Here is a 72089-nt window from a genome sequence, read left to right on the forward strand (position 1 = left end):
CACGTTAATGCTATAGTAACAATAAAAGTGTGCTAACGCTTCACATTAATGCCCATTGCAGAAGTCCTTACTAGTAACGTATGATTCAATTTCATGACAAATGTAAATATTGTTTCAGATTATCTTACGTCCCCTTTTTAGGAAATTTGAGTAAAACTAGATAAGTTTATATAATTTATGTCCTTCTAAAATTTAGAGCGGTTCTAAGGAGCAATAAGTTGACGGTTTAAGGGGGTGCTTAGTTGGATAGAATGAGAGTAGAGAATGTGACGGGATTAAAAGTTAGTACTTGATTTGAAAGATTGATGGTGGATCTTACATATTCAATCCCCAAGTATGGGAATGGATTATTACTAAGTAAATTAGGGGAATGAGAAAAAATATTATTCGAATTGAAACTCCTCTATTCCTATTTTTTATCTCTGCCAATCTCATTTTTATTCTCATTCCCTAACATAAATCAAGCATCCCCTAACTTTTATCAAGTAGTAATGCAAACTTTATGTTTACTATTTTACAAATAGACGTAATTACACATCTCACCTGTTATTAATAATTTGCAAATTATTTCTGAATAGAAAAATAATATCCAGAAAAAAAATAGAAAGTTCAAGGAGAAATACATAAAATTCAAGAGAAATACATAAAATGATAGGCTCATAAAAATGACGAACCATAAATGTAGATATCCCTTAATTTTTTTCAAAAAATAATTCTCTGCGTTTCATTACTATAATTTAGGATTTTAATGAGAGTTCTCAAATTGCATACATCTAATTGTTAAAATTAAAAACCGCCGAGACAATTTGCCGCCCCTTGCTCGCGCCTATGCCAACGTGTGTCCTTACAGGTCCTCGCTGTCTTCCTGTCGCAGACACGTGCCGCTTCTGCCGACCCAGTAACCATAACTCCCTCAGTCATGCATGAACTCCGCACAAACCTGGAAAATGATTGGATGTATCGAGGGCCCTACCTCTTGATATAACTGCTAATCATATGCATGGTAACATTGCGCGTCGCGATTCGAGTGGGCCGGTTGCTTCCAGCCGTCTGAATCCATTTTGCTTCCTTGTTTGGCCTCGTGGTTTTTGTATCCACCGGCTTCTGGCTCTTGCTGCCTGATCCGATCAAGTCCGTCGCTTTCCCTCTCTCCAGTTGGCTTCTGGCTCTCGCCGGTAGATGGATCTTCGCCCTTCGATTCGTGGATTTGTGGATTCGCCAGGAGAGGTCGGAGTAGCGACTTCGATGATGGCCTCTTCTGTCCCCAAGGTGGTCGCAATCTCGCTCAATAGAGCGTCAAGTTGGTGGGAGGGTGCTGAAAACTCCGTCATGTTGCAGGATTGGATCTTCCATACGCTTGCCGCTCTCTATGGCATCGTTGCCGCTGTTGCCCTTGTAATTTTCAGACCATCCTCTTTTTTCGCTTTGAGTTGCGTGTTCTTAAATGAAGCGGTTGTGGATATTTGGTCGCGGGTTCTTTTTTATTTTTTTTTTTGGAAAACAAAGCTAGAAGAAGAAAACTATTTTGGTTAGGAATGTGGTATTTTCTATGATTTATGTTTAAGCGAATGGATGATTGTTGCTGTAAAAATTGGACTGAAAGATCGACTTTTGCAGATCCAACTGATCAGAATAGAATGCAGGGTTCCGGAGTATGGCTGGACGACACAAAAAGTCTTCCATTCCTTGAACTTCTTGGTAAATGGTGGTATGCAATTTCCCCCTTCGAGTGTGAATCTGCTGGTGTTACTGGAGCACTTACCAACAATTATCGTCCTTACTGTAGTACGGTTTGTTTTATTGCTTGATTGCAGTGAGGTCGGTTGTCTTTGTCTTTCGGCGGGATGTCCAACACATAAGGCCAGAGGTCTTTGCTCGATTTGTCTTTTTCCCCCTTTCCTCTGGATTCTAGTCTCGTTATCTCGTAGCAAATTCACCGTTGCTGTCGTCAGGTCTTTCAACATGTTGTTCTAGATTTTCCCAGCCTGGCTTTTTTCACAACTTATACTCTTCTGGTGCTGTTCTGGGCTGAGATATATTATCAGGTTTGTTGTGACGAACTTTCCAATGTTCAATTAGTTCAATTTTCGATTGCTTATTATTTTTGTATCTTGCATTAAAATGTCACAGGCACGTGCAGTATCAACTGATAAACTCAGGCCGACTTTTTATACAATTAATGCGGTGGTCTACACTATACAGGTATTTGATTAATTGTAGACTTGGATGATACAATCCTTGAACATGCATCTTTTATTCGTGTGCTTAGTACTACAAATGGATGATACAATCCCTTGAACATGCATCTTTTGTTCGTGTGCTAAGTACTACAAAGAAATACCAGCATTAGTGGGAAAGCACCAGGAAGTTGATAGTATGGAGATATAATTTTTAAATGTGTTGTCTTTTTTGGGGTTGTATTACAGGCAATGTTTTAAAAAGCGCGAAGTGCGACGAAGTGCCGAGTCCAAGCTTCAAGCTTTATAAGCTTAAGCGAGCTTAGGAAAATTTTAAGCGTAAAAAAGCATTTTTATTTTTAAATAAAATTTAATTATTTTAAAGAAATAAATAGATCAAATAATACTTAAACATGATAAATTTAAGGTTCATGCATAAATTTATGACATGTTTAGAAAGGCAAAAGGCACAAAGTTTATAATATCCATTAGTTTTCAATTTTCACAATAAAAGAACATAAAAAACTAGATATTATCTAATTCCTTGTCTGATTCTAATTCGATCTCCTCAATTTTTCTCGATAGCAGGTAGATAGGGGGTTTATGGCAGATTATGACTTTTCTCTCAAGAGTTGAGAGACGTTGTGTCTCTTCATTTTCTCTAAATTTTTTTCCTTATATTCTTTAAAAATTTACAAATCAATTAAAATTATAAATAAAAAATCGCGCTTAATCATGCTTAATTTGGTCAAACATACTTTGACTGCTTTTTTCCCTGCTTTCACCTAAAGCGAAGTTTTTCTTCCTCGCTTCGCGCTTAAGCGACGCTTAATGACGCTTTTTAGAACACGGATTACAGGAATTCATACAATTTTTTTGGCCGTATTATATGTACACATGGCTTCAGGACTATGTATTTACCATATATAAAGATGAATAATGATTATTCTAGCCTCTTGGACGTCCCAGTGGGTGATACATCTTTGACTTTTTTTAGTGAAATTCTTGGTCGTTTACTTCGATGACATCCTAATTTATACTGCTCATGTAGTGGCTTCATCGAGAACTTTAGTACCATTATGACTCTCACATCGAGAACTTTGGTATCTAAATTAATATTTCTTATTTGACTTAAGTTATGATTTTATTGAATTTTATTATTAGTATTTCAATAATTTAGTTTATTTTGTTTGAAACTGAATGAGACTAGGTTATGTAAAAAGGCCTACAAAGGGCTCCTTATTTTTATCTTCATTCAGAGAACAATACAAAGTTATTGTTGTGACCCTTGGCTATGGATCGCGTAATGGGACGGTTTACCTGCTGGTCGGCAGGATCAACCTTCGTCTTCTTGGTTTTACGCCCTTGACGGCCTATAGTGGTAGGGGGGATTTGAGGCTCGAGGAAATTAGAGAACCTCTCGATCTATGGATTTAATTTCTTTTTCTTTGTAAAACTCAATGATAATCTTTCTTGTATTATTTCAACCATTTAAATACAACTTGGACATTCCTTCTCGACGAAGGAAGAAGACAACCCCTTAATAAGAAAGGTTTTATTCTTACTAAAAATAAAAATATACTAGACTCAATTCTACTTAAAATAAAAGATACTTGACTCAAATAAAATCAATTACTATAAATTATTATAGCTGAATCAATTCTCTTGAATTGCACCATCCTTTCTAAATTTGCTTCTCTTGATTTGCACCATCCTTTCTAAATCTGCCGTACGTGTATCTCTTATATTTGATGGGCTCCAGATTTTCTTTTGTTGTATGGGCTCGGTCCATAACATTACTCCCTTCCTGAGAAACGGGTTTGTCCGCAAGCACGAATGATGAGTAACGTTCCATGATAGCCACTGCATCTTCCCATGAAGCCTCAATAGGGGATAAGCCCTCCCAATGAACCAGAATTTGGGAGCGTCCACGATGTGAGTGATAGTCGAGAACTTCTAGAGGAGAAGGAATGTAATCTTCCTGATGTATGGGGGGAAGAGTGGCGACGCTAGGGATGCTGCCATGATATTTCTTTAAAGAGGACACATGAAAAACTGGGTGGAGCTTGGCGTGGTCTGGCAATTGGAATTTGTAACCGACATTACCCACACAGTCAATGATTTTAAAAGGCCCATAAAAGCGAGGAGACAGTTTTGAATGGTTCTTAAACACTAAACTTACTTGACGATAAGGCTGAAGTTTTAACAACACCATATCTCCTATCTCAAACCGTACCTCCCGATGGGATGAATCATATTGAAGTTTCATGCGATTTTGGGCAGCAAGAAGGTTTCCTCATAAATTCTTCAGAAGTTGTTCCCGAGTTTGTAGCTCCTGATCTACTGATTCAATATGAGAAGTACCAGTCAAATATGATAATAGGCGTGGAGGTGATCGCCCATACACGACCTCGAACGGGGTGACCTTGAGGGACGTGTGATAACCGGTATTGTAACAAAATTCTCCCCAAGAGATCCAATATACCCATTTCTTTAGAAATTCTCCCGTAACGCAACGCAAATACATCTCAATAACCCTGTTCACGGCTTCGGTCTGGTCATCCGATTGGGGATGGTAAGTGGACGAGAAACAAAGGTGCGCCCCACTAAGGCAAAATAGCTCCTTCCAAAAAGAACTAGTGAAGGTTGCATCACGATCGCTGACGATGGTTTCTGGAAGACCGTGAAGCTTAAAAATGTTATCAAAGAAAACTCGAGTCACCTTCACAGCTGTGTATGGGTGTGATAAAGGGATGAAATGGGCATACTTAGAGAAGCGATCCACAACAACAAACAATACAGTTTTACCCTGAGATAGAGGCAACCCATCAATAAAATCCATGGAAATGTCCGACCACACTTGGTGAGGAATAGGCAAGGGTTGTAGTAATCCCGCGAGCTTCAAATGCTCCACTTTATTGTGTTGGTAGATTGGACATTCACGCGCAAACATGTGAACTTGCTGTTTCATCCCGGGCCAATAGAAATCTCGTGTAATTCGATATAATGTCTTCTGATATCCTTCATGAAACTCATTATGTATCATGGTTATTATTTTAGAAGTGAGAGGAGATGTAGCAAGGAGATAGATTCGGCCTTTGAAGAATAAAAGCCCTTCCTTGTACTCCATGCGACCTTCGCCTCGCTGTGACACCTGAATAAGGTGCTAAATTTTTGGGGAAGTAGAGTATTCAGATTGGATGTCCTTATGGAGATAGCGGTCAACTGTCCATTATTGTTGTCACGACGTGAAAGTGCATCTGCTGCCACATTGTTTCGGCCTGCTCGATATTCGATGAGAAAATCAAAACCCAGCAGCTTACTAATCCAGTGTTGTTCAGGCGAGTTGTAATCCATTGTTCCAATAAAAATTTTAGACTGTAATGGTTGGTTCGAACCAGGAATTTGTGTCCCCAAAGATAAGCACGCCAATGACGTATAGCTTTGGCCAATCCGATGAGTTCTTTCTCATAAGCAGGGAGCTTCTTGTGTCGTTGGGTCAACGGACATCTAAAAAAAGCAATGGGGTGTCCTTCTTGTTGCAGAATTGCACCAATCCCCATATTGAGGCATCACAATCCACCACAAATGGCTTTGAGAAATCGGGCAAGGCAAGTACCGGTGTGGAAGTAAGGGTGATCTTTAGCTTTTGGAATGCCAATTCGGCCGCCTCATTCCATTCAAAAGAGTTCCTTCGCAAGAGGCTAGTTAGAGGGGACGCCAACACTCCATATCCTTGGACAAATTTACGATAGTACCTCGTGAGTCCCAGAAAACCACGAAGGGAACGGAGAGTAGTGGGTTGCGGCCAATGGAGAACTGCTTCAATTTTGCCATTATCGAAGACCACCCCTGAACGAGAAATGATGTGACCAAGATAGGCAATTTCCGTCCGAGCAAATAAACACTTAGAATTTTTTAGGAAGAGGTGTTGTTGCTGTAATATCCCAAAAACGAGCTACAAATGGTGGAGATGTTCCTCCCAAGAAGCACTATAAACTAGTATATCATCAAAGAAAACTAGTACAAATTTTCTCAGAAAATCGCTAAAGATATTATTCATAAGAGCTTGAAAAGTTGAGGGGGCGTTGGTGAGCCCAAATAGCATTACTACGAACTCAAAATGGCCGTGGTGAGTGCAAAAGCCGTCATGGAATTGTTGTCCAATTCCATTCGGATTTGGTGATATCCGGATCTGAGGTCTAAGTAAGTAAAATAAAAGGATCCATGTAATTCATCAAGCAATTCATCGATCACAGGGATAGGAAACTTATCTTTAATTGTCTTTTCATTGAGATCCCTATAATCCATACAAAAGCGCCATGTGTCGTCTATATTTTTTTTACCAATAAAACTGGCGAAGAGAAAGGAGATGTGCTTTGTCTAATCATGCCCTTGGCAATCATGTCATTGCATTGACGCTCGATTTCATCTTTTTGCGCACGGGGGTATCTATAAGGACGCACCACGATAGGGTTGGTACCTTGTTCAAGTAAAATTTTGTGGCAGCACTTACGAAAAGGTGGAAGGCCGTTGGGTTCCTCAAAAATTGCAGCATACTTTTCCAGAATATGTCGTAGTTGTTTTTCATGAACTTTTGGAAGGGTAGTTGTTGTGAGAGAGGTCACTTCTGCTGTTAGAGTAGCACCCGATCCTTGTAAATAAATGGTGTTGTCGGTATATTGAAAGCTCATGTACATCTGGGAGAAATCCCAAAGAATGGGACCAAGTGCGAAGCCAGTTGACTCCCAAAACTGCTCCCATGCCCCCCAATGGTAGAATGAAGAATTCTACATTAAATTTGTGATCACCCAAATGAATTAATACATTACGGCAGACCCCAAGGCATTGTAGTCGTCGCCCATTAGCTACTGCCACCCAGAGCGCAAGACTTTTGTCAGATAAGCCCAAGATTGATGCAAGTGCTGAATTTAAAAAGCAATTAGTACTTCCTGAGTCGATTAGGACCAGCAAGGGGGTGTGGTTAATTCGTCCTTGAATCCGCATGGTTTGAGGAGCATATGTGTCAGTGATCGCATTGAGGGAAATTTTAACATCCTCGACATGGTTCTGTTCATCATAATCTTCTAATCCCTCAAACCAAAAAAGACATTTGCAATGGTGACCGGGAATGTAAAGTTCGTCGCAATTAAAACAAAGGCCCTTGGCACGCTGTTCTTCCATTTCCATTCAATTTAATCGTTTGATAAATGGTTGCTTCGGTGGCAGGACGAGGGTGCGTTGCGGTGTGACCGTTGATTCAGATCGTTTGGGTGGCGTTCATAAAGACGAGCAAAACTCATAGTCGAAGTGAGATCTTCTGGGTGGTGAAGCTCGACTTCCACAGCAATATGATTTTGGAGGCCACTAATGAATATTTGCACTTCTTGTTCTGAGGTTAAGGAACTCGCTCGTGTCGCCAATTGTTCGAACTTTCGTTGGTAGTCTTCCACGGATCCTGATTGTTGAAGTTTTGCAAGCTCGCCCAATTTGTTGTTGCGAATAGGTGGCCCAAAACTCAAATTACACTAATCTTTGAATTCCTCCCATTGAATATGAGGTCGATCACGTTCGAGTTTGATGAACCATAGTTAGTCATCTCCCTCAAGATAGAACGAGGCTAGACCCACCTTTTTTTCCTCCAAAGTGCGTTGATGGCGAAAAAAATGGTCGCATCGATTGAGCCATCCCAAAGGATCAGAGTCACCATCATAACGTGGGAAATCCAGTTTTGAATATTGTGGTATATATGAGGATCCCTCCTCATGGCCATGATACCCTTTTTAGTGGTGCCTTTGTGGATCGGCATGATTGCTGCTCTCTTCACCTCGATGGTTGTTGTGCAAGTGTAGATTAGAAAAGCTTTTCGACAATTCCTCTAGTTGAGTATGGATGAGTTGCTTCCATTTTTCATTGGAAGCTTTGTCCTCCTGATAGATTTTGAGAAACGCATCAAAACGTTGTTGAAGTGCTTGTGAGTCACCCATTACGACAGGCTCTGATACCAATTTGTTGTAACTCTTGGCTATGGATCGTGTAATGGGGCGGTTTATCGGTCAACTTTCGTCTTCTTGATTTTACGACCTTGACGGCCTATGGTGGTAGGGGGGATTTGAGGCTCGAGGAAATTAGAGAACCTCTCAATCTATGAATTTAATTTTTTTTTTTTTTTTTTGTAAAACTCAATGATAATCTTTCTTGCATTATTTCAACTATTTAAATACAACTAGGGCGTTCCTTCTCGACGAAGGAAAAAGACAACTCCTGAATAAGAAAGGTTTTATTCTTACTAAAAATAAAAAGATACTAGACTCAATTCTACTTAAAATAAAAGATACTTGACTCAAATAAAATCAATTATTATAAATTATTATAGCTGAATCAATTCTCTTAATTTGCACCATCCTTTCTAAATCTGCCGTGCGTGTATCTTTTATATTTGATGGGCTCCAGATTCTCTTTTGTTGTATGGGCTCGGTCCATAACAGTTATCTTTTCATACTCTCTTTTCCCTCCTTTGAAATAACTGAATAAGGCACAAACCCCATGAGATTACTGGTTGAATCCCACATATCCTTCCCAGGTTGCATTTACTCAATTACTGCGTAAATAATATTCTGATTACATCTTATAAATTTCAAATTGTTGCTCTTTCAACAGGAAATCAGAGCTATATGTGCCTTCTTTTCTCTGTGAACTTCTTATCCAATTTTATTCTCCTTTAAACTAAGAAGTATGTACACATGCCAGCTTACATCCACAAACCTGTCTTAACTCTTCAATTATTTTTCCCCCCAGTTGTTGTAGTTAGTAGAAGGACAAAGCCTTCTTTCTCTTATGTAGCTTTTATTCTTCTTCCGGTTGCAAATTTAGGATTAACCTGAATAATTTTTATAGGTGAAACTTTCTTTGCATCAATTCAAAGTTCTGATTAGTTCAATTAATTCTCAATGTATTTTCATTCTCAGTGTTTTTTATTTAATCCTCTGTTCATTTCATGGGGAAAAACTACTATAGTAGAACTGAAATATACTTCATTAAGCTAACTTGAAGTTTTTACAGATTGCTTTCTGGTTATTATTTTGGTGGAAGCCCATTGAACCTGTGGTTATCTTATCAAAGCTGTTTCTTGCAGGTGGGGTTTTGTATAGTTATAGTAAATAAATTAATGCATCTTGTATTAGTTAATTAACCAATCAAATTTTTATCAACAGGTGTCTCATTGTTTGCAGCCCTTGGATTTCTTCTTTATGGAGGAAGGTAAAAGATTCTAGTCATATTGATATATGTACACAGCTTCTGTAATCTTACAAGGTCAATTGTAACTCATTTTAGTACAAATTATAGAGTACATAATAAAATATAGTGAACCTCTAACCAAGTGTTTTTGCTGTATGTGCCTTGCATAAAGTTCAGTGGAGATACATGATCCATGTATTTTATCCTAAATATTCAAGACAGACCAACGTGTCTTGTTGGCTTGTTGATGTGGACATGTGTCTCTTCTGGTTGTTATCAGAAACAAGAAAAGGCTATTTCTAGTTTGTACTTTGTAGAGATTCTCAATTTCTCACGCTTAATTGTATGCTTTGAAATACTATGGCAGTAGTGATTGGCTGCAGATTCTGTCTAATATTAACTCGTACCGTTGCCAATTTTTCTCCATATTGAATGGTTCTGTGAACTCTGTAATCCAAATAACCTGGAAGTGAGGTTATAGTCCTACTATTGAAATAGTTTTTTTTCCCCTATAAACATAATTTCAGATTTTATTTGTACAAATTACATAAGGTGCTGGTTTAGTTTCATATTTATATTCCCAATGCTGCTCAAATTTGAGCCTCAAATGTTGGGCTTGATATAAACTTAGTAATGTGATCCTAAGCTGATGGGCATTCATAATAAACTTAGTAATGTGAGGCTAACCGTATTTAGTTGAGCATACAATTACAATTCCCATAACAAGAAAGAATTACTTTATGCTTTGCAAATTTATTCTAAGATGATGTTATATAAGAACAGATATACCAATTCATACTAGGCTCTGCTCTTTTTCTCTTCCTTTTTTTTCTAATCTCTTATTTGAATTCTTATTAACTAGATGGTGTAGAATTGCCTACAAACTTCAGATTGAATTCCTAATTTTTCCTCCTATATTCCCTCTCTACACTGATCCTTAGATGCTATTATTAACGTAAAATGATGTAGACAAATAGTTTAATAGATGGTGGCTGAGAAGCAGAAGAAATGGTGTTGCATTTCACCTTCGTCCTTGGCCCTCATCTTTGTGCCCTTAACACAAGGATATGGTTTGACAAAGTATCTTTCTATTAAGAGAGAGAGAGAAAGAAAAGTGAGGGGAGGGAGGAGTATAGTGTTGGGCGTGAATTTTAGTAGTAAGCCAGGGAGATAATAGAGTCAAGTGCTGGCCAGATCACAAGGAAATCTCAATGTAGAGATCCAAAGTGAGCTTGATTGAAGAGGAAACATAATGGTGTTATTTAGATGTGTATTTGGTCTTCTTAATTTACATGTGTACAGAAGAGTGGAGGGGAGGCAAGGCTGTCACAAGAAGACAAACCCAACATACACTAAAATGAAAAAGGAGGGTTTGAGAGAAGAATATGTTAAAACATATGAGAGAGCTTGCTTTAATACCAAGCCATGCGGGATAAAATATCTATTCAATTAGTTCAATATCTTTTGTGAATGATATGTGATAGAAACTTTTTTTTTATAATAAGTAAGTATATGTTATACTATTGCATAAACATAGAAGTTTAGACACAATCCCTAATGTAAACTTACAATTATCAGAAAATTACCCATTATATCCGAGTTGTCATCATCCTAGTATTTATATTATTATACATGTATCAGATTGATTGTGCTACTCATTCTTCTCACCTCTAATACTTATAACAATAATTGTTTGGGGCTCCATTCTTAATTTCTCTGAAATTAGTAAGAAAACATGTGTTAGTAGATATAGTTGATTTTCCAATCATAAAATCAAAATTTTTGGAAATCTTTACTTTATTTCTTAATTTCTTCTCAATGTTTTTTCTCAAAATTTGATGTTATTACTCATCGACTTATTGTTATTTAGTCCTGAAATAATTTCCTTCAATAATTTGGATTGTTTTTTAAATTTTCCAAGTATACATTAATTGTCAAAACTCTTCCAAACTTCAATGAGAAAAATTTTTAATCCTAAGTGAGTAAAATTATGTAACTTTTTGGCCGAGAGTCTAGGCTGTTTTCACTGGGAGGATATCTTTTGCTTTTTTGGGTTAAAGACTTCTGAGGATAGCTGAAAATGCAATGTTTACAGCTACTACACTAGGTCATGGAATGATTGACCAAGTAACATTATTTTTGTTGGCTCTGTATTTATGATTAGATTTGATATGTATTCATTTTGTGAACCTGTGTGGAAGTGTTTTGCACATTAGATCTTTAACTAGTGTTTTGTGATGCAATTAGGCTTTTCCTCATGTTGCAACGCTTCCCTGTTGAATCAAGAGGAAGGAGGAAAAAATTACAGGAGGTATATCTATAATTGCTTATATTTGACCTTATTTTTATTCATGTTGATGATATATTTCTTTCATAGGTTGGCTATGTGGCAACTATATGTTTCCTTTGTTTTCTGGTGAGATGCATAATGGTGAGTATGATTTTGTTGTTCAATGCTTTCGTATTTGATTCTCTTTGAGTGGCAACTTTAAGTAAATTGCTTTATGATTTGCAGATGTGCTTGAATGCGTTTGACAAAGATGCGGACCTTGATGTTCTTGACCATCCTATTCTGAACCTTACGTATTACCTGGTATGTACATTCCTTCAGCACTTACGAATTATTTTAACTTGCAGCTGAAGTATGTAAACTTACTAGTCGTGGTTGTTTATACCAAGGTTTTAAAAAGTGTACACTATTGTGCATAGCACATACAGCAAGCAGGTGCAAATGTGGGGACCTATGCTTATTTTTTTTTATAAAATAAATTATAGAGATTGAAAATGCTAAAATATGCATAACCAAGTATACCGATCAAGTTATCAAGTCGATAAATCCATATAAAAAAGATATGTAATTATATAGTAATTATATAATGTTTGACATATAATGGAAGCTGGTAAGTACCTCTTCAACAATAGGCACTGCCTTTTCTAGGCGCAAGGATAGGAGTGTGTTTAGTGAATCTTTCCCGTATAGCTGGCTGTCTATATCAATCTACTATGTAGAACATGTCATTGTGTAACATGCTTATAGTTGGATATACATGAAACAAGTTGTAAATTAACAGTTACAGCCTTACAGGTCACCACATAAGGAAAAAAATATCATGACCATTTAAAAGAGACAAGTAACAATTATGGTTTTTATTTGATTTGGTTTGACCCAGCTTGTTCAAATAAACCACAGTTTCAGTTTTTTGGATGTCCTCATACATGGCCATGGAGATCACATATCAGGCTGCGTGGTCTGTTTGGTCTGGTCCCACATTGTAGGCAATCACATATGCTTCTATGCGATGCAGTCCCCTCATAACACCTAAAGGGCTCCATAGATCACTTTGAAAATCATGATTTATACCAAGATATTGTTACATCTTTTGTTTTTCATGGTTACCTCAAACAGTATTAGTTGTGAATCTGAACCATTTGGAAGTAGTATAAAAGCCAACTGCTCATTACTCACATGGTTTGTTAACTACAGTTATCCATTTCATTTTTATCTGATCATGTTGATAAAAGATTGACTTATATTGATGTGTTTGGCATATTAGATAGTTTAGTTTTATGATTTTGGCAATTATAGTTTTTTCAGGTTCTTGTGAGATCGGAACTGAATGTTAAGATCTTAGATATAAGTGATGTCTGAAAATCTAGCCTGGTGGTTAAGAGTTCAATGGTGTCATGAAAAGCATAAATCATGGTTCATTGGGGAAGTAGAGAATTAATTGGAAGTGTCATTCACATTGCACTCATTCACTGCTACTTGATTGCTTCTTGAGCTTGTGTAGGCATGGTACAGTTCACTGAAATTCAAAAAGAATATGGCTTGTCATCGTAAATGTTTCCCAGACATGTGAATGGTGATCTGTTCAGATTAGATTCTAAGGGGTTGGTTCACATGCCCTCAAGATTTCCTTCCTAGTGCTAAAGTAGGTTGTCATGGGAAGATCTCAACACATCTAGCAACCACAAACTTCTGATGTAGAATGTGGCAGAAGTTGTAACCTAGGGTTGACAAGCACAACGTTTTAGTCCAGAACTGCCAATTCCGTAACATGAAATTGGGATAAGCTACAAGTTAAGCTTATTACATAACTAATAAAATGGCCGTTTGCTCAAATTAGATTGTCTAAAACAGATGATACTTGAGATTGAAAATTTTGTAACAATTTGTTGTTCTAATACTGGTAAATAATTTTGTTTAGACCATGTTAGTTCTTTTTTCGTTCTCTTCTCCTAACTATCTTACCAAGACTATTGAAATTAGCTACAATTTTGATTTTCTATATTTGATTCAATTGGATTTGCAGCTCGTGGAAATTCTACCTTCATCTCTTGTCCTATTCATCCTAAGGAAGCTACCTCCCAAGCGCGGAGTAACTCAGTATCATCCCATTCATTAGTCAGTATGTATGTGTGTTGTCCTCCTGAAGAATTCAGTTCGCACATAGTATCAACAAAATACTTCCCATGAAGAGGGAAATAAAACAAGAACTAAAAAAAAGGGTGTCATGTTGGATGATGGAGCTTGCAGACTGGATGATTATATTGCATGAATGGAGTGGAGTCAGTAGATACACAACGATTCTGTATAAATACTCGTGGAGTGTATGTTGTATCAGTCATTTTTAGATGCATTTACTTGAGTTCTAAAAACATGAATGTTTAATTTTATGCATGAAGAGCGATCGAAGTACAAAAAGGTTGAGCATGTGTATTAAAATAATTTCTGCATTAAAGGCTGCATACCTGTGAGAAGTGATGAGAAGGGAGATTTCTGCTGGGAATTTCGTCGTGAAGGCAAGGTACATGCTTGTGTTCAAGAAATATTAGGATCTTGGGATGCTTATCCTTAAGCAACCTGTATGGTTTCTAACCCATCAGTCAACTGTAAGAATGTTAGGTTCTAAGAAATAGAAATAATTGGATTTTCAAATACGATATAATATTTTATAAAAAAGAGTATTTTTTGATGAAAATAATAATAAAGAGTATGTTTTTTTTTTTTTGTCCAGACTATATACACGAAGATTAATAATAGTTTAAATTAGCAAAGAGAAAGGACCTCTGGACAAAATTATAGGGAAATGGAACATAGCTTGTACCAGCTTTAGGAAGATCGAAATTTTGATATTTTTCTCTCTCCATGAGAGACTGATTCTAGGATGGTTGATGTGATGATTTTATATTTTTTTAAAAGTGGTAAATAAATTAAATATTCATGATCAAATTTGGTATTATATTTGGTAAGAATTTATTATGTTCATTTAATATATAACATCAATTAAATAATTTATTAAATTAAATAAATAAATTTAAACATATATGTTTAATTTGTTAATGTTCGTGAATAATATTGCTCGTCATATTAAATAAACAAAGAATCTTTTAATATGAATAAACAAATTTAAACTATCAAACTCAATAATCAAATAAGTAAAAGTTTCAAACAAACTCTAAATGAATTAAGTTCAAGTTAAGTCTGGACAAATCTCAAGCTCATAAAAAATAAATTAAGTTAAATTTGAGCAATCATTTCAATGAATTAGTTCATTTAAAACTCGACTTAGCTTAATTCGGTTACCTTATTAAATAAATTTGAATACTTTAAAATTTGACTCGGCTTGACTTAGTTTGGCTTGGCTTAGCTTAGTGACATTGAGCAAAATATGTATATTATTCTAGAGCGTGAAATTACAGAGAGATTAACAAGAAAATAAAAGAGAAATAACACAAAAAAAAACAAAGAATAGCCTAAATTAGGTTTAAATCTATTATAAAATCAAGAGCGCAAAGAAAAAGAGATGTAGTCGTAATGTAACTTAAGTGAAACCAATTGATTCAATATCAAAACAACTTATCCTAAACATCATCTAAGCATATGTTTATATAAGGGTCGTTGACCCCCATAAGAGGAAAAAAATATTATTTTTTATAAAATTTTATAAGAAGAATAACTCTTATAAAATTTTACAAGCTCTCTTTCCTAAAGTAGGAGTTAAAAAAGGAAAGTTCTAAAAATTAAAACCATGTTTTAAAATTTAAAACTTCTCTTATAAAATTTCCTTTTTTAACATGGTGATAGAAAATTTAAATTTTAAAACTTATCTTCTTTTTTTTCTTAAATCATGAGGATGGTTAAAAAAGGAAAGTTTTAAAAACTTTTAAACTTTCTTTTGAGAATGGTTAAAAAAGGAAAGTTTTAAAAACTTTTAAACTTTCTTTTAAAACATGTGGCATAATTCAAATAAGGAAAGTTTTAAAAATTTAAAATCTCTCTTTTAAAACTTATAGTTTTCTACAAAGAGAATATTTTAAAAATTCAAAACACCCCTCCTTCTTTGAATTATTGTGGTCGGCCCCTACTAGTTTGTTCACCAAACAATAGGGCCGGCCCCCATGGAAGAGGATGTGGCCGGCCCTTGCTTGGTCACCAAGCATTGGATCGGCCCCCTTCTTAGACACCAAGATGGGCTTATATTTGGATGGACTTGAGGCTTTAATGAGGCTACGACAGGGACCTAGAGGAGAAATTAGCTTTGGCCTTCCGATGAGCTTGAGTATCCCGTGTTCGCCCCGAACACACAACTCAAGTTCATCGATAATAACTCATTCCACTAGAGAGTTATTATCGCACTACCACACCAATCCCAAATTACATTATGGGCTCCTTCTTATCATGAGTGTGTTAGTCTCCCTGTGTTTAAGATAACGAATGTCACTAAGTAAGTAAGTTACTGACAACTCACTTAATTAATATCTAGCTCCAAGAGTAGTACTACTCAACTTCATTGTTATATCGGACTAAGTCCACCTGCAGGGTTTAACATGACAATCCTTATGAGCTCCTCTTGGGGACATTCTCAACCTAGATAACTAGGACACAGATTCCTTCTATAATCAACAACACACACTATAAGTAATATCATTTCCCAACTTATCGGGTTTATTGACTTATCGAGTTAAATCTCACTCATTGATAAGTCAAAGAAATAAATACTAAATATATATGTTTGTTATTATATTAGGACTAAGAGCACACACTTCCATAATAACTAAGGTCTAGTTCTTTTATAAAATCAGTATAAAAAGAACTTACCTAAAATGGTCCTACTCAATACACTTGGAGTGTATCAGTGTAATTTATTAGTTAAGATAAACTAATACTTAATTACACTACGACTACTTCAACGGTTTGTTCCTTTCCATCTTAGTCGCGAGCAACTATTTATAATTTATAAAGAACTGACAACATGATCTTCTGTGTGTGACACCATACACCATGTTGTCTACTATATAAATTAATTGAACAAATTACATTTAACAAATAAATGTAGATATTGACCACTGTGATTCTTTATTTCTAAATAAATATTTATACAAAAGCTAGGCTTTTAGTATACACTCTAACACCGAAGGTGGTCGGCCATATCCTCAGCCTTGGGGTTAGCTTGTCGAGGACACGAAATAGGGACTATATCCAGTACTCCGGATGAGTTTCGTCCATAAACAACTTCGAAATGACTCAAATTAGTGGTATTGTTCTTTGATCTATTGTTTGTGAATTCTATTTGAGGTAAAACCAGATCTCATTGCTTTGGTTTGGTTCTTGTGAGATATCTCAAAAGATTTCCTAAGCTCTGGTTCACTACCTCGGTTTGACCATCCATTTGAGGGTCATAGGCACGGTTGAAGTTTAGCTTCATCCTTAGCTTTACCTATAAAGTTCCAAAATTGACTAATAAATTTAGTATCGCAATATGAAGTAATAGTTTGACGAATACCATATAAACGCAGAATCTCTTTGAAGAAGAGGGTGGTAATCCGAATAGCATCCATAGTTTTTCTGCACGCCACAAAGTGAGCTATCTTAGAGAATCAATCCACCACAACTAGAATAGAATTTGTGGTTCGTTGGATGCGGGGTAAACCCAATACGAAATTCATGCTAACCTCACACCAAGGGGCTTCAGGAATTGCTAAGGGAGTATACAAACCAGCATTGGTGAGAGTTCCCTTATATTGTTGACAGATAAAGCAACGGTCCACGAAATGAGCTATGTCACTAGTTAGCTTGGGCCAATAGAAGTCGGAAGAGATGAAGGTTAATGTCTTATCTTGGTCGAAGTGTCTTTCGTTATGTAATTCACTAATAATGTGTTGCTTTAAGGAATAGTTCGGAATGCATAATCGTAGTCCACGAAATAGATAACTATTGCGCAGAATAAAATCATTGCGAAGCCCATTAGTTAACTCCTGAAATATCTTGCTAAAGGAGGGGTCAACAACATACATATCTGAGAAAGATCCAAAGCCGGTAACCCTGATGATTATGGTAGTAAGCAGGGAAGAACGATGGCTTAGAGCATTTACAACACGATTGGGACTCCCGGATTGATGATTTAACGTAAAGGTGAACTTTTGCAAGTAGTTTACCCACTTGGCATGTCGACTACTTAGCTTGTGTTGGCCGTTAATGTACTTTAAAGCCTCATGATCAGTGAACAAGATAAATTCCTTCGGCACAAGATAATGACGTAAATGCTTTAAGGATTGCACAATGGCGTAGAATTCCATATCATTGGTAGAGTAATTTTTCTTGGCACCAGATAGTTTCTCGCTGAAGAAGGCAATAGGGTGTCCCAATTGACTTAGAATATCACCAATGTCAATGCTAGATGCATCATAGTTTATTTCAAATAGTTTGTCAAACTCCGAAAGTGCTAGAACGGGTGTTTCGATCATCTTTTGCTTCACTAATTGAAAACTAGTCATGGCCGCTTCAGTCCACTTGAACTCGTGCTCCTTGAGACACTCAGTGATAGGAGCAATTAAGACGTTGAAATTTTGGATGAATTGATGGTAGAAAGAGGCCAATCTATAAAAACTTCAGATGTCGTGAATGGTTTTTGGCTACGACCACTCTAAGATTGCGTCTATCTTTAATGGATCTGCATGAACACCATCAGTAGACACTATAAATCCAAAAAATGAAACTGAGGTTGTGAAGAAAGAACACTTCTTGTTGTTGATGAACGAAAGTGTTCCGCCTTTAGCTTCTCAAAAATCGTGTGACGGTGATCAAGGTGCAAAGCCTATGTCAAACTATAAATAAGGATGTCATCAAAGTATACAACCACGAATCTTCCCATGAAAGGTTGTAAGACCTTATGCATGAATCTCATGAATGTGTTGGATGCATTAGAAAGTCCAAAATGCATGATCATCCACTCATACAACCCATGTTGTATCTTGAAGGTGGTCTTCCATTCATCTCCAGACTGGATTTAAATCTGGTGGTATCTATAAGTACCCCCATTATAGTTTTGATGTGGTCCACCAAATTAAGTTAGGTCATGTTTGTGTTTGATCCTTGTGTCTAAGTGTGCAAGAGCTTAGGAACATAAAAAAGTTGAGTGAAAGATGCATCTAGTGAGAAGGATAACACGGGAAAGGAGCTGACGAGCTCAGTACATTTGAGGGACGAGATACTGTGGAAGAGTACATTAGTGGACGAGAATGATGTATGGGGTGTTCGAGGGACGAGAAGACGAGGAGGAAGCCTACTCGAGGAGAAGGTCATAGTTAAGTTCGGGTGAGCTCAACTTCGGTTAATCATGTTGGAAATACAATCAAAGTCCCACATTAGAAATACATGGAAAAGATCATGGGTTTATAAAATGAAGATATCTCTATTGGTATGAGACCTTTTGATAGAACCTAAAAATAAATCCATGAGAGCTTAGGCTTAAAGTGGACAATATTATCTTTTAGTCCTAACAATTGGTATCAGAGTAAGGTCGCTCTTCACCGGACTAACCGCCGGAAGAAACACGAGTCAGAGCCATTATCCAGATCGAATCATGTGGGTGGAACCTTAGACGAAGTAGGGGAGGCCTTGAGTGGGTCAAGAGTGACCCGATACTTGAGGGAAGACCTTGAGCAGGCCAAGAGTGACTTAATCCTTGAGGGGAGGCCCTGAGCAAGTCAAGAGTGACCCGATACTTGAGGGCAGGCCTGAACCATGAGAATAATGGTGGTTCTTCGTTTGAGGGGAGGATTGTTAGAAATACAATCAAAGTATCACATTAGAAATACATGGAATAGATCATGCATTTATAAGATGAAGATATATCCATTCGTATGAGGTATTTTGAGTAGAGCTCAAAAATAAATCCATAAGGGCTTAGGGCCAAAGTGGACAATATATACTATTATAGAGATATCTGAAATCTTTTAGTCTTAACAAATCAGAGTATCACCCATGCGAAGAAGATCAGCTAAGAAGCTTATCTGCCTCAATGAATGAGCCTTTAATGGCTTAGAAGGCGCCTTCCATGAATAGTTTCGAAGACGCCTTCTAGCCTGTTGAAGACGCCTTCAGATGACCATTGACCGAAGATAAAGTTTTATCTTTGGCGATAAAACTTCTTTGATTGAAGGTGCCTTGAACCTAATTGAAGGCGCCTTCTAACTTCGGATAGAGTTTTTCAGGGGATATAAAAAAACCCATGGAGCTAAGAAATAGAGTACAACTTGAACAACAACTCTTGTATTCATTTCTTTATTTATTTATGAGCTTCCAACGAGTGTAAGAGGCTTCTCTGCCTTCAACAAAGGAGAAGTTTAGTGAACTTTCATTTGCCTTGGATTAACAATCATCTAGATTGTAACCAAGTAAATCCTAGTCTTCTTACTTATTCTTTTTTAAGTTGTTATTATTTTTCATTAATGTTAATTATCTTGAGTTGCTTAAGCTAACTATGCATCCTTGCTAAGCAAAGTAAGAAATATTATTTTAAACTCTAGTTTCGGGTAATTCATCCCCTCTTATCGGCTGCACCGTGATCAACAAGTGGTATCAGAGCCCAACCACTTCAGAAGAACTAACCGCCGACCAAAGCAAACAACACGATAGCCAGACCAAGCATCTATCCGCCAACATTTGAAGGAGAGTTTGAATTTTGGAAACGCAAAATGGACATATTTTTTAAAACTGATTTTTGAAGTTTTATTAATAATTAAACACGGTTTTGAAGCTCTAAAAGATCAAAAAGATGAACAAAAAGATGAATATCTTTGGACAAAGAAAGAGCAAGCAAACTTTGTAGCGAATGGACGAGCCGAATTCTACCTACTTAGTGTGATGCCACCTCAAGAATTCAGCAGGATTGACACCTACGAATCAACAAAGAAACTTTGGAAAAAGTTTCTGGAGCTACACGAAGAAATGTCTGAAGCAAAGCTCGTGAGACAGGACCTAATCACCGGACTCACAAATCTCGGAGAAAATGTAACAAATTGATATTCTCTAAGGTACGCATTAAATGTTTTTCTAAGGATCGAATAGTCCTTGATGTGGTGAAAAGGAGGGGTCCCGCCCCGCTGCCACGGTGGAGGTCAACGAAGGTCAGAGTCAAGACGGTCGACGGATGGAGGGTCTTGGCCAGTCGAGTGGGGCATAGCCCGATCGGAGGTTAAACGCCGACCCATCATCTCCGACATGAAGTAATCAAATCAACGCTCAAAGGACGTGTAGAAGTTGAGCTGAGCGGCTCTTCCGCTCAGTGCAACTGCAGGCGATATGGATCAAGGCCAATTAGCTGAGCGGCTCTCCCGCTCGGTGTGACAGTGGGCTTCCGGCCTAGCGGCCATCCTGCTCGGCCCAACAACGGACCGAAAGAAAAGGGTCACCGGAAGATCATCGAACCAGTGAAAAACAGAAGGACCGGAAGAAAGGGTGACGGGGGGAGAGCTTACAGAAAAAAGGGGGGCGGAGGACCACCGGAGGACAAAACGCAGGGAGTCACTGGAGAGCACAACGTGCAGGAACACGGATCGTCGGAAACACGACAATGAGAGCGTGAAGAAGGCGGTGACACAGCGAGCTCATATACCCCGGGCTCGGCCGACCGGAGCCGTCCGATCTAGGTCGCGGAAACCTAGGACAAGATCTCGCCGTTGAATTCAAACTGCCAAATGTCATAATCAATGCTTGTCATGTCAGGCATGCGGCGACTATGGGCATAACATGTGGTGCGCTATCATGGGTCGGCAATTAAGGCAAGCATGAGAACCTATTCTGCCTTAATGAGAGGGGATTTGCACGCTCCCAAGAAATCATGGTGACGTTAGCCTAGCCAGCGCTCGCCCGAGATTGCCCGAGGAAAAAATTCTACAAGTGCAAACCTTTACCCGCCCAATCGGATCAAGGGAGCGTGCCTAGGACTGAGTGACAAGCTTCAAGAGGTCGATTAGCAAGGGTTGGGCCCAACCTGATCGGAGCCCACACAGTGATGAAGGCCAATCGAGAGGGAATCTGCGCACACAATGGTCCAGTCAGTCGGACTACAACCTTCTTCGACTAGACTTGAAGGGGAGGCTTGTGATGCGGTGATAAGGAGGGGCCCCATCCCACTGCCACGATGGAGGTCAACGAAGGTCAGAGTCAAGATGGTCGATGGATGGAGGGTCTTGGCCGGTTGGGTGGGACATAACCCGACCGGAGGTTAAACGCCGACCCATCATCTTCGACATGAAGTAATCAAATCAACGCTCAAAAGACGCATAGAAGCCGAGCCAAGCGGCTCTTCCGCTCGGCGCAACGGCGGGCGATATGGATCAAGGCCAATTAGCCGAGCGGCTTTCTCGCTCAGCGTGACAGTGGGTTTCCGACCGAGCGGACATCCCGCTCGGCCCAGCAACAGACGACACTACAGGGGACTTTCAGCCGAGTGGCCATTCCGTTCGGCCAAGCAATAGACACAGCAGGATATCCTTTTATATCCTTTTGGGAGTTAGTGCTGCCTGTTGGGTTTTTCGGGCCGCAAAAACCATTTTTTCGCGTCGCGGAAACCCCGAATCACCCTAGCCATTGGATCCGTGCGAAGAAAAACTTTCAAAAAACAAGTACGAGTTTCAAACAATGATCTACAGTAGATCTACAAAGGGAAAAACACTTTATACCTTTGAAGCGTGCCCTCGCAAATCCCGCAAGTCCAAGGTACGCCAGATCTCGAAGTTGTCAACGTAGACAACTCTCTAGTGATATCCACACGAACAAGAAGTGTTCTCTAACACTCAAGGATGGAGAAGAAGAACATCACAAGTGTGCTAGCACTTTCTAGGGCTCTCGGGTAGGATTTAAAAGGAGAAAAGGAGAGAAAGTAAAAGGAATCTCACATACTCCTCTAGGTACCCTCCTTTGTGACCTTCACTTCACCTTTTTCACTTGGAACTCAACTCACTCACCTTCCTCTTGCTTGAACACCCACGACAACAGTAGCCAAGAGAAGGAAGAACCCAAGGAAGAAGATGAAGCAATTACCACACATAAATGCCACCAAATGAAAACCCCTCCTCTCATTAGTGTGGTCGGCCACATTAAGTGGTACAAGATGTGTAACCTCCATGAGGTGGCACACCATTATGAGGTGGAAATGATGTGGCAAGGTTAGTCATGCCATGTAGGATGAGTCAACCTTTCATGATGTGGCAATACATCAAGTCAAACTTGATGTTTCAACTTCCATCTAGTCAAGTCAAAATTGACCAATTATCTTCCTTGTTGAGTTAAATCCAACCTTTGATTCAAGTCAATTTTAATTTAATGAATCTCAATTCATTAATATAAATTGACTTAATGAATCAAATTTAAATTAGACTCATTCAACAATTGAATCTAATTGAGTCTAACTCAATAAGTCTAATTTGAATCCAATCTTTGGTGCATCATATGAACCTAATCCAATTGGTTCATCATATGAACCCAAATCTCCATCCACTTGTTCTTTGTGTGTGACCCAATAGGTTCTTGTAACGTTGGCAATGTTTCTAAACTCCTTTAGAAACATAAGCAATGAGCGGCATCTAGCAATACATCATTGCTACCCAAGTTACAAGAAATGTTGAGATCCAACATCACCTTGTGACTACTAATTGTGACTCCTCACAATATATGACAAGTGTCCTTCTATCCTAGACATCTAGATTGGCCAATGTGAGGCATAGACCGTGTCATCCTCTGACCAATCTAAATCTTGAACTCCAAGTAGACTCACTAAATCAAATGAGCTCAATATCCTATATTGACTCATTTGGGCATGGCCATGCACTTCGTGTTCTCACTCTATCAAGAATACCAATGTCACTCCCGTCATATAGGAGGGATAGATCTCATCTACATCACTCACATCCCTCTGCATAATTTGTTACATACCCAGTAATCGCCTTTATAGTCCACCCAGTTACGGGTGACGTTTGACGAAATTAAAGTACATAACTCCTTATGTAGGGATCTATGGTGACTTCAGGTCTAAGGACTAGTAGTCATACTAATAGCCATATGAGAAAGTATATGACACTCATATAACGATCCATGATACTTTCTCATGGCGGGTCATTCAGTATACATTCTCTAATGTATACCCATGTGTCAACTTGATATCTCTATATCCATGACTTGTGAGATCAAGTCATCGATTTGACCTACATGCTAGTCTTATTGTATTAACATTGTCCCTGAATGTTAATACTCGACTAGGAATGATTAAGAGTAGTGTTCCCTATATCATCTCACTATCGGTTCAACTAACCGATTGATATAGGTGAGAACCATCTACTCAAGGACATTATTATACTTAGTTTATTTAGCACCAATACAAGTAAGTATAATAACCAAAATCCAAATGTCTTTATTTATATAGAATATGATACAATAAGTCCAAAATACAATCATCAAATGATTGGCTCTAGGGTTCTAGCTAACACTGCCGACGGGCGGTATGGTCAGACAGAGGATCGTATGACGGAAGCTTCCACTGTCACTTTAGAGATATGCTCGGCCCGTTAAGGTATTGTGTCAGGAACACTTTACTAACATGTCCTATCAGGGAAAAGCTTAGGATAGCGTGCCTGCTTTGAGAAACGTGTGCACACACTACAAGAGCCCTATATAAAGGGGGTCTAGGCATCGGCAGAGGTATGCTTTTCTCGTGATTTCTACTGTTGCGCTATAGTTCCCTTTGCTTCTTGCTTCGTTGGAGACTGACTTGAGCATTAAAGGGTCATCGACGGGGACCCCTTTCCTAGCTCAACACTGATGCTGCTTGTATTGTAGGTGGGAGTTAAGTCCATCGGAGGTCAGCATAAGCGCCACGTCCCCAGCACCCGTCTCCTCGACTTTCAGATAGGATCAATCCTCTATAGTCAACTCCTATTATATTTTTAAAGATCTAGAGGTTAGTACATTAGAAAGTTTATTTTCCACTTTAGAACTTCACAAATCTAGATGTTCAGAAGTAAAGGAGCCAAATCAGATAATTGCCCTGGCTAGAGTAGATGATCCAGACTCCTAAGTATCCATCGACGAAGATGAAGCAACATTATTTGTAAGAAAATTTAATAAGTTTATTAAATCTAATAAATTTAATAAGTTTATTAAATCTAATAAATTTAATAAGTCGCATGCGAAAAGAGCACTTTGGAAGATTTGATGCTACAACTGCCAAGAAGAAGAGCATATTAAGAATGATTACCCTGAACTAAAGAAGAAGGAAAAAGACAAGGGTAAAAGACCAACAAGATCGAAGTACAATCATCATCCTCCGAGTTCGAGATCGAGGCCTACGTCGGACTAGCCCTGATGGCAGACCACTAGAGGGACACCGGAAGTTCTTCAAAGATAAGCATTGACGAAGGGGGAGGATTCTCAGAGAAAAGCAGCGATGAAGAGGGAGGAACAAACTACAAGATAAGTGAGGGACACACACTTTCTCCCAAACAGTCTTTCGAATTTATTAAAATACTTTCAAAGAATATATTACAATTATAAAAGGATAATGCCATGTTGAAATTAAACTTTGCAAATCCATGCCTCTTAGATATGTTTGATAATTTAAAAATAGAAAATGAAAACCTAAAAATAAAAATTAAAAAAATGAAAAATGACCATGCATGTTCAAACAATTTTCAAAAATCAAGATTTAAAATTATAGTAGAATTAGTTGGTACATTAAAAATTACCAGGGACAGATAAAGAAAATCCCTAAGAATTATATACCATTGAAATTTTTAGTAAATCTAGTAGGAAGGAATCTATATTGGATTCCAAAATCCGTTTTAGATTAAATTTCTCAATTTTTAATTTATTAGGATAGAAATTGTTTTAAATAGAAAAATATTTTTTGAGTAGTTTTTCTATTTATATTTTCTGCTCAAAACTTTATTTGTGCAAAATAGAAATATTATCTACAAACAAATTTTTTTTCAAATTTTTTTTTTTGGCCATTGAGTTATTTTCTATAAAATTATTAACGACAATTGTATTTTGAAATGTAAAATTATTATGCAGACTTATTTTTTTGAATTAAATATAATATTCTCTGTCAAAATAAATATTTTTGACAATTTTTTTACCGTTAAGGTATTTTCTACAAATTTATTAACGAAAATAGTATTTAAAAAATCAAAAATATTTTACAGTCTTATTTTTAAAAAATTTTATTTTTTATTTTTTTTTGATAAAACATGATGTTCTCTATTATAATAAAAATTTTTGATATTTTTTAAATATTATCTGAATTATTATAAATTATTTTCTAAAAAAGTGAATTCTTAATATTAAAATTTTAAGGAAATAGAAATTTGGAAACTTTGATTTTTTTTTTTGGCATTAAACTATCTATTTTACATATCCAAGAAAATTAGCAGAATTGTTAAAATTGAAAATATATTTTTCAAATTTTATTTTCAAAAATTAGATTTTTTTTTTACTAAAATAAATCAGTTCTGTTCGATTAAATAATTTTTCCTATAATTTTTTTTTTCCAGATATAGATTATTCTAAGTTTGACAAAAATGTTTAGAATTTTTTAAAATCAAAAAATATTTTTTAAATTATTTTTATCAAAACAGATGATTGATTAGTAAAAATAGAGTATTTTTTTAAAAATAATTCTAAAAAATATTAGCATACTGGTACTTCTTATTATGTACCCTTAGAAAAATATTTCAAGATTTTCTAACTATTTATTTTGTTTTATTTTATTTTTTGGTATGATTAAAGGGGGAGAAATAGGTACAAGTTATGGGGAAGTTAAGATTTTTTTATTCATGTATTGTAAATTTTTTTAACTTAGTTAATTTATTGTATTAAATTTTTTTTTACAATCAACTTATGTTATTGTATTTTTAATCCTAATTTAACTTAGATTGATATACATCAAAAATGGGAGATTGTAAGTACCTCGTGGTAGTTTTGATATGATCAACTAAGTTAAGTTAGGTCATATTTGTGTTTGATTCTTATGTCTAAGTGTGCAGCAGCTTAGGAACATAAGAAGTCGAGCAGAAGACGTAGTTAGCAAGAAGATGGCATAGAAAAGGAGCCGACGGGCTCAATACATCCGAAAGACGAGATGCTGCAGAAGAGTACATCGGTGGATGAGAAGAACGTATGCGACGTTCGAGAGACAATAAGTTGGGAGTAAGATTGGTCGAGGAGAAAGTCGGAGTTGGGTTCGGATGAGCTCAACTTTGGTTAACCGGAGCATCACCCACATAAAGAATATTAGCTAAGGAGTTGATTTGCCTCAAGGAAGACACCTTCAATGACTTGGAAGGCGTCTTGCATGAATAATATCGAAGGTGCCTTCAACCTTATTGAAGGCGCCTTCGGATAACCTTTGGTCGAAGATAAAGTTTTATCTTCGACGATAAAACTTCTCTGATTGAAGGCGCCTTGAATCTAATTGAAGACACCTTCCAGCTTCAGATAGAGTTTTCCAAAGGCTATAAAAGACCTCTGGAGCTAGGAAATAGAATACAACTTGAACAACAACTCTTGTATTCATTTCCTAGTTTATTTATAAGCTTCCAACAAGTGTAAGAGGCTTCTCCGCCTTCAACGAAGGAGAATTTTAGTAAGTTTTCATCTACTTTGGATTAACAACCACCTAAGTTATAACAAAGTAAATTCTGGCTTTCTTACTTATTCTTTTTTAAGTTGTTATTATTTTTCATTAATGTTAATTATCTTGAGTTGCTTAATCTAATTGTGCATCATTGCTAAGCAAAGCAAGAGATATTATTTTAAACTCTAGTTTCAGGTAATTTGCCCCCCTCTTGCAAGCCGTACCGGGACTAATAGTATCCACTCCTAGGATCGATCTTGGAGAAGATCTTTGAATTAGAAAGTTGATCCAACATGTCATCTAAGCGAAGAATCAGAAATCTATAGTTCACCGTGATTTTGTTGATAGCTCTGCTATCAATACACATGTACCACAAACCATCTTTCTTTAGCATGAGTAGGGCAAAGATTGTATAAGGGCTCATACTCACGAATATAGTCTCGTCTCAATAGCTCCATAATTTGTCATTGTAGTTCTTCAACATCCTTAGGGCTTACGATATTTCAGCTAGTTAGGGAAGCTTAACCTCGGAATGAGATCAATCTAGTATTGAAGTATTGAATGTCTCTTATACGGGAAGTCCTGGAGGAAGGTCTTCGGCCATTAAATCAGCAAAGTCGGATAGGAGTTATTGCACCTCAACTGGTAGATCCGAGTCTAAGTCTATTTCATCACTTTTGTAAGGAAGCAAAGCATAGACCATGTCTTCGTGCTTCATCTTGTTTAAAAATTTGGACATAGAAAGTAGTATAGGGTTATTGGTTACCAAATTTGAAGGGGGTCCTTCTCGTTGAAGAGCCCATATGATGTTCCTCCCTTTGATGCTGAGGGGCGTAGGTGTTCTTCCATCCTTCATGGATGACACTACGATTATATTACCAAGGTCATCCCAATAATACATGACATGCGTCCATTGACACAACATCACACCATGCTCGATCGTAATACTTGCTGTCAATAGAAAAAGTTAAAAGACATCTCCTATCTATGGTTACCTTACTCCCTTTGCTCAGTCATGACAACTTGTAGAGTTTTAGATGACGATCCATCTTTAACTATCACTTTTGCACAACTTTTTCAGATACAATATTTTTATAGCGTCCACTATCAATTGTAACTTTTGCTATCATAGAATCTGCACAAGCTACTACTCTGAAAGCTACAAAAGCATATGCAACTTTAGAAGCAGAAGCCACCATAGTGCGTGAGCTTCCAAAGATACCATCTTTCCATAAATTTACGAGCAGTATTTTAATTTCGTTCTCCTTGTCTTGAACAGAACCTACTAATGAAGGTTCTTTCTCTTCAACTTTTCCACCGCTTTCAACAGGGAAATTATCAGTGCTCGAAACTTGCAACACGTTGTCACCAACTTCATTGACAACCTCATTCACTTCATCATCATCATAAATTGGATCACCATATAATTCGATCTTGTTGTCGTCTCCGTTGCCTCCTACGATTGGATGATCGAGAGAGGAGGGCTGGTCGTACTCGATATTGTCAAGGTCTGCATCCTCATGGTTGCCTCGGCCACCGTGAGAGGAAGGGGGGCGTAGAGGTGTTGTGGAGTCAGCGTTCTCTCTAAGTTATAGGTGGTGGGACGGTTGATCCCGTATTCTTGAAACCAAACTTGTGCTGGGACATCTCTTCTTGATTGAAAATTAAGGATTTTTCAAAAGGGGAATAAAGGAACTTACGATCTTATGCTGCTAGATGCTGAGATGATTTTGTGATTTGTCTCTGTAGATATTGAATCTCATCTTGGGTGCTACAACCACTGTGTGAGGCTTCCTCGGCTGGAACTTGCCTTTCACAACCATGACCACGCCCACGATGACCCTCTATTAGATCTTACTGAGCTCTGATACCAACTGACGCCGAGCAGAATATGTATATTATTTTAGGACGTGAAGTTACAGAGGAATTAACAAGAAAATAAAAGAGAAGTAACACACACTAAAAAAAGGAATAGCCTAAATTAGGCTTAAACCTATTATGAAATTAAGAACGTAAAGAAAAAGAGATGTAATCGTAACATGGTTTAAGTAAAACCAATTGATTTAATATCAAAATAATTTGTTCTAAACATCATATAAGAATAGATTTATATATATCTCAAAATCTTCAAAAAAATCTAAATATAAAAAATAATTAACTAGACCTATTTCTTAAGATTTAAGATTTATGATAGCAAGACTTATTTCCTAAGATTCAAAATAAATTAATTAATAAGACTTAATTTTATTAAGATTTAGGATAAAATTAAATATAATTAAAAAAAAATCTTAATTAATGGATAGCTACTAAAAAAAAAAAAAAAAAAAAATTAAATTCGGATCTCCTTTGTATCACTTGGCTTGGCTGGACTGTTTACCACCTTGATTAACTTAGCCTATATTTACAAAAAGGTTTCCACATTAGCGAATTATAATACGGTTGCTATATGAGAAAAAAATAAATTCAAGGATGCATTTGAAGAAATAGCTCATTTTGTAAAATCCACCTGCAGAGTTTTTTTAGGGAGCCTCGACCGTACGGTGACGACTGCGGCCACTGACGCGTTATGTTCGTACCCGTGGCAGTGGAGTTGCTTAACGCGCAGTGCGGCAAATGTCCCGTCACGTCAAGGGTACAATCGCCTTGGACCGGGTCCACTTCTGTGCCGACAGATAAATGTCGGGTACGACGATTTTGAGTACGCGTAAATCGGAGTCATCCAAGACGAACGGTGGCGATGCCTGTCTTCTCTGATTTCAACGGACGGAGATCGCTTCCTATAAATCCGGGGCGCTTGGATCGCCCAATTACCTTATTGATTTCTCTGCGGAACTTTTAAAGAAGAATCGGTGCAGAAGTGGTGGGTCCCAAGAGCGACCACCAATCCAATAACAAGCAACTGAAAATAGGAGTAGCTCCGAAATCGGCAAGTTGGTACGGTCGAGGTCTACAGTGACTATGAACAACTCCGCATAGATGAGCTTAGTGCATGCAAATACGGACCGTCCGATATTGAGTGGGGGTTGATCCAGATGTAAGTAAGGTGCCCCCCATATTGAGATTATGGGCGTAGGCGCGTAGCAGGGAAGCTATTTAATTCGTTAATTTGCAAATAATTCGAATTTTTGATGGTATCGTCGTTCGTCTTCGTCCACTGCCCACTCTACTCTCTGCTGCGCTGGTCTCAGGGATTCCTGGAGGGCTCGGGGCGCGGTGGACTCCCATGGCGGCCTCCGCGAACGAGAGCTCTGTGTTCGGACGAGTCCTCCTCCCAGCGCCATTAAGCAATGTTCGTCCTTGACGTTCCCTTCTCCGGCGCCGTTGAAGGTTGTTGCTTGCTCCGGTCATTGGTTCCCTCCCCAGAAGGCGTTGCTTTAAGTCATCTAAGACGTCTGAACTAAGCCGCCGCCTTTCCTTCGTAATGCTTCTACGACTTTGGGCTGCGATCTCGTTGTTTCGACACTTTGAGGAGGTTTTGAAACCCTAGTTCGGAAGCTCCACAGCTTGGCATTCTTCTGTCGTCCATGAAGTCGCGGTTGAGTTATTGATTTAAGGTAGTAAGAAAACCTGAACCTTTCGACCATGAGTACTAGCGAGCAAACACCGGAAGGTATTGTCTTTAAATCGCTTTTGTCTTCCACCGTTCTCTCGTCTAACCTGCCAAGACATCTGATTGTGGTCCTCGCGGTGTCTTATTAGAGTTGGAGAAGAGATGCTTGAATTCAGAGCTCTGGCATGCCTGCGCCGGACCACTTGTGTGTTTGCCGACAGCCGGTACTAGGGTTGTCTACTTTCCTCAGGGTCATAGTGAGCAGGTTAAATTTTGTTTTTTTAAAAAACATTTTTCTGTTTTTTTTCCCGCTGGCATGAAGTTGATGTTGAATCCTGAATTTTTTTATTATTTTTTATCAAATAAGGTTGCTGCTTCCACAAACAAGGTAGTGGATGGACCTATCCCAAATTATCCGAGTTTACCTCCTCAGTTGTTTTGCCAACTTCACAATGTAACAATGCATGTGAGTTCTTACAGCCTAAATAATTGGTATTTCAACGCTCATTTCTGGAATGAGCAATATAATAATTGATGATTATACACATTTTAGGCAGATGTTGACACCGATGAAGTTTATGCACAGATGACTTTGCAACCTTTAAACCTGGTAAATTATATGAGAAATGCAGTTTTTACCAATCAATTTTGTTTGTTATCAGAAAATGTTGGGATCTTATTGTTGTTCTCTGCAGCAAGAACAGAAAGATGCCTATTTTCCAATAGAGATGGGTTTACTGAGCAAGCAACCAACTAATTATTTCTGCAAGACTTTAACTGCGAGTGATACTAGCACTCATGGAGGATTTTCTGTACCTCGTCGAGCAGCTGAGAAAGTATTTCCTCCACTGGTGCGTTAGGCATAATATAGAAGTTTTTGTAGTAACTTATTGAAAAGGCAAGAGAACTTGAATTAATCATATTTCTACTTTGTTATACCGTAGGATTTCTCACAGCAGCCACCAGCTCAGGAACTTGTTGCTCGTGACCTTCATGATGTTGACTGGAAGTTCAAGCATATTTATCGTGGTAAGGAAAATGAAATTAATATTTTTGTTTACTTGCAGTCAAAGGGAAAAAATGAATTACTAGGCAAAAAATGGGATACTTACGATGTGTCAGTAACTTGTTATGGTAGGACAATTTTCACTTGTCAAGACTCAAGAAATATGTATACAGGTTCTTGTGGCTTTCCAAATCTCTGAAAATAAATTGCCATCATTGCTCATGAAAACTACTCAAATAAAACGTGATTATAATTTCTGCATAATTATGGTTCTCTTTGGGGTTACATGATCATCTCCTCTCTTGATTGTTTAGCATTCAAGAAGAGGAAGAGAATATTACGAATGATAATTTAGACCTATGATAAGTGGCAGAATTGTGATTAATCCATTGGTTAAATGTGGCAAAAAAATGAGGCCTTCTGGAAACTTGAAATTTAAAAAGAATAAGATAAGGGATAAATGTCCTGGTCTTTCAATCTTTCTGTTATAAATGATACTGCACATGTTGCATTTTCTGCAAAGAAACTGGAGTATGCCATGATCCCATTTGAATCAAAGACATAGATAGACCAACTCAATTAATAAAACATCTGATATAGAGAGAATTATAACAGGTAGATAAGTCTATATGAATCTAGCATGGCTCTCTGTTGGGAAAGTTAGCTAGAGAAGGCTAAGTAAGGAATGAGTGTGGTTTGAGTTGAGTTGTGATTTGAGCTTGATATGACTGGACTTAGAGTTTGGTTGAATTGAGTTAGGTTCAACTGCATTACAAACAACTTGCACAAGGTGAGTCAAGGTGGGTTGACTTTGTGTAGCTAAGGTTTACTTAAGTGATGAAACATAAAGTGGTCGAATCGAATTGAGTTTACTTGAATGGTGAAAAAAAATTGCTAAAAAAATTACTTAGCACTTTGTTGATTAGTTGCAGCTTACTTGTCCAAAACTTTCCTTTTCATGTGAAACCCTCCCCTTAAAAGCCTCAACGTGATCCCCTACTCAATTAAAATGCAAGCCTACGAGGAGAAACTTGTCATTGTAAACTCTCTATGTTGATCATGTTGGCCTAATACATGCCTGCAAATAGTTGCGTAGGTTAGAGAGACCGATGTACAAATTGATCACTGGTATAATTCTTTATTCAAAATAAGTTTAACTTGACTGCACTGCTTGATTATTCATTTGGGAAATTGGTTCAACTTAATTGGACCTAAATTGGTTGAATTGTTTCTCTATCTTGATTGTTGACGTTAGATTCTTTTGAAGCAACCACAACCTCTTTTAGCTCATGCTCTCCATAAAATAGAGTTGAAATATAAAGGTCTAATTGGGGCTTCCCCCATCATTGATTCAAAGCTTGAAAAGATTTAGGCTAAATTGCATATTTGAACTCCTTACCATGATTTGAAATCTAATACCTTGCCGGTCAAAATGGTTATAACATTTTATATCCTATACATTCATGATTTATCTTAGTATTCTATCTGTGTTACATTAATTTTTTGCACTCATTGTTTTTTAATATCCAACAATTCAATCCATAACGTATGGGTACCATAGTCTTCTTTTAGTTTCCTTTTAGCCTAGCCATGATTCTACATGCTTTACCAAATTGTTTATGCATTTTGTTTATATAAATTTTGAGAAATTAATATGCTTTGTTATACACACACACACACATTACTTTGTTGATATGAGCAATATTCCTCTCTTAGTTGCACAATTCAGAACTACAAAATACAAACTTTTCTACCAACCTATTATGTTATAGGCATTTAATTTAGGAGAATAAGAAAATTATTGTTGGACACCATAAACACAAGTGCAACAATGGTTTGCCAATCCATTTGCTTTGTTAGCTTCAGCATTAATTGAAAATTTATAATATCTTTTTATTTGCTATATTGTGATTGCAGGTCAACCAAAAAGGCATTTGCTTACCACTGGCTGGAGCGTATTCGTTAGTGCTAAGAGACTAATTGCTGGAGATTCTGTTCTTTTTATCTGGTTATCATAATTTAAATTTTTCCTTCTATTCCTGGGGGTTGAGATCATAATCCTATCTTTTCTTCCTGGGATTTGAAAACTTATTCTTCTCGCATATTATTAGGAATGAACAAAACCAGCTATTGCTGGGAATCAGGCATGCAAATCGACCACAAACTGTGATGCCTTCATTTTTGTCAAGTGACGGCATGCACATAGGGCTTCTTGCTGCTGCGGCTCATGCTGCAGCTACGAACAGCCGCTTTACAGTATTTTATAATCCAAGGTTGTTAAAACAACTTATACATATCGTTTTTCTTTTCTTATGTATTTACTGGTCATTGGAGAACTCACTGTTGAGTTTTTACATAGGGCAAGTCCATCCGAGTTTGTGATACCGCTTTCCAAGTATGCCAAGGCTGTTTTCCACACTCATGTTTCCATTGGTATGAGATTCCGAATGCTTTTTGAGACTGAAGAATGCAGTGTTCGCAGGTGAAACTCATGTATCTTAGTATTTTCTTATAAGTACTGTTAGAATATTGTAACATAACTACGGGTATTATTGTAATTATGTTGTTTATCATCCTCTATATAAGTCAATAACTCTATATAAGTCAATAACTCCATGGTGTCTAAGACATGGGGTTTTTCTCTTCTTAACATGGTATCAGAGCCAAGTTAAAAGAAAAAAAAAACCCTAACTTCCTATTGCCCTAATTTCCCCCGATTCTACCGCCGTCGCCTCCCATCTTCGCGTTTCCCCCGACGCCCCCAATTCCTCTTCTCCCCGTGATCTGCTCCAAGAGGCGACAACGACGGCGTTCCTGCTAGTGGCTGCAAGCGGCAACGGTGACCTCTGATCGTGCTCAACTCACCGGAGTAGTTCTTCGGCGAGTCCCCTTCTTCCCTAGAGCCCCAGTCGGAGTGATTGCAAAAGTTAGGGCTTCAAGGAACGGTGACAGTGGCGAGCTCCGATCTTCTTCACCGCATCAGAGTGGTTCTCCAGTGTGTCCTTCACCTCCAAGCAATCTTTCGACATCCCTTTCCTTCCGTGGTTCGGACGGGCAAGGGATTTCGAAGAAGGTGACAGCAGCTATTCATCCACTTCTCCAGCGAAGCTCATCCCTAATTCCAGCACCGAGCGCTACAGAGGACTCCTTGCAGATGTGGTTTGTGAAGGCAGGAGTCTTCCCCAGAGAACTCTGGTGCCCTATCATTATTCTTCAACAGAAGCTTCAGTGTGTTGCCCTTTTCTTCGGTTCTATCCTGCCTTATCCATGCTGCTGGTGCCGCCCCTTCCAAACTAATCAATGGCTACATCCGGCGTCCCAAAACCAGATGTCTCTAATTTTACCAACCATATCACTGCACTCCTCTCTTCCGAGCAATTTGATGGTAAGAATTACGTCTTTTGGGCATCTCATATTGAGCTTTGGCTTGTTGGTCAGGGTTATGAGACACATCTCACTCAAACCGAAGAAGATGTTCAAGACGTCGATCGCCCTCTATGGAAGAAGGTTGACGCTCAATTGTGTTGTATTACCCGAGCCACCATCCATCAATCTCTTAGGAATGCCTTTCGTACTCATAAAACCTGCAAAGCTGTTTGGACACAGGCTCAACAACTCTTTACAAACATCTCTCGGTGACTCTATCAAGTTTGTGAAGATCTCATGACCATCCTCAATGCTCATCTGATTAAGGATTCAATGTCAACTTATCTGAGTTCGGTCTCTAGCCTTCTTTGTGACTTCAATGAACTGCTACCACCTGCGGCCAGTTCTGTTGAAGATCTTGACGATGTCTCCTTCCGTTCATGTTGACTCGTCGGCTTTAGTCTCTCGACACAACAATAGACCCCCACCTCGCAAGGGTGGAAAAGGACGTCCTTGGTGTGATCATTGCCACCGCCCTGGCCACACGATTGATAAGTGCTGGGGTCTGCATGGTCGACCTCCTCGCGCTGCTAAGATCGTTCAGAGTTCTGTTGCTTCTTCAGCTTCCACTTCACAGTTAACACAGGATCTGCCCCCACAACCTTCCTATAATGACTTTTTGAAATGGTTTGAGGATCGTTAGGCTTCTGATTCCACTGCTACTGTTGCACACGCTGGTAATTCCTTTGCGGCATATCTCGCTCTTCAGGTTGTTCTTGATTCTGGGGCCACTGATCATATCACTAGTAATAAATCTCTATTTTCTTCTCTCACTACTTCTGGTTATTTATCAATTGTCACCATGACCAATGATTCCCAAACTGAGTCCAAGGGTATTGGTATTATTCATCCTTCTCCATCTCTTTCCATTCATAATGTTCTTTATGTTCTCGGAGCTCCCTTTAATTTATTGTCAATAAGTCAACTTACTCGGTCTCTTGATTTTGTTATTTCTTTTACTAAAACGTCTGTTTCCTTATAAGATCGGAGTACAGGGAGGATGATTGGCTTCGAATGTGAGTCTCATGGACTTTATCGGCTTTAACAACTCTCTCTTGTTGGTTCGGCGGTGGCATCTCCATTTTTTATTCATGCTCAGTTGGGACATTTAGGTCTTGATAAGTTGAAACAATTACATCTAGTCTTTCTCACTTAGAGTCTTTGCCTTGTGAGTCGTGTCTGTTAGGTAAGCATGCTCGTAGTTCTTTTTCTCCTCGCACTGTGAGTCGGGCTACCTCCCCCATTGCTTTGGTTCATTCTGATATTTGGGGTCCGAGTCGTGTTTCTTCTACATTGGGATCACGATATTTTGTTACTTTTATAGATAATTTTTCCTGTTGTACATGGTTATGTCTGATGAAGGAACGTTCAGAATTGTTTTATATTTTTCAATCTTTTTTTTCATGAAATCAAAACTTAGTTTGGTATTTTTCTTCGAACTTTGCAAAGTGATAATGCACGTGAGTATCTTTCTACTTAGTTTCTTTCTTTCTTTCTTGGCATCTCATGGTGTACTGCATCGCACGTCTTGCTCTCATGCCCCTCAATAGAATGAGGTTGTAGAACGCAAGAATCGTCATCTCCTTGAGACTACTCGGACTCTTCTTCTTCATTCTCATGTTTCTCATCAGTTTTGGGGTGATGTCGTACTTACTGCGTGTTATATCATCAATCGCATCCCTTCCTCCACTCTCCAGGGTAAAATACCTCATCATATCCTCTACCCTCATCATCTTCTTCATCCTTTACCACCTCGGGTCTTTGGTTCTATATGTTTTGCTTATGATCTTGATCCTAGCATTGATAAACTCTCTCTCCGGTCTCATAAGTGTGTTTTTCTTAGGTACCCACGGTCTCAGAAAGGGTACAAGTGTTATTCCCCTACTCTTCGTTGGTACTTCATCTCTGCTGATGTCACATTCTTTGATCCGATTTCATTTTTTGGGCCTCCCGCTTCCTAGTCTAAGGTTTCTCCCTCTCCACCTGCACTGGTGACTATCTTTTGTCCTCCGGAGGCGCCTCTATCATCCCCAGCCTCGTCTCCTCTTTTACAAGTTTATCAGCGTCATCCTCGTCTTGCTTTGCCGCCGACCGACACTGACACTGCCATGGACACATCTTTGGAGCCAAGTCATTTGTCGTTTCCTCCGGTCCCATCTCCTGACTTTGATATTGCACTTTGGAAGGGTATGCGTTCTACTCGTAATCCTTCTCTGACTATATTTCTTTGAGTTATTGTCATGCCCCAGAGGAGTCCTTGCTAGACGAAAATCCGGCAACATCTCCCCTGTATTAGTGACAATCTGAAGCATATATACATAACCATATAACTATATACATCAACACTCAAAATAAGAAAAAAATAATCATCAGCCCACACGGCTGAATTTACACACAATCACACAGTTATATATATATTAAACAACCCACTCGGCTGTACTAAAAATCAACACAGCGGAAAAACGATAAAGGGAGCCCATGCAAACCAAAACAACACACAGCTAGCTGGCTAGGCTTAATACCACAACCACAACAACACAAATACAAACTCCACATAATAAACTCCAAGGAAAAAATCGAATATAAGACCAACAAGGTCATTAACCAAAATATCTGAAATCACCATACTAGACACCAAAATCCACATCAACTAGTTAGAAAGCAAATACGCAAATTCAATATACCATCCAAACAGAAATAAGTCCGAAAAGAAAAACTATCCTCGAATGTGACGCAGGACTTGCAGCCAGGACTCTCCAAGCATCCTTGATTCATCTACCTGCTACCTGGCGATAGTGCATGAACATAACATACAAATACAGAGTGCCAATAGTATACAATCTCATAAGGAAAATAGCAAATACTATAGTAAAACCACGATACGTGTTCATACCTGTAACTATATCCTAGGCTAGTAATAGAAGGTCAGGAGTAATACAGATCAACTACTGAACTACTCATCACTACGAAGGTAACATGTGAGGTAAAGACATTCTATCAATAAGTAAATCAAGGTCGAACCACATGCAATCAACATATATAGCTCAACAAGTACACAAGTACCACATGGCAAAACTAACGACTGTAAACATAAGAAAGCAACAACAAAGAAGCAACAACATAGGCAGGTATAATAATAATAAAAGCGTATGCACTGATGGTTACTCCTGCCCACCCCTCTGTATCATGACCCCTGTATGGTCGTGAGGCCAGGTCAGTGACAAACTGTACAACACTCCAGCTACCACTCTCATGAGTGACTGAGTGGACAGTTGCATAGTAGCTAACTAGCTACATATGCGACGGGGTCCCTGCTGCTCGCAATTCCAACTTCCTCTACTCATGAGTAAGCGAGTGGGGGCACAACAGTACAAGCGGCATCTGCTCTAGCTACAACTCTCTCAAGTGGCCGAGCGTGCGACCTTTATCAACGACTCTCTCGACCACAAGAGAGAATTTGTTGTTGACATGTATGTAATGATATGATGCGCAAAATATAACAATTATCATATACATATAAACAGGAATCAGGTATGCTACATGAAGCCAGCATGCTCAATACGATACATAAATAAACAACAATCAAAGCATACAAGGTTGATATCTAATATCTGTTAAATATCATAGATGACAACAAAAGACTGTATGGATATAGAAACGAATAACTCAAAGGTTTGAGTGGAAGTATCAAGCACAAGAAAAATACGAGTGTAGTCAAGGTAAAGCAGTCCTTATCCAAAAATAACTCATGCACCAAGGTCAAAGTACTAAAAGAAACAAAGCAAGAAGTACCCGCCTTAAATGTAAATCGAGCTAAACAATTACCGCGTTAAAGTACTTGTCTCGAACCAAAATCCTACAATTACATGATATACAGATTTAGCTAGTTACATAGGAATTAAATAACTAAATCAAATCCCCAAGCCTATTTAGGGTAACTCTAATCAAACATGATGATTGAGTAATCCCCCAATTAACCATAATCATACTACAACCTAATTAAATTAGGTTTATACATGAATCACCAATTAATCTGATCAAGTTTAATTCCGTCAAATGATCCAACTCCAATTAAATAATAAGTCCATCCTTAATCCACCAATAAACAACTTAATTCTCACCAATCAAATACTAATCAAATCTCCTCATTAACCCTAATCTAATCCATCCACATAATTAGATTAACCATAACTATAACTCTTCATAATACTCAACAAGATATGCAGTGGTCACTAGTGGCTCACAGCTAGATACGATGCACAATCAGAGAAGATGGTTGGAGCTCTGGATCACCGGCGATCAATACCGTCGGAGCTACAGTGACAATCCAAAGAAAACCTTACCATCTAGCACTAAGATAAAGTTAAGGAAAGACACGACAAATCCTCAACTCATCTCTAGCACTCACCCAATTCCGATGTGGTCGCTAGTGGCACACAGCCGGTGCTATGGTGACAAGAACAACCCCAACCTGTCTCGGCTAGCAATGGTGGCAGCAAGTTGGTTGAGGTGGCTGCAACGGTTGAAGTGAAGGTGATAACTGCTGGTTGAGCTCAACCCGGCCAATGGGCATATGCGCAAGAACGGGAGGAGAAGAAATGATCTGGTGAATCTGCAGTGACAGCGGCGCCAGGCATAAATAACATCAACGATAGATGCTAGAGCACAGGGGAAAATCGGCGATCAGGTGAGGAAGAGTGTGATCGACAGCGACTAACCAGAATTAGGGCACAATTTCAAGAAGGTAAACAATGCTCCGGTGGAGGGAAACAAAGACGATGCTGGACCTCCTATTCCAAGATTCCGGTGAAGAGGAGGCGCTGAACCTCCTTGATCCAACAATCCGGTGATAAGAAGAGGCGATCGGCTTGAGGGATCTAGGGCTAGCCACATCCGACAGAGGCAGTGATGTAGCAGTGATGCTGACGAACAAGCGGCGACGTTGGGCTGCTCAGGAGCGAAGAAGGGGAGTCGGGTGGAAGCTAGTGCATCCCTGGAGGAGAAGGCGGTAGTGGGAATCGAAGAGGGGCCGGCGGTTGTGGCTCGAGGAAGAGGAAGTTCGGCGGTTTTGGTGAGGAAAATTGCGAGGGGGAAGAGATCACGTGAGGGCTCGGGGAAGAGGGAATTCGGCGTGTGGGAGCTAGGGCACATGAATCAAATCTTATAACTTAGGGATTTTCTAAATTAAACCCTAGATCAATTTCTCAATCAACTCCCACCTCCGGGTATTCCAAACAGACTTTTTCGCAAGCCCATAAATGCACCTCCTCAAAATACGTCATACGAGCTCCGATTAAATCCTCAAAAATTTCTAAAAATTCCAATAAGACTATTTCTCAAATAACCTTATTATTTAATTATTATTTGGGTACCGTATTTTACAGTTATCATCGTCTTTCTCCTTCCTATTATTCTTATCTTTCTTCCTTGTCGTCTGTCTCTCTTCCTAAGACTGTAGGCTATGCTCGATGAAATTTTTGCTTTACAGAGTAGTGGGACTTGGGACCTCGTTCCTCTACCATCTTGTTAGTCAGTTGTTGGTTGTCGATGGGTGTATATGGTGAAAGTTGGTCCGGATGGTATGGTTGACAGACTTAAAGCTCGTCTCGTCGCTAAAGGCTATACTCAGATCTTCAGATTAGATCATGGGGATATTTTTTCTTTAGTTGTCAAGATGTCTTCTATACGCCTATTCCTGTCAATTGTTGCGATTCGCCATTGGCCTCCTTATCAGTTGGACATCAAAAATGTATTCTTGCATGGTGATCTGCTCGAGGAAGTCTACATGGAGCAATTTCCGTGTTTTGTTGCTTAGGGGGAGTCTTTGGTCTTGTATGTCGCCTGCGGAAATCTTTATATGGCCTCAAGCAATCACCCAGAGCATGGTTCGGTAGATTTAGTACTGTAATTCAATAGTTTGGCATGACTCGGAGCGAGGCTGACCATTCTGTCTTTTATCACCACTCATCTATCGATTGCATCTACGTAATGGTTTATGTTGATGATATTGTCATCACAGGTAGTGATCATCTTGGGATTTCACAGGTGAAACATCTTTTCAAATATTTCCAGATAAAGGGTCTCGGCAAACTCAAATATTTCTTGGGGATAGAAGTAGCACAGTCTAAACAGGGGATCGTCATATCTTAAAGGAAGTATGCAATGAATATTTTGGAAGAAACAGGAATGTTAAACTCAAAGACAGTCGACAACCTTATAGATCCTAATCTCAAGCTCCTGCCAAATCACCTGAACGATACAGGCGATTAGTAGGGAAACTAAGCTACCTTACTGTTACTTGTCCGGATATCTCATTTGGGGTGAGTGTAGAAAGTCAGTTTCTCAACTCTCCATGCAAAGAACATTGGGATGCTGTGACTCGTATTATTCGATATATCAGAGGCACGCCAGGAAAGAGTCTTTTGTATGTAAACAAAGGACATACTCGAGTTATATGATACTCTGATGCAGATTGGGCAGGATCTCCCACTGATAGAAGGTCCACTTCTAGTTTTTTGTATATTTGTCGAAGGTAATCTTGTTGAAAAGCAAAAAGCAGAATGTTATGACAAGATCCAGTGCAGAGGCAGAGTATCGAGCTATGACCATAACTACTCAAGAGCTTATATGGCTAAAACGGTTGCTTCAGGAACTCAAGTTCGGGGAGGTTACACAAATGTCACTTATATGTGACAACCAGGCCGCCCTGCATATTGTTTCGAACTCAGTTTTTCATTAGAGGACAAAGCGTATTAAAGTTGACTGTCACTTTGTTAGAAAGTCATATTGGGAGAAATATCTATTAGTTTTGTCAACTCACATGATCAACTAGTAGATATATTCACTAAGTCACTGAGAGGTCCTCGAATTGACTACATATATAACAAGCTTGGTGCATATGATCTATATTCTCCAGCTTGAGGGGGAGTGTTAGAATATTGTAACATAACTAAAGGTATTATTATAATTATGTTGTATATCATCCTCTATATAAGTCAATAACTCCATGGTGTTTAAGACATCGGGTTTTTCTCTTCTTAACAAGTACCATAAAAATATCCAGAAATCTTTTCTATTAGTTGATAAGCATTTGCTAGAAAATTTTCTAACTTAAATTTGTACTGAGCAAAGGTACATGGGAACAGTTGCTGGCATTAGTGATTTGGATCCCGTGCAGTGGACAAATTCTCATTGGAGGTCAGTGAAGGTAAATCTTATGCTGTTCTTGCTATTTATTATAAAGATTATTGATGTTTTGCTGGCTTTACTATATCTTTGTGCATACTCATGCGAAGGATGAGATCTACATTTATGAACTGTTATTTGTGCTCTCTTTTGATTAGTTGATGAGCAAGCTTCTGATTTTCTTCAAGTTTATTTACTGTGGTTTCGTGTTTTTATTTAATGTTTTAGTGCTGCATGCTAATCAATTTCTTGAAGCGGTAAATTTCTCTAGGTTTTTCTTTCACCAAATGTGAATTCCAAATTATAGCTGTAATTATATCTGACTTTGCACTCGAGGTGTGAAGAATAACTATGGGCTTCTGGTTTCTCAATCTTATCATCAACTATTCTGTAGATTGCAATACTGAGTTTCCAACAAAAATACAAAAAGAATTCTTCAGGTTTGTTGTGACTTTATGACACTTCAGTTGATTGCCATCTCTAGTTTTCCCCTCTAATCACTTCAAGCATTCTTTGCCTTGTAAATATCAGAAAATCATGTTTCTATGTTTAGATTGACTCAATCAGACAATAGGATAAAGTTTGCATATTCCAACTACTAAAGTACAACCTACAAACATATCTAAAACTTATTCTAATCCTTTTTTCTCGTGGAGTTGGACCCTTAAATATTAGTCTTCTCTTTTTAAAAGAAGGGACAGAAAATGGGGAAGTAAGAAATGTTGAAAGGGAAAAGAGTGGTAGAAGAGAAATGCTAGAGTGATTTCCTTGTGTTGTTTCCTCAAAAGGAAATAGATGTATAAGCCTACCTATTTTTCAATATTCCCTTGATTCTGTCATTTGTTAAATGAGTGTTGAAAGGGAAATGGCTGAATGTTACTTTCTTTGATGATCTTTCCTTTAAATAAGAATTGTTGTACAATCTATTTTAGACAAGAAAATATTTACTGCAATTATATTAATTACTGCTAATCTACTTTAGGTAAGAATATATACAGCTAATACACAAATTATGGTAAATTAGATCTTGAAATCACAACCATAATTGCTGCCATAATTTTAGCAATTGATGGCCGACAACTTCTGCCAGCATCAATTTGGTAACCAGAAAATAATGTTGTTGTCGTGAGAGAGTCTTAGTAAATACAGTCTGTTGACCAGTGATGATATGAGGTAGAGAAATGACATGGGTATCATATGTTTCACGAATAGAGTGACAATCTAATTCTATGTGCTTGGTGTGCTCGTGAAACATTGGGTTAGCTGTAATTTGGATAACATTAGTATTATCTGCATGAAGCAGGGTAGGTTCCATTTGAGGAAACCCAAGCTCACCCAACAGTCCTCGAAGCCAAACAATCTTACAACATGCAGAGGACATAGCACGATATTCAGACTCAGTAGATGATTTCGACACCCGATCTTGCTTCTTGCTTTTCCAAGAGACAAACAAGTTGCCATTGAACATGCACCAACCAGTAATGGAACGTCGAGTATCAAAACAATCAACCCAGTCAGCATCACTATATGCAATCAAGTGAATAGGAGAATCCATAGGAAAGAAAAGACCTTTAGTAGAAGTGCCTTATAATAGTGAACAATGCGACGAACAACAGCCAAGTGAAGGTGTCGAGGGGCCTGCATAAATTGGCTAACTTGTTGGACAACAAAAGAAATGTTGGGCCGAGTAATAGTTAGATAATTCAAGCTCCCCACTAAACATCTATATAAAGAGGAATCAGGAAGAAAATCACCCTCATCACGACGATATTTAACATTTACTTCTAAGCGAGTATCAACAAATCACCCTCACCTGAATGTATTTATATTGATTTAAGAAAATACCTATTGCTGTAGAGTTCACTTCAAGGCCTAAAAAATAGCATAAAGGACCCCAGTCCTTCATATGAAAAGAGCTTTGAAAGCGTTATTGAAGCTGAGAAATCAATTCAGAGTCAGTCCCTGTAATAATGATATCATCAACATATACTAGGAGTAAAATAATTACTTTAGCAGTCTTGCAAAGAAACAATGAGGAATCATATTGACTCTGGACAAAAGAGAAGCGAATAAGCGTGGATCGAAACTTATCAAACCAAGCATGCGGAGCCTGTTTTAAATCATAGAGTGACTTTTTTAGTTTACAAACATCAGAAGAGAGTATAGAAAATAATCCTGATGGTAGAGTCATATAAATTGCTTCCTTAAGATCCTCATGTAAAATGGCGTTCTTAACATCCATCTGTCGTAATGACCAGCCCTTAGAAGCAGCAATAACTAGAACAAGTCACACCGCCGTCATTTTTTCTACTGGTGCAAATGTCTCCTCATAATCAACTCCATACTCTTGTCGATTTCTGAGTGCCATCAACCTTGCTTTGTATCGATCAAGTGAGCCATCATATCTCAACTTAATAGAATATATCCATTTACAATCAATGGGTTTAATACTAGTGGGAAAGGAACAATATCCCAAGTATGATTCTCTTGAAGAGCTTGAAGTTCCTCTTGCATAGCTTTCTCCCAATATATGTTTAGCGATCTGAGAATAAGAGGTAGGGACTATAATATTAGCTAAAATAGCAAAAAAACCATACCTATTAGGAGGACGACTGATACGAGTAGATCTTTGAGGCGCCACTGAAATGGGCACCGGATCAAAGTTAGGAAGGATCTGCGATGATGGGGGGCTGTTGTTGCTGATAGACAATACCAGGTTTAAAACGCTCAATGGAGGGAGATATATCATCAAAGCTAGGAAGAAGAACATCATTTGAAGGGATATCTTGCTTTTGAAAATACTACTCATGTTCAAAGAAAATCATATTTCTAGAAACACGCTGTCAATTAGTGGTAGCATCATAATACAGAAATCCTTTGTGAGTAGTGCTATATCCCATAAATGCACACCTTACTGATTAAGCTGTAAGCTTATGACGTTCATGTGAAGGTAAGTGAACAAAGCAAACACATCCAAAAGTGTGTAGCATACGATAATCAAGTTACATACCAAAAAGACAGAAATAAGGAGAATCAAAATTCAATTGTTGAGAAGGTAGCAGATTAATCAGATAAACTGCAGTTGGCAGAGCTTTCACCCAAAATCTAAGTGGAACTGATGTCTCTAAGCGTAAAGTGCGAACCATATCTAGCAAGTGACAGTTCTTTTGTTCAGTCATCCCATTTTGTTGAGGGGTATAAGGGCATGATCATTGTGATATAATGCCTTTCTATTGTAGGAAAGCTTGGAAATCATATGACATATACTCACCACCATTATCAGACCATAAAATCTTAACAGAGGTGGAAAATTGAGTCTCAATATAAGCCACAAAAATTCTGAAAACAATTAACTGTTGGGACCGTTGGCCGGCTAGAAGGGGGGTTGAATATCCCCTGCACAAATACAAACAAAAACGAATCTTTCTCGGACAACAAACTTAAGTAAAGAACACTTGCATAAATAAAATAAGAAATAAACTGAAAGACAAAGGCTTGGAGGATTTTACTTGGTTACAATCGGGGAGGTTGTTAATCCAAGGAAATGATGCGCACTAATTTTTCCTTCAGGCGGAGAAGCCTCTTTACAGCAATGGAAGCTTAGAAAGGAAGAAGCTAAACAAAATAGAAAAACTCACAAGTGTTGTATCAAGAATTGCTTGTTGTTATTTAGCTTCTGGAATGGTTCTGGGCGCCCGGACCCATGTTGACTTTTTTAGTTTGGGCACTTTGCTCCGGTTCTGCTCACCTCTATCCGGGTCTTCCGCTCCGGGTCCGCTCGCTTGGGTGATTTCGGCCATCCGAAATAGGACTCACCCGAACCCAATTTTCAGCCTTCTCGAGCAACCTATTGCTCCGGCTTCTCGTCCCTCGGAAACGCCGCGCGCCTCTTTCTCGTCCACCCGCGTACTCTTCCGCAGCACCTCGTCCTTCAGACGCACCGAGCCCGTCGGCTTTCTCCTGTGCCGTCCTTCTCGCTAGCTACGTCTTTGCTCGACTTCTTGTGCTCCTAAGCTCCTGCATACTTAGACATAAAGTTAAACACACTAGAACCTAACTTAACTTGTTTGATCACATCAAAACAACCTTGGGGTACTAACAATCTCCCCTTTTTTGATGTGAGCAATCCAGGTTAAGTTAGGGTAAACAAATATAAAATAAAAGCAATAAATTGCAATTCAAGTGCAAAAATTTAAAAATTAATCTACCTCCCCTAGATTTAATCTTCTCTTCTCCCCCTTTGATCACATAAAAAATGGGGTATCATCAAATCTAAGGGTAACTTTTATAAAACTCTGATTTGCAAACAATTTTGAAAACTTTATCAAGATTTAAATAATTTTGATAGCACTAACAATGCAATAATTTTAGAAAAATTTTCTAAGAAAAAATTTTGAGAAACAATCAATAATTTCTTTAGTTAAACAAATTTTCAACAAATAATTTTTGTAGAAATTTTTGGTAAAAAAAACTTTAAGTAAAAAAAATTTCTAAGTTTTTTTTAAAAAATTTGTGCATAACTTAAAAACAATTACTAAGTTTTAAAAATTTGAGCATAACTTACAAAAAATTCTAAGTTTTAAAAATTTCTAAGCACAAGTTTATACAATAACTTAAAAAAAATTAAGTTAAAAAAAAATTCTAAGTTAAACAGATTTGTATAGAAAAATTTAAGAATTTTTCCCCGAAAAAAAAAATTGAATAACTATTCAAAGCATTTATCTAATTTCAATTTTAATGCTTTATCAATTAGTCAATTAAACATTTTATTTCAATATTTGACTTCCAGGCTATGGCGAGGCACTAGATATTCTTGGTTATTAGATCATCAACCACTTCTAGACAAAGTCTCTTAAAAAATTCAAACGTTTAATTTCCTCGCTGAAAGCGCTAAGTCTAACTCATATTCAAGTTAGACAAGACTTTGAAACTCAATATAGATTCCAGCCAATTGGATTAATTAAGAATTTTTTAGGAATATATTTATTTGAAATTTTCTTAATTTGTCCATTGTGATATTTAAAATACCAGTTTAAATTATATCTTCTAATACTTGTACTATATGTGCATGTATGATTTTTCAAATTTTTTATTTATTTTTTGTAAATTGTCATTTTCTAGCTTTAATTTATCAAAAACTTCTAATAGACAAGATTTTGCTAGAATTATTTTTAATTCTTTAATCTCTTTTTCTAATTTGCAACAATATTTTGTTAATAATTTAATGAATTTAAACATTTTATTGAGAGGAAGAAATTGCACCTGACTTATCTTGTCGATCTTGTTGTCCGTGGCTCCCCCTGAATTGCTATTTTCTTCCGATGTCGCTCCCCCTTCATCGATGCTCATTTTGGAAGAGCTTTCTTCGTGTTCGTCTTGATGACTTGCCATCAACGCAAGTTCGGAGAAAGCCTCAACTTCCGATTCGGACGATGTTTTGTCCCACATCGCTTTTAATGTCTTGTACTTGTTCGTTTGGACCGACTTCTTTCCTTTGTCCTTATCCTTGTTCCTTAACTTCGGGTAGTTATCCTTAATGTGTCCTTCGTTGCAGTGGTAGCATCTGATGGTTTTTTTCTTTCTACCCTGCGGATGGTTAGTTTTTCTTGATTTAAAAAACTTTTTAAAACGCCTTATCGTCATTACCATTCTTCGTCGTCGAGAGAGGATTCTGACTCATGTTCGTCTCTCGTTGTCTTGAAAGCGATGTTGTACTTCAGCTCCTTCGTACCTGCACATCTTGATTCATGCACTTCAAAAGTTGAAAATAATTCTTCTAAAGTAATGGATTCTAAGTCCTTAGAGATACAAAAGACATTTATTAGTGATGCCTATTTTGTATTTCTAAGGAATGCATTAAGAGAGTACCTTAGCGAATTTCGGTTGTTTACTTTTTCTCCGAGATTCGAAAGTCCGGTGATGAGCTCCTTAATCTTTGAGTGAAGTTGTACAATCGTTTCGTCTTCTTCAAATCGTAGGTTGGTGAGCTGGTTGCGAAGTAAGTCCCTTCTCACGAGCTTGGCTTCAGACGCCCCTTCGTGTAGCTCAAGGAACTTCTCCCAAAGCTTCTTTGCTGAGTCGTAGGTGCCGATCCGGTTGACTTCTTGTGGCAGAAGGACGCTCAGCAGATGGAACTCTGCCTTGCCGTTTGCCACGTAGTCGGCCTACTCGTTCGTCCACTAAGTAATTCAAAGTCGGTTTTAAAGAATACCTGCATTCGCTTTTTCCAGCTAGCGAATTCCCCCTCGAACTTCGGTGGGTATATGTTTGGTCCGACCATTGATTCGGTGTTTCGATCAGCGGTTAGTCCTTCTGAAGCGTCCTGGCTCTAATATCACTTGTTGGGACCGTTGGCCGGCTAGAAGGGGGGTTGAATAGCCCCTGCACAAATATAAACAAAAACGAACCTTTCTCGGACACCAAACTTAAGTAAAGAACACTTGCATAAATAAAGTAAGAAATAAACTGAAAGAGAGAGGCTTGGAGGATTTTACTTGGTTACAACCGAAGAAGTTGTTAATCTAAGGAAATGATGCGCACTAATTTCTCCTTCAGGCGGAGAAGGCTCTTTACAACAATGAAAGCTCAGAAAGGAAGAAGCTAAACAAAACAGAAAAACTCACAAGTGTTGTATCAAGAATTGCTTGTTGTTATTTAACTTCTTACAGCCTTGGTCGGGGCGTCCGGAAGGGTTCTAGGCGCCTGGAGTGGATAAAATTCTATCCCCGACGCGTTGGTCAATGTCCACGTCAAACATGATAAAAATCAGGTTCCGGGCGCTCGGAATAGGTCCGGGCCCTTTGCTCCGGTTCTGCTCGCCTCTGTCCGGTCTTCCGCTCCGACTCCGCTCGTTTGGGTGATTTCGGCCATTCAGAATAGGGCTCACCCAAACCCAACTTCCGGTCTTCTCAAGTAACTTTCCGCTTCGACTTCTCGCCCCTCGGAAACGTCGCGCGCCTCCTCGTCCGCCTGCGTACTCTTCCGCAACACCTCGTGCCTCAGACGCACCGAGCCCGTCGGTTCTATCCAGTGTCATCCTTCTCGTTAGCTGCATCTTTTGCTCGACTTCTTGTGCTCCTAAGCTCCTGCACAATTAGACACAAGGTTAAACACACCAGGACCTAACTTAACTTGTTTGATCACATCAAAACAACCTTGGGGTACCAACATTAACACTTCAGCTTTGGTATGCATAAAATATATCCATGTGAAACGACTATAATCATCAATGAATGTTATGAAATATTTATATTGCACATGTGAAATGGTAGGAGTAACACCCCAAACATCACTATGTATAATCTCAAAACATGTATTAGAATGAGTACCCTAGGTAGGAAAAGGTAACACTTTACTTTTTCTTAATTTACAAACAGAGCAATCAAGAGATAAACTATTAGAAGAATATTGATTTTTGTTGCTAAGAAAACCATGCTTCATTAAATGAGACAATATCACATTATTTGGATGACCCAATTATTTATGTCAAACGGTAGCCCTATTTTCAATAATAATAGAAGCCAAAGACAAAGTTCTAGGAATAGTAAATTGCATGGAAATAATCTACCCACTTTAGCCCCCCTTGCTATCACCTTCCCTTACCTCTGATTCTGCACAAAACAACCATGACGAGAGAAATTTACATCACAGCTATTATCCACCAACTGTCCAATAGAAATTAAACCAATAGACAATCCAGGAAAGACAAATACATGATGAAAGGAAGGTCCAATATCACCAATGGCTGTGATTGGAAGATAACTACCATTAGCAATTTGAATATTTTGTTTGCCAGTATACTTCTGAAGATTATATAGCCAATCAAGTAATCCCGTCATATGATTTGATGCCTCAGAATCAACAAACCAAAGAGAAGGAATAATCTTACCTTGACCATGAAGTCCAAGAGTAGAAAATGTTGTAATGATCATCTATTGGACTATTTTTGGAGTAGCAAAAGGCTGATTTGTGCCAACAATTGTGGCTATAGAACTGATAGTGGTAGGGTCTGAGATAGTTGCCTGAAAAGCTTGGCCTCGTTGATTTTCTGGGCGTGTAGGACATTGCTTGATAATGTGTCCATTCTGTTTACAATACTTGCATAACTTCTTACCACAATTATGAGCAATATGCCCAAACTCTTTGCAACTATAACACTCACTGCATTTGTCCTTTTCCTCGGTTCTTTCCTTGAGCAACATAAGCAACATTAACAACCTCAGATATCTCCTTGGACGAACCTAGAATAACATGTGTAGCCATTCTTTATTCTTCACGCAACAATATTCCAAGACATATATCCAAGGAAAGGATAAGATTTCTATGCAGTAATCCAGCCCATGCAACTTCAAATTCTAGCCTTAGTTTCATTGAAAACTAATCGTGTCTACTATCTTCATGAATTGCTTGAAGGCTGGCTAAGGTCTTTTTAGGCACCTTTAAATAGATAAGATCAGAATATTCGCTCCATAGATTAATAAATCCAGAATAATACTGCTCAATAGGGAGATTACCTTGACTAAAGTTACCAATGGGCCATCACTTTATTATCTTGTCTTCATCATGTATCTTGAATATATATTATTTAATTGGATCTTCATTGCTTCTTTGCATTGTCTTGGAAAGTCGGTTTATATAGCCACATGATATCTATAGACGCCCAAGGAAATTATTTATGAAATATCTTCATGACCAACTTTCTGACGTTGGGCTTTAACCCTTTAAACTATAATCACTAAGCTGAGAAAATGTATATTTCAATAGTTCAATTAATCTTCTGAGCAAAACAAACTCATCATAAAAAAATATAAATGCTAAATAGAATTGTCATATATTTAGATAGATTGATATTATCTCAATATTGTTCATAAAACCATTTCATAGGGAATCTTCCGTGGGATCAGACCGGTCACTCCCAAGATTAGTCAACGTAAGTTGGATATCTATAAAAATCAACTTTATTTCTTGAATAATCCGAATGTCTTCTAGTTCTATCGTACTATTTTCCAATTGAGTTATAGATATGCGAACAATTTTACACATGGTGAGAGAGTATAACTTTGGACAAATTTTTTCATACTTATGATTCCTATTGTTGAATCAAGTGTTTGTTCAACAGTAACATTCACATTACTTAGAGCATGTATGAAGTGCTCATCAGTAGCTAGATTGTAGCATCTAACAACATTGAACAATAGAATTAATGAAGTATGCCATTAATATAAAATTGTAAAATAAAAACTGAATAAAAGGGTAAATGATTATTTCACTTGCTAATTGAATATCTTTTGGCATTTATGATTTACTTCTTTCAAAAATATGTCAATGTGAGGTCAGAATTTGCTTGGGAATATTGCAATATGGACTTAGACTTTTCCATAGGCTACATGGATGCCTTATTAGATATAGCTTATGTGTGGTTCTTCATAGATAAATTTGTAGGGAGAAATATATAATTGTTTCTGTAACAGTTGTCTCTGCAATTTGCTCTCAAATTATGATTTATCGTCCACCACACATAAGGCCGTGATTGTTTTCTCTATTTAATCTCTCTTGTTGCTACCATGTCGAGACTTGAGAGGATTACAAACAGTGTATACTTCATAAGAGCATAATTTCTGCTAATTTACTGCTGTTTTAATAGGTTCATTTAACAAACCTTCTCTAACAAAAACTTTGATATTTGCTACAAAAAGCGCTATACGCTTTGTTGGCTGATTTTTCTGAGATATTAAATAAAGATTATGCGTTTATTTTTGTTTATTCACTGGTTGTTGTTGAAGTGATATATCATTCTAGTAATTGCAGGTTGGATGGGATGAATCTACGGCAGGTGAGAGGCAGCTGAGGGTGTCACTGTGGGAAATTGAACCTTTGACAACGTTACCCATGTACCCATCTTTATTGCCACTCAAGTTCAAGCGGCCTTGGAATCTTGGAGTTCCTCATGGTAATGTGACATTTCCATTGCTATATGTAATCTCCATTATACGATGTGGATATTTCACTATGTTTCAACCAAATTATAATTGGGAAGCTTCTCCCCTGAACTATTTATTGTGAAAAAGGATATCCATATATCTCCACAATAATATGATATTATCCACTTTGGGTTAGGTCTTCATAGCTTTGCTCCTGAGTTCTACTCAAAAAGTCTCATGCCAATGGAGATATCATACATCCTTATAAACTCATGATCTTTTTCAAATCTTTTCAATATAAGATTTTGATTAAATTCCAATAATCCTCTCCTCAAACAAAGGACCACCATTACTCTCATAGTCCGGGCTTCCCCATGAACATTCGGTCACTTGAACCTGCAATAGTGATCTCATTAATGAAGCTATTGTCATTGAGACAGGCTGATTTTTTTGTTACAAATATAAAGCATTTAAATATATTAGTTTTTCTAGATATGAATACGAATGACTAGAATACACCCATCTTAATCTAGAATACATCTGTTGTATCTAGAATACATTCATCATATGTAGAGTCCAGAAAATTAATGTTCATTAATCGAGAGGAGAGTCTAGATTTTCCTCTTATATCTATAAATACCCCTGATGGTTGGCATTTGAGATATAGAGAAAAACTATATCATCTTCCTCTCTCAAATATATCCTCTTCCTCTGTAACAGTTTGAGCTATGAATCATTTAAACTAGGAGTGCCATTAATAAATTAACTCAATAGGTATACAATTTATCAAATAATTTTGCCACATTCTATACTTAATGTGCATCTTTTCTGAATTTCAGATACCAAAGAGGATGAGCTATATGCTCTCAGGTGGCCACATATTGGGGCTGGCAATCAAGGTTTGCAGTCTTACGGCCCCCAATCACTTGGTATGGGTTCATGGTTGCAACAGAGGCACGACCCTTTGTTACTAGGGAGTGATATTAATCAGTACCAAGCTATGGCTGCTACTGCTTTGGAGGACATACGAGGGGATGATGCTCTGAATCAACAATCGATGGGAAATCAACAAGCATCTCAGTTTGTTCAGCAACGCTCTTCGTCTACCCATTTGCTGCCGATTCAAGATTTTCAGTTGGCTCTGCAACAGCATATATTCAGCTCACAATCACAACAATTATTGGAGAACCAACCAAATTCTGGACCACACCAGCATGTGCAGCAATTACCTAATGAACAGCAAAAGGCTCAGTCTCAACAAACACATGCCTGTTCAGGAACATTTCAAATGTGTACCAATCATGTGCAGCGACAATCAAGTTTGCCATCTCAATTTCATGAAAGATCAAGCTTTCCTAATCCAAACTTAGTTTTGCCATCCGATGCTCCATCAAGTTCTGTCCAGGGTATCTTAGGATGTTACCCTGAAGCAAACACCAACATATGGAGCTCTTCCCATCTTGATTGTCCCATGATTAGTCAGCAACCATTGGGATCAAAACAAACTATGCCTCAGGCGACTCCTTTTGATATTGGACTTCTGTTTCCTTTATTTGTGGAAAAAGATAATTCCAATTGTATTCAAAATTCTCATGCTACCCAGAATCAAGCCCTATTTGGGGTTGGCAAGGATTCCTCCTCTCTTCTCTCCATTGTAACCCCTAACTTTTCTGTGAATGCAACTGTTAGCGATTCATCTAGCAATGCATACATTGCTTCAAGTATTCAAAACTCTCTCTGCGGTTATTTGGATGAATCTTCCAAATTGCTGAAAAATTCAGGAGAGATTGGTTCACAGTCCCAAACATTTGTTAAGGTCAGAATAAAGTGAATGTAATATTTCATTAGGTTTGATATCTTAAATGTTCAGACTTCATGCAGGTCTGTAAGTCAGGATCAGTTGGAAGGTCCTTGGACATATCCCGGTTCAGCAACTATGATGAACTGCGTGTGGAACTGGGTCATATGTTTGGTATTGAGGGTCTATTTGAAGATCCTCGTAGATCAGGCTGGCAGCTTGTATTTGTTGACAGGGAGAATGATGTGCTTCTCCTTGGAGACGACCCCTGGGAGTAAGAATTCATTCTAAGCATATATAATTCTCAAAATAGAATCAACTGTAATTATTGCATTTGTCACTTTATACTTCTTGTGTCATTTAACCACCGATTGAGTTTATTGATTTACCCATGGAATTTGCATGTTATGTTGAGATCTCTTAGAAAATATTCATCAAACTGGCTCAAACACTGATTAAGCACTTGCTTTCTATTTGCCTTTTCTATTTTATGCTGTTATATCTAGCTGTACACTAATATTCATAAGTGAAGTGATTGTCATTGCATGTGCAATTACTTCTTTGATGGACTTCTTAACTGATATTATGAAGAAAAAATACATGTTAACTACAAATTTGTGTGACTTCTTGTTGCATATTGATGCCTACTTTCATGGAACAATGTAATGTTGACTTAAATGCCATATTCATATTGTAGAGGGTTGTTAGAAAATAAAGAGTACAAAGTTTTATATAGTGAATTATCAGAAAACCTAAACCCTAAATTAAAAGGATAAAAGACTAAATTGCCTTCAAGGCTATAAACAAATAATTCTAATTATATAATCTAACATCCCCCCTCAAATTCATGATGCTACGGCCAGAAACATTGAGAGTTTGTCAGATAAAAATCGGAAGCGCAAAGCGGAATGAGCCTTGGTAAACATATTAGCTATCTGCAGTGAGGAAGGAACAAAAGACAATGTGATAGTACCAATCTGTAGATGATGACGAGTGAAATGACAATCTATCTCAATATGCTTCGTTCTCTCATGAAAAATTGTATTGCGCGCAATCTGAATGACACTCTGATTATCACAATGAAGAGCAGTAGGTTTTTGAAAAAAATTCTCATATCTGCAAGCAATCAACATAGCTAAACAATCTCACAAGTAGTGGTAGCCATGACACTCAGCTTCTGTGGAGGATCTCGAAATAACATCTTGTTTCTTACCTTTCCAAGAGATAAGAGAATCTCCAAGAAAAATATAGAAGCTAGTGGTCGACTTACTATCCGTAAGATCACCCACCCAATCAGCATCAGAGTATGCACAGAACTCTAATGAAGAAGTAGAAGGGAATTAGAGATTCTGAAACTGAGTTCCCCGAAGATACTGAAGAATGTAAAGAACAACAATCCAATGAACTATGGTGGGTGCAGTGACAAACTGACTAACCACATGCACAGCGTACACAATATCAGGACGAGTCACAGTGAGATAAACCAAGCTTCCCACAACTGTACGGTAGAGGTTAGGATCTAACAAAGGAGAACCATCTGATGGAGAGTACCTAGCATTAGTCTCAAGGATAGTATCAACTTCCCTGTTGTCAGTGAGACGTGCACGCTCAAATAGATCAGCTATGTACTTTGACTGAGACAAGAGATAACTTTTAGGTGAAGAGACGATCTCAATCCCCAGAAAATAACGCAGTAAACTCAAGTCTTTCATAGCGAAACAACGAGCTAATTCAAACTTCAAAGACTCAATTCCATCAAAATGATTACCAGTAATTATCATATCATCCACATATAAAGATAAAAGTATACGACCTGCACGCGTGCACTTGACAAATAAAGTTGAATCATGATTACTGGAATGAAAACCAAGCGAGGTAACCACCGTGGAGAACTTGGAAAACCAAGCATGTGGTGCTTGTTTGAGTCCATAGAGAGCTTTACGAAGCCTGCAAACTTCACCAGATCGGTGAGCAACTCCAGGAGGAGGCACCATATACACTTCTTCTTAAAGATCACCATTCAAGAAAATATTTTTGACATCCTTCTGAGATATCTTCCATTGATGAACAGACAACAACAATTAACATACGAACAGTGGTCATTTTAGTAACAGGGGCAAAAGTTTCCTCATAATCCATGTTATACTCCTGAGAGTAACCTTTAGCAACAAGACGAGATTTGTACTGTTCGATAGAACCATCAGATTTAATTTTGATCTTATAGACCCAATGAGAACCAATGACACGTTTCCCTAGTGGCAAAGGTACCAAATCCTAAGTATGAGTATGATGTAGAGCAGTTAATTCCTCGTCCATATCAATCTGCCAAAGAGGATTACCAACAACTTCTCTATAGGACAATGTCTCAGAAAGATGATGAATAGAGGCAACAAAAGAGGGAAAGGAAGTAGAATAACAAGAATAAGTAAAATCAGGTAGTTTAGTAAGCTTACTAGGATGTGTAGACCAACAAATAGGATTGTCTGTAATCTCTGGAGGTGAAGGAACAGTCGTAGGAGGTGGAGGAGAGGTCTCGAGAATACCAGATTCAGTGAAGTTATCATGTGGAAGAATAGCTATGGGGGAGGCTTCGTCGGTGTCGATATTGAAGGGATCAATGCAAATACGATCTGCATGAGTCATGTCATATGATAGAAGAGGTATGGAGAAAAAAGGAATATGTTCAAGAAACATAGCATGACGAGAGACATATAATTTTTTACTAACTGGATCAAAACAACGATATTCCTTTTGACCAATACTATAACCAAGGAAGACACACAAAGCAAACTTATAGGACAACTTATCACGCTCAACATGTGGTCGGAGAACAAAACAGGTACAACCAAAAACATGTAAAGAGGAATAATCAAGAGCATGACCATATAATTTTTTAAAAGGAGACAAACCTGAACTGTGAGAAGTTGGAATCCTATTAATTACATGAGTAGCAGTAAGAACTGCTTCTCCCTCAAAAATACTAGGAACATCTGCAGACAATAAAAATGAACGGGTTGCCTCAACAAGATGCCTATGTTTTCTCTTTGCAACGGTGTTTCTCGACACGAGGTTTGATGTATAGTACCTTCTTATGCAAATAAATGAGAAAAATTATTGGAAGTGTATTCGCCCACCCAAATCACAACGAAAACACTTGATAAATGCTGAATGTTGAGTTTTGACAAGAGTTTTAAAGTTATTGAAAATGGTAAGATAATCAGATCTATGCTTCATAAGATAAACCCAAGTATAGTGAGTGCAATCATCAATAAAAGAAACATAATATCTTAATCCCCTTTTGTAGTAACAGGAGAAGGCCCCCACACATCAGAATGAACAAGAACAAAAGGATTAGGAGAAAAAGATAGACTTTTGTTAAAAGGTAATGCAGAAAATTTTGTCAGTTTACAATCACTACAATCTGAAATATCATGACATTTTAAAGTTCCTAATACTCCAGACGAAGCTAAAAATTGTAAACGAAAGGCTGAAACATGACCTAGACGAGTATGCTATAAGTAAAAATCAGAAGAACAACTCAATCGGAAAGATGACAAATCGATACTAGAAGCTGCAATATTTGGTACTTGAAGCTTATCCAGGACATAGAGTCCCCCTTGCCTATGGCTTATCCCAATCAACTTCTGAGATTGTGGGTCTTGCACATAATAATTAGACGAAGAAAAAGATATTTAATATCCAGACTTAGACAATTGACTAACAGAAACAAGATTAAGTATAAGACTAGGAATATAATAGACATCAGGAAGAGACAAGCAAGTTGTAACAACAGAACCAACACCTAATAATGGCATTGGAGTACCATCAGCCGTTATAACTGATAAAGATGAATTAGAAGATAAGGAAATAAAAGATAATAAGTTAGGTGACATATGATGAGGGACTCCAGAATCTACGATCCATAAAGAGGAAGATATACCTGATGTACTGGAGGATGACCAATCTATATGAGAAGAAGCAGACATGGTAGAAGGTTGTGAAGCAAGGAATTGTTGAAACTGCTCAAGCATATAAGGATCTAAAGAGGGGGCAACCATTGCATTACTAGACTGAGATAGTCCATTTGGCGACTGTTGTGGTTGATTACCAGATTTCCATGAAACATTTTGATGTAGCAATGGTAGCTGTTGAGGTCGTTGTTGCTGATATTGCTGTTGTGGTGGTTGTTTTTGCTGCTACGGTAGTTTACCTTTGTTCAACAATAATGGATATTGAGACTTCCAATGTCCTTTTTCTTTGCAATAAGCACACTCATCACTAGAAACCTTCGATGTCGACCTACTTTAATTATGCGCCTAGACCGCTGTGGTGCTACAAAAACAGATGGCATAGATGGTGCAACAATCCTCTTATCAACTTAAGGCTCAAGACGAATCTCCTTAGCTAGCAATTCATGTACTATTGAATCAACGGAAGGGAGAGGACTACGATTCAAAATTGTTCCATGTAATCCTTTAAAGTCATCACAAAGAGCCATCAAGAATTGGACCAAATGTTGCTCTTCTCTACGAGTGACATAAGCTGGGAATGCTCGCAATTTTGAGGATTCTGTGAGTGCTAACTGGTCCCATAGTTTCGACGTGGCAGAATAAAAATCTTGGATTCCCATATCTTGTTGCCGAAGTGCACGTATATCTGTTTCTAATTGATATTGTTTGGCAAAATTAGACTATATGTATAATCTTGCCAGATGATTCCAAACCTTTTTGGCTGTCTTGTACTTGGTCAATTGAGCACCAATGGAGTGTGAAACAGAATTATTGATCCATGTAATAATCTTCGCATTATCGGTCTCCCAAACATTCAACGACTTTGCATAATCATTAGCATTAATGTCCGGAGGTTGAACTCGCACACCTGAAACATATCCCCACATAGATTTTTCTTGCAAAAAAATTTTCATAACATATCCCTAATACGATTAAATTTTTCCATCCAATCGAACATTGATCGATTGAAGCGAATATTCTGTGCGACCACTCATGATGATAGAACAAATTGTGTTTACGAATAACTGAACACCAAGCAAAATCAAGTATTGCGAAAACAAAAGAAACTCAATCAAAACTGTATGGTTGCGCCAAAAAAATTTAATTATCAAAAATATAGAGATGAAGGTTCTGATACTATATAGAAATTGATGTCAAAGAAAAGTAGCCGTCTTTATTAATGAATTCAAAAAAAGGGTTGTTAGAAAATAAAGAGTACAAAGTCTTATATAGTGAATTATCAGAAAATCTAAATCCTAAATTAAAAAGATAAAAGATTAAATTACCCTTAAAGTTATAAATAAATAATTCTAATTATATAATCTAACACATATGACTGCCAAAGTTTGATCTTAAGATCTTGAATATGCATCGAGACTATTCCTTATACCTAAACTGGTCTAACTTAAATTTTAATTTGGACTCCATGCTTTGCTGCTTAAATATTTTCTTTTGGCGTTAAATGCAGATCCTTCGTGAATAATGTCTGGTATATCAAGATACTTTCACCAGAAGATGTGCAAAAGATGGGAAAACAAGGTGATGAGTCCACATGATATTCCTCTTGAAGTACTAGGTAATTGAAATTCTTTACTATCTAATTTAGATTAGTACAAAGTACCTAAACATTGTGCTTCTTCCATCACACAGTCCGTTGCCTCAAACACCTTTTCAATTTACTATCTTGTTTTTTGGTATCAATGTCTAAGTTTTATAATAGTCTAAGGTAATCATGTCATCTCTCCAGGTTTCTTGTATGCACATTCGAAGAGGTTCTCTGATTAGAACGTCACAAAATATTCCCAGGAGCAAGCATGAGGAACCATATTTTTCTCTCATTATGTGCGTTGTAATCTGCTCAAAACTTGGATATTATAATTATGATCTGAAGTTTGAGCTTTCCAGTCCATCGAGTTCTTAAGAGCGATTCTAGTATCGTACTGCTTGCAGATCAAGATATTATTAATCTACCTTGGCAAACGTTTATTCAGTGAGTTCCCCTATGCTGGCATTTTATCTGTTTGCTGAGCTTTTGTTGATTTATACTCTAAGATGTTATCAATAATCTATATTGTCTCACTTTTAAGTTGGAAATTCTGTAGAACTGAATCTAAAACTTGTCAGCTATTATTATTTTTTTCTTTTTTGTATCAATTTTCACTACCCAAAGTTGATTGTAAATTAATTTATATGGTAAAAAAAATCTAAAGCTATGCATAACAAGGCACTAGACACCCATTATTAATCATTAAATCAGTTTTCAAGGTCTTTTACAAAACCAAAATTTAAAAATCTCAATTTGTCACTATTTTTTATCTACAAATTATGCTACTAGTTTCCTGTTTAATTTGGAGAGAGTTGTAAATCAAGATTAGTTTGAAAAAAAAAAACAAACAGACAAAGTTAAGATGCCACAGAATAAAATATCATGGAAGTGTGATCTGATCAAAAATTGAAAAGTGAGCTTCCAATCTAAATATAAATACTATTGTCAAAATTACAGATATTCAAGAGATCTTCCAATCTAAATATCAAACAACTCTTTCATGGCTAGTTTCTGCAGCCTGACATGTTTTGGCATTTTTTTGGCCAAAATGATGGCTCTGCTGATCTTGAACTTGGGATACTTTTCTGACTGCGTTCCATGTTGAAGTCAGGATTCTCTAAACTAACAACGTTGCAGTTCAAGTAGAATGTTGCATCTCTTTATTGCATTTGGATATAGTGACATTGATCCTGCCCAGAAGTTGAGTCAGACGGAGGGTTGATGATAAGGGTAAGAATGTTGACGAAGAGAGGACTAGGCTTCTGGACCTGAAGATGCATTGCAGGCTTTTAGATCTTCGAGGGAAGCAGAGAGGAGACGTCGAAAATAGTACCCACGAGCCTGTACACACTATAGAGAATTCACACGGAGGCATTAGAGCGAGAACTAGGGAAGAGGTTAGGTCCTCCGATGCTCAAGTCAGAAAAAGAGGTCGAACGAAAAGTGCGGGAAAAAGTAGAACTGTAGTAGATGTGTGTGTGCGTGTGTATCTGGCCAATGGAGATGATCTTCCTTTTTATACTGTCTCTCATAACCTCCACCATAATGAGGCACACTAATTTGGATATGCGACGGACTTCCATGGGGTGAAGGAAGGTTCTGCGGCCTACATGTGGTAGAATATCAGAATATTTTCTGACAAATTGTTGTTATTCTCTAACAAGTGGTTGTGATTCCCTGACAATGTTGTTCTCTAGTGATAGTCTGACCGACACTCGGGTCGATTGGGAGTAGACTGGGAGTCGTGCCCATCAAAAGTGAGGGACTGAGCCCTGGGCAATCGACTGATGCGGAGACCGATCGAGAGTAGATTGAGAATCGTGCCCATGAAAAGTGAGAGACTAAGCCCTGGGAGACCGATCGACGCTAGGGTCGATCGGGAGTAGACTAGGAGTCATGCCAATAAAAAGTAAGGGGTTGAGCCCTAAAGGACCGACTGACACATAGGCCAATTAGGAGTAGACTAGGAGTCGTGCCCATGAAAAATGAGGGGCAGAGCTCTGGGGGACTGACCGACGCTAGGGTCGACCGGGAGTGAATTGGGGCAGTTCCCAAGAAAAGTAATGGGCTGAGGAGCCCTGGGGGTTCGAATGACATTTGGGACAGTCGAGAGTAGACTGGGGCAATGCCCAGGAAAAGTGATAGGCGGATCCCTAGGGTTCGACCGACACTTGGGCCGGCAGGGAGTAGACTGGGACAGTGCCCAGGAAAAGTGATGGGTGGAACCCTGGGGTCCAACTGGCACTTGGGCTGGCTGGGAGTAAACTGGGGCAATGCCCTTGAAGTTAAGTCTTGGAGGAAATGGTCGGTTTAGACACGTACTCCCTGACCTTGATTGTCATCTCCTTTTGTCTTTTGACCGTCACGTCACCTTGACTATTGGCTTCCCACTATTCTTGGGGCCACCCATTATACGCCATATCACAAGTCTCCCCTCCAAGTCTAGTTGAAGAAAGTTTATGTCTGATTGATTAGACTCGAGTTCTCCTACCGTCTTGCCGTTTGACGAAGCATCATCCCCGATGGCCTCTCGGGGCTATCTGTAACACTTCTTTTTCGAGAAAACACCTGCCCGTTGTCTATCTGTTGTTTTAAATGTGAGGTAGGGTTTCAATGATAATGTATCAGTGTAATGATTTGATTGTTTATCTATCGTAAATGTCGTTCTATGGGCGAGTGCCCCGTGTCATACCAACTTCATTCTGATGTGATGGCTTACGCATGCCTTTTCGCACAAATTTTAATAGCAATTTGCATTCTCTAATCCAACGGTTGTCCTTAGTAGGACTGTTTCGATCGGACGGTTTAAACTTCAAAGAACCCTCAGGACTCTTGTTAACAACCCTAAGTGTTGTCGAAAACGATTCATTCGTGCCTCATCTTCTTCAACTTTCGGCTTTGACGATCTCTACTACCTGTAATTTTCTTTATAACCCTCCCAATAAGTGTTCTTCCTTGACCCTTCTCTTCCTTTTTTTCCCTCTTCAATGACTCAAGAAAACTTCTCCCCCTAATATGCTACCTTCCACTTTGATTTCAATAGTTGTGACCTTAAGTTGGCTAAGCTAAACCTAAAGATTCTCACAACCTTTTGTATCCGCCTTCTTGGTCCTCAAGACTGGCCTCATTGCCCTCTTCCCTGCTTAGTTACTTTCTTCAAAGATCAACTGCACGCTGGTCTATGATTTTCCATCCCTCAGTTCTTTTTGGAGATAAGCCAGTATCTTCGCATTCCGCTTTCGCAATTTGCCCCCCAATTCATTTTGCACAATATGTGGAATGAGGATCATATTTCGTCTGTATGATATCCTCTTATCCCCCCGTAAGTTTCATCACTTTTATTACCTTAAGAAGTCAGAGCCTGGGGTCTTTATGGTTCAATCTTGACCAAAGGCCATCTTCTTTCAGAAAATGTCCTCGAATATGGGACGAAAATCTCATTTCTTTTTCATCCAAGCGCCTAAGCCTATACTTTGGTCGATTGAATGATAAGTGGATCTCCCTTCTTCCTCCGAGTTGGCAGACCATCACTATATGTCTGCATGCACTGCTACCTCAGAGAAACTGGCGGGCGTGCAGTTCCATATCCCTTCCCTACTACGAGAAAGTCTTCTTCATGTATTTGGACCGAGTCCCATCAAAATAGCGCTTCCCTCCTCTTTTCGTAAGTTTAGGTAACTTAGCTCTTGCTTTCTCACTCACTGAGATCCCTTGTTTTCTTTTTATGCAGAGGGCATTATGTTTAAGGCACATGCCCTCAAGTCCGTATGGCTAAAAAAAGATGTGATAAAATGGAGAGGGCAGGCCATATTGGCTGACCGAGAGACTCAGCTGGTTGGTTCCTCAAGAGAGGCCTCCCATGACCAGGCGGGTGGCAGTGTTGCGGTTGCTAGCAAGGAGGTGGTAGCCGCATAGACCCTCACCATACCTAAGGAAACTCCCATCATGGACCTAGAGCCACCCTTACGGCTCCAATGCAAGAGGCGCCGAGTTATTCCAGCAGTGCAATCATCCCTCGAGTAGCTGCCTTCTGCCCGTTTACCCACTCGAGGATCTACTCCAGCCTAGGAAATCACTTTGGCTTCTCCTGGGAAGGTTGCTTCACTCCCACCTCCCTCAGTACAAGGGGAAGTGGCCACTGGGGGTGAGCGGGTCCCCCGCCATCTCCATTCCTCAGGTGTCTCCTCCTTCGCCGACCATGCAGCCTTCAGAGGCTCTTCCTCAGTTGTCACACCCACCCAAAAGCCGCTTCAAGTTCACGTCTACTTTTAGCATGTCAACCCTCCAAGTATTGGCCCTAGCTTTATCTTCAGATCCCTCACCCGCCTGTAGGCAAGTGCGACTGAAGGGCCTGTTAGTAGAGGCATGGAAAGGCACACCAAACAAAGTGGTGGATTGCTCGCTGTTGGAGTTGGCAGAAAAGTTCTCCCAAGAGCTGACTGCGGTGAGTTTTGGTTGTTCTGCCCCTTGTATATAGAATGTTGCTAATCCTGTTCCTCCGCAACTTTGGGTGACTGGAATGAGCGTGTCCCAAGCCGTTATAGGGTTGCACCGGGAGAGTGAATCCCTACGGGGGAAAACAATTGAGAAGGAGATGTCTACATGTCAGATTTTTTACCTGACCGCCCCGCAAGAGGCTTAGACACAGACAGGGTCCAAGCAGTGGATGATTCTGATACAAAAATCCTAGAAGCCCAGGACCTTTCTAATACATTAAAGGAGTTGAAAACTTCCCATGCTTCTACCTTGGCGACACTAGCAACGAAGGATATTGAGTTGGTTGCCAGCACCCTGCTGGTATCCAACCAACAATAGCAAATGGACACTCAGAGGATCACCCTAGAGTCCCTGTGTGCCGAGTTGTCTGAAGTGGCAGCCTCTAAGTTGAAGCTAGCTAGGGCAGAATCTGAGTTAGTCAAGTCCTAGGGTGAGCTGGCAAATTACTAGGTGGGGGAGGATAACCACTTCGAGACCAAGAAGACCGCCTACCTTTCTTCACGCGACTTCGGCTTGCAAGTAGGCGCCACTATTAACCAGATGATCATTCATGGTACTGAAGGGGCCATTGCACAACTACAAGAGGCTGGACTACTGGCATCTGAACCTCCCGTGGATTTTCTAGACCATGAAAGGCTTCCTGACAAAACCTTCCTGACGAAACCTTCCTGACCTTTAAGTAGTTTTTCTGCTATCTAATATTCCAAGCCTCGATAGGGTGTAAAACTTTTCATGGCTTGTACTTAATTGTGAATTCTGTTGGCTTTTCCTCGATACCTGTGTTTATGCTGCTTATTCTCATGTGTTTGTGAACATTGGCACACTCGCGAGGATAGGGCTAATGCCTCGTCCTTCTAGATGTTGGTTAGGTAGTGAGACTTGGCTTATCTTCGCGAGTGGCGTTAGGTGTCGTCCAAGTAGCTATCTTCTCTAAGGGATCGGTGATTAGTAGCTCGAGTGGACCTTGGGCTATTACTACTGACCAGGAAGTAAGTCACACGGAATCCCAACGTGCTAATCGGATTGCACTAAGAGTCGAGCGGCGTATAGCTTGCCATATGAGAGTCGGGGGCTTATAGCCGGCTAGTTAATGAATACTCGACAGCCTTATTATTGAGTGGTCTGCCTTTAGCGGTTAGGATAAGGCATTCCACCCTTCTGAAGATCCACTCGGCTATAGTCGAGTAGACTAAGACAGGGAAAGCTTCTCGTGATGTCGATAGACTAAAGTTGGCTAGACCATGTGTCATAAATGCCAGAAAAGACCCTCGGGATGGCACGTCTTTCCATTATTTTGTCTTTTGATGTCATAAATGTTCCATTTCTAAAATTGTTATGTGTCTGTCGGACTTACTCTTCCCTGACAAGACATTTGACTTGCGACATTTTATACGAATGATAATCTACCTATCATCTAATCTGACAATCCTGGTGAGTGGTTCATATTTTGATAAAATCATATGATTCATTTCACAAGATCCCTATTTGAAATGACCTAACGGCTTCTAACACACACTTACACTTCATCTTCATCATGCTTCTTCGTTTCCTCCCTTTGACAACCTCGACAACAACTTCTTCGTTCTCATCTGTTCCTGGTTTTCCCTTATTCTTCCCCTCTTCTTGAGATCCTTCTTCTTGAGTTAACTTCTTTCTCCAATCCGCCATGGATGCTTCCGCTTTATAGTATACCTAGCTAATCTCGGACTTCACTAGGGTAGACTTAAATGACCTTCGCTTCACTTACAAGGTTTCTCATTGCCTCCATGTAATCATGCCAACTGAAAATGACCACCCTCACAAGCCACTTACTGGTTATGTGATTTTTTTTAAGGAACAAATCCTGACGGGTCTTCGCTTCCCTATCCCTAATTTTTTCTCTGACGTGAGTCGGTATTTCCGCATTCCACTCTACAGTTCGTCCACAACTCCATTCGCATTTTGTATGGAATCACCATTCTATTCCACATGTATGAAATTCCCCTGACTCGTGTGTTCCACTACTTCTTTGTGTAAGTACTTTGTGATAGTTTTGATATAGTCAACCAAGTTAAGTTATGTCCTATTGTGTTTGATGCCTTGTGCCTAAGTGTGTATGAACTTAGGAGCACAAGAAATCGAGCAGAAGACACAACAAACGAGAAGGATGACATGAGGATCGAGTCGATGGACTCAGTGCATCTGAGGGACGAGAAGTTGTGGAAGAGTACACCGGTAGACGAGAAGGACACGCGCATCGTAATCGAGGGACGAGAAGCCGAGAAAGAAGTTTGCTTGAGGATAAAGTCGGAGTTGGGTTCGGGTGAGCTTAACTCCGGTTAATCGGAGCATCACCTACGCGAACAAAGATTAGCTAAAAGGTTGATCTGCCTCATTGAAGGCGTCTTCATTGGCTTGGAAGGCACCTCACATGAACAGTGTCGAAGGCGTCTTCCAGTCCGTTGGAGGCACCTTCAATACCCGTAAGCTAATGATAAAAGTTTTATCTTCGGCGATAAAACTTGTCTCGTTGAAGGCGCCTTGGACCATCTTGGAGGTACCTTTAAGCTACATATAAGATTTTTCAAGAGATATAAAAAGATCCCTGAAACTAGGAATTAAACAATAACTTCTATAATCAATTCTTAGTTTATTCTCAGCTTTTAAAGAGTATAAGAGACTTCTCCGCCTTCAACAAAGGAGATATTCATTGAGCTTTCAACCGCTTTAGATTAACAACCACCTTGATTGTAACCAAGTAACTATTGCGCCTCTTTTCTTTTAAGTTGTTATTATTTCTTTAATATTAATTGCTTGTGTGTAACTAATTATATCCTTGCTAAGTTCGAAAAGTAACAGATTATTTTATTTTATTACACGACTATTCAACCCCCTCTAACCGACTGTACTAGGACCAACAAGTGGTATTAGAACTCAATTACTATAGAAAGACTAACTGTCGATTGAAGCAAATAAGACGATAGCCAGACCGAGTATCTACCCTTCAAAATTCGAGGGGGAGTTATGACTTGGAAAAAGAAGGAAGTATTTTTTTCAAAATAGATTTTGATTTACTTTTAATAATGAAATATGATTTTGTAGCACCTAAGGATCAGTAAGGAGTCGACATAGAAAAATATCAATAGACGAAGAAGGAGTAAGTAGACTTCGTGGCAAACGACAAGGTAGAATTTCATTTAATGAGTGTTTTACTAGTATAAAAGGTCAACCGAATTTGAGCCTACGAGCCAGTCAAAGAGCTCTGGGAGAAATTCCTGGAACTGTATGAAAGGACCTCGAAGGTGAAACTCGCGAGACAAGACCTGCTCCGGAACTAAATCAACAACTTCTGGATGGAAAAAGGTGAAACAGTCGCACATCTACATTCAAGGATCAAAGAACTAATCACTGTACTCACGAATCTTGGAAAAAAGGTAACAACCCGAGGTTTGTTAAAGTACGTTTTAAATGCATTTCCTAGAACACCCGAATGGACATCTATAGTCGACTCATTTTACATTTCTAAAGACCTCGAGATTAGTACATTAGAAAATCTATTTTTCGCTTTTGAACTTCATGAATCGAGATGTGTAGGCTTACAAAACAAAGAAGAAAAGACGACTCATAATCTAGCACTGAAGAATAACCAGAAGGGCAAACCAGATTTAGACACATCACTCAACGAAGATGAAGCTGCTTTTATGGTAAGAAAATTTGGTAAATTTTTAAATCTAACAAGTTTAACAAATCATAGGCCAAGAAAATTTCATGAAGCAAATGAAAGATATGATACTATAGCTGCCAAGAAAAAGAGCGCATCAAGGACAACTGCCTAAAATTGAAGGACAAGGATAAAAGACCGACCTAGAAAAAACACAAGATCCTAAAGGCAGTGTGAAATGAAATATCGTCATCAGAGTCGGAGATTGAAGGCTATGCTAGACTTGTGATGATGGCAAGTCATCAATAAGATGACGAAACAAGCTCATCCGAAATGAACATCGAGAACATCAATGAAAAGGGAGCAACGTTAGAGGAAAAACAACAATATAGGGGGAGCATCACATAACGAGATCAACAAGGATATACACTTAACCAAGTTTTAACCAAGACAATAGATAAGACCCTTATAAATTATGGTTTGAAAAGAAACCAAATTTGTCTTACCTTAAGATATGGGGTTGTGATACTTACGTGAAAAATGAAAAATCTGATAAGCTTGCAATAAGATCCATAAAATGTATATTTGTAAGTTATCTCAAAGTAATAATGGGATATTATTTTTATCTCCCAAGTGACTACAAAGTTATTGTTACTCGATATGCTACTTTCTTGAAAAGAGAGTTTATTTCTAAAGAAAGTGGTGGGAGTAAAGTAACTCTTGAAGAAATTCCAAACTCTACAAACAGGTTAGAAGATGAATAGTTGGATGATGAGACAGTATCACAAGTACAAGTGTCTCTTTCATCTAGGATGACTCAAGAAACACAAGATCAATGTAAGTTTACAAGAATACACAGAGAACCAAACAGATATGGCTGGTTAGTAACTTAAGATGAGGAAGTGATACTCATCAAGAATGATGAATCATTGACTTATGAGGAAGCAATTGCTTCAAATGATTTTGAGAAATGGCTAGAAAGCATGAAATGTGAAATGGACTCAATGTACACTAACCAAGTATGAGAGTTGATTGATGTGCCAATTGGGGTAAAATCTATAGGGTGCAAATGAATCTTCAAGAAAAAGATTGACATGGATGGGAACATAAGTACCTATAAAGCGAGGTTTATGGTAAAGAGTTTCAATCAATGTCAAGGAATTAACTATGATGAAACATTTTTACTCATTGTAATGCTTTAGTCCTTTAGGATTTTACTAGGTATAGCAACTTATAAGGATTATGAAATTTGATAAATAAATGTTAAAGCTACTTTCCTAAATGAAAGATTACAGGAGGAAATATATATGCCTCCTAGTTTTATAGGATCTAAGAATGTCAATAAATTATGTAAGCTCAAGAGATCCATTTATGGACTAAAGAAAACATATCGGAATTGAAATCTATGATTTAACGAAGCAATTAAAGATTTTATCCTTTGTCAAGAACTTAGAAGAACCATGCGTTTACAAGAAGGTTTGTAAGTGCAAGATTACATTCCTAGTATTATGTGTTGATGATATACTTCTTATATGCAATGACATCCCTAGTCTAGAATCTATCAAGATTTAGCTGGGAGAGTGTTCCTTAATGAAAGATCTTGGAGATACAACTTATGTCTTAGACATTAGAATATATCGAGATAGACAAAGCAGATTGTTATGATTGAATTAAGGTACATACATTAGTAAATTGATGAATATATTCAACATATAGGACTCCAAAAGAGGATTTTTATCGGTATTACATGGCGTACATCTCTCTAAGGATATGTGCCCAAAGACACAAGAGGAGAGAAGTAGAATTAGCAAGATACCTTATGCTTCGTCTATAGGATCCATAATGTATGCTATGATATGCACTCGACTAAATGTCTCGTATGCTTTAAACATGACGAGTAGATATCAGTTAGATCCTAGAGAGGGTCATTAGACTGTAGTAAAGACTATATTCAAGTATCTTAGAAGAACAAATATCATGTTTTTAGTTTTCGGAGGAGATGAGGAATTGGTCATTAGAGGATATATTGATGCCAATTTTTAGACAGATTGGGATGATATGAAATTGCAGTAAGGTTATGTATTTTGTTTGAATAGTGCAGTTGTTTGTTGGAGGAGTTCCAACCAGGAGACAGTTGCAGATTCAACAGCTGAGTTTGAGTACATAGTAGCTTCAGAGGCAATAAAAGAAATTGTGTAGATCAAGAACTTCATAACAAAGCTTGAAGTGGTTCCTAGTATTATTGATCCAATTGTGTTATACTGTGATAATAATGCGGTCATTGTGCAGGCAAAGGAGACAATGTCTCACCAACGATTCAAACATGTGTTGGTGTAATCAACCTCTAGAGTTTCGATTTTTGACAATATACCTAAGTCTAGTCAGTTTGACCAAGAGTTGATACAAATATGACTTGATATTTGGAAGAGAGAAGTCTAGTCAGGACTAGATGACTAACAAGGAAAAGCCCTAACTTGGTTAGGCAAGGGAAAGTCCTGATGAGTGAAGTCATACCCTAGTGAGTGAATCCAGGCAGTGGAAGTCTTGGTGAATGAAGTTGGACCCTAGTGGGTCAAGCTAGGTGGTGGAAGTCCTGGTGAATGAAGTCGGGCCATAGTGAATAAAAAAAACTATGTGATGGAAGCCCTAGTGAGTGAAGCTAGGTAGTGGAAGTCCTGGTGAATAAAGTCAGACAATGGAAGTTCTAGTGGGTGAAGTTGGACAACCCTAGGGGGAGGTAACCCCAGGTAATGTGTGACCAATTAGTTTCTGATCGACCATGCACGATCGACTGGACCAACGAATTATTAATAATGCTGATACTGTTTTTATTTACTATTTTATATATATTGTTGTAACTTGGTGATGCAGACAAGTCTTAGTAGATCAGCTTAATCAGATACTAAGCAAGGCCAGAGAAAGTCCAAACAGATCTAAATGACCAAATATTTAGTAGGTAAGTGGAAGTAAGCACTGCACGAGAGTGTTCCAATGAGGACGAGCCCCATTTGAGGACTTTTGGCGCAGGTCCAATTTAGGTCTATTTTGGAAACCTAAATTGAGACATTTACTAGATCCTGGTCATGGAAAGATAGTATTCCAGGCACCTTCCATGTGAAGGAAAGCGCCTTGAGCAGAGCTATGGAAGATGTCTTCAGTCGGATAATGCAGAAGACCTCAGCGACGATGAGATGGTTTTTAGGGGGATAAGAGTTGGTATTGAAGGCACTTTCAGTAGTGTTGAAGGCGCCTTCCATCCCCTTGAGAATTTAGATAGTCACAATCATGATGATCCTTGGAGAGTTGAAGAGTCATACCTCTTCATCTTCCTTTGAGGCTATAAATAGTCACCCTTGGAAGATATGAAAAGGAATTCTCTCCACTTCTCCCTTGAAGCTTTTGACAACCTACTCTTTATCTCCTTGGAGACACATCTTCTTCCTTTTCTTCAATCGAAAGAGATCCATAGTGCTTCTAAAAGGTTTTGTTGATCCAAGAGGCTAGCACCTACGGGATCATGTCTAATTTGTTATCTAATGTACATAGATATCGCTAGAGAAGTTACACGTGAGATTCTCATTTTTTATGCGGCAATTTACCAAAAGGCGTACGCAGAATAAAAAAATTACCAAAAGACGTATCGTAGTTGTGTATTTACCAAAGGGTGTAGTTAAGTGATGTGGAATTCCCATTTTAACCCTCCCGCCAACCTCCCCTCTTCAGTCGTGATTTCCCAGGCATCCGAACCACATTTTGAATAGTTTTGATTTAAAAATAATTGTGCGATCATTTTTCTCCTTTCCTGTCTAACCCATGCATGCCTGGGTGCTCTTCGTAACTCTCCGATTGCATGTCAAATTTTGTGGCGAAATCGTCCCCCTAGTGAAATTCGATGTAAGTGTTTTCGTGTCTCTCTCAAGCGGCATCAAGCATTTCGACTTAAAAATCCACAATGTTCACAAGGCTCTGATGAAGGGTTTTAGGGTTTCCATCAATAATCTCCTTTCATAATAGCGCAAAGAAATAGATCGGGTGTATCATCCTCTCCACTTCAATTATCTGTAAAGGTATCACCTTAGAAACTCTGTGATTATGAAAAGCTCAACGAGTATAATTAAAAAATTTTAAATTTTCTAAATTGTAGGCTTCAGTTGATGTTGGACAGAAACTGCATTGGAAC

General features: G+C 38.4%; 2 protein-coding genes across 2 annotated transcripts; both read left to right on the forward strand.

Moving 5' to 3' along the window:
- Positions 1 to 1010: 1010 nt before the first annotated feature.
- On the forward strand, positions 1011 to 14145 carry LOC121996120 (tobamovirus multiplication protein 3-like). Its single transcript, XM_042549957.1, has 11 exons — positions 1011 to 1395; positions 1618 to 1708; positions 1815 to 1867; positions 1953 to 2045; positions 2131 to 2202; positions 9240 to 9312; positions 9392 to 9437; positions 11664 to 11727; positions 11794 to 11847; positions 11932 to 12009; positions 13730 to 14145. The coding sequence occupies exons 1-11, from the start codon at positions 1180 to 1182 to the stop codon at positions 13820 to 13822; spliced, it is 933 nt and encodes a 310-aa protein (XP_042405891.1). The 5' UTR covers positions 1011 to 1179; the 3' UTR covers positions 13823 to 14145.
- Positions 14146 to 30464: 16319 nt separating this feature from the next.
- LOC121996121 (auxin response factor 12-like) lies at positions 30465 to 60309 on the forward strand. The gene is made up of 15 exons (XM_042549958.1): positions 30465 to 30941; positions 31031 to 31146; positions 31249 to 31347; positions 31435 to 31491; positions 31577 to 31732; positions 31826 to 31910; positions 33805 to 33895; positions 33999 to 34160; positions 34247 to 34369; positions 42445 to 42520; positions 52306 to 52447; positions 53258 to 54234; positions 54300 to 54490; positions 59695 to 59802; positions 59974 to 60309. The coding sequence occupies exons 1-14, from the start codon at positions 30914 to 30916 to the stop codon at positions 59780 to 59782; spliced, it is 2391 nt and encodes a 796-aa protein (XP_042405892.1). The 5' UTR covers positions 30465 to 30913; the 3' UTR covers positions 59783 to 59802; positions 59974 to 60309.
- The last annotated feature ends 11780 nt before the right edge of the window (positions 60310 to 72089 follow it).

Source organism: Zingiber officinale, chromosome 6A (assembly GCF_018446385.1).
Source record: "Zingiber officinale cultivar Zhangliang chromosome 6A, Zo_v1.1, whole genome shotgun sequence".
Classification (NCBI taxonomy): Eukaryota; Viridiplantae; Streptophyta; class Magnoliopsida; order Zingiberales; family Zingiberaceae; genus Zingiber; species Zingiber officinale.

Coding starts and splice junctions, on each gene's coding strand:
- LOC121996120 (XM_042549957.1), top strand. CDS start 1,180: ATGGATCTTCGCCCTTCGATTCGTGGATTTGTGGATTCGCCAGGAGAG. Junction 9,313..9,391: donor ATCAAAGCTGTTTCTTGCAG/GTGGGGTTTTGT, acceptor TTTTATCAACAG/GTGTCTCATTGTTTGCAGCC. Junction 11,728..11,793: donor GGAGGAAAAAATTACAGGAG/GTATATCTATAA, acceptor TTTCTTTCATAG/GTTGGCTATGTGGCAACTAT.
- LOC121996121 (XM_042549958.1), top strand. CDS start 30,914: ATGAGTACTAGCGAGCAAACACCGGAAG. Junction 42,521..52,305: donor CTCATTGGAGGTCAGTGAAG/GTAAATCTTATG, acceptor TAGTAATTGCAG/GTTGGATGGGATGAATCTAC. Junction 54,235..54,299: donor AGTCCCAAACATTTGTTAAG/GTCAGAATAAAG, acceptor GACTTCATGCAG/GTCTGTAAGTCAGGATCAGT.